This window comes from Glycine soja, chromosome 11, assembly GCF_004193775.1.
Source record: "Glycine soja cultivar W05 chromosome 11, ASM419377v2, whole genome shotgun sequence".
Classification (NCBI taxonomy): Eukaryota; Viridiplantae; Streptophyta; class Magnoliopsida; order Fabales; family Fabaceae; genus Glycine; species Glycine soja.
The window spans coordinates 19,710,348-19,782,436 of record NC_041012.1 but is presented as its reverse complement, the minus strand read 5'-3'; the positions used below and the strand labels follow the sequence as shown (position 1 = coordinate 19,782,436).

The following is a 72,089-nucleotide window of genomic DNA, read 5'->3' as shown; positions in this document are numbered from 1 at the left end:
TAGGAGTAGCCATGTGTTTTGAGTTTTTCATTCCAAATCTCTTGATGAGTTCCTTGCAATATTTTGCTTGGTTGACAAAGATCCCATCATTTGTTTGTTTGATTTGTAGTCCAAGAAAGTAATTTAACTCACCCATTATGGACATCTCAAACTCACTTTGCATGTCAATAGAAAACTCCTTGCACATAGATTCATTAGTAGATCCAAAGATTATATCATCAACATAAATTTGTACCAATAAGATATCATTATCCTTCTTCTTTATGGATAAGGTGGTATCTACCTTCCCTCGAGTGAAATTTTTTACTAATAGGAATTTACTTAATCTTTCATACCAAGCCCTAGGTGCTTGTTTGAACCCATAAAGTGCTTTCTTTAATCTATAGACATGGTCTAATTTTTGTGAGTCTTCAAACCCGGGAGGTTGTTCTACATATGCCTCCTCTTGGATTAGACCATTTAAGAAGGCACTCTTGACATCCATTTGATATAGTTTAAAGTTCATAATAGATGCATAAGCTAAAAGCATCCTAATGGCTTCTAATCTAGCTATGGGTGCAAAGGTTTCTTCATAGTCTATCCCTTCTTCTTGGTTGTATCCTTTTGCAACTAGTCTAGCTTTATTTCTAACTACTATACCATTTTCATCTAGTTTATTTCTAAATACCCATTTTGTTCCTATAATAGGGTAGTTATGTGGTTTCTCAACTAGTTCCCAAACACTATTTCTCTCAAATTGATTTAACTCTTCTTGCATAGCAACTATCCATTGATCATCTATTATGGCTTCTTTAAAGTTTTTCGGTTCTATCATAGAAACAAATGCCATGTTATTGCATAAATCTTTGAGAGAGTGTCTATTTGTTACCCCTTTTGAGATATCTCCAATGATATTGTCAAGAGGATGATTTCTTGAGGTTTTCCATTCTTTGGGAAGATCATCATTTTCTTGGGCTATATCATCTTGAACATCCTTGTTTTCTTCATTTCTCTTCCTTTTTAGATTCCTTTCTTGATTGTGCATATCTTCCAAAGAATCTGCAATATCATCAAGAAACTCCTTTCTCGGAGAGATAATATTAGTTTCATCAAAAGAAACATGTATTGATTCCTCAATTGTCATGGTTCTTTTGTTGTATATCCTAAAGGCTTTGCTATGTATGGAATAACCAAGAAAGATGCCCTCATCCTCTTTAGCATCAAATTTACCTAGGCTTTCTTTACCATTGTTTAGGATAAAACATTTGCATCCAAAAACATGTAAATGAGCAATGTTTGGTTTTCTATTGTTAAACAGTTCATATGGGGTTTTCTTAAGAATGGGTCTTATTAAGGCTCTATTCATAATATAACATGCGGTGTTGACAGCTTCAGCCCAAAAATATTTTGGGAGTGGAGTGTCATTTAAGAGAGTTCTAGCTATTTCTTCTAAAGATCTATTTTTCCTTTCTACTACACCGTTTTGTTGGGGTGTCCTAGGTGCAGAAAAATTGTTTTCTATGCCATGTTCATCACAAAACATTTCAAAATCCTTGTTTTCAAATTCACCTCCATGATCACTTCTAATGGAAAAGATTTTGAGACTTTTCTTGTTTTGGATGACTTTGGCAAGTCTCATAAATGCATGAAATGCATCATTTTTGTGAGTAAGAAATAAAGTCCAAGTATACCTAGAATAATCATCAACAATTACTAATGCATAGTAATTACCACCAAAACTCATGACCCTAGAGGGTCCAAACAAATCCATATGCAGTAATTGTAATGGTTGAGTGGTAGAGACAATATTTTTAGATTTAAAAGATGCTCTTGTTTGTTTACCTTTTCGGCATGCATCACATAATTTATCTTTTTCAAACTTTAATTTTGGTAAATCAACAACTAGGTCTTTTGAGATTAATCTATTTAGATGATTCATGTTAATGTGAGCAAATCTCTTATGTCATAACCAAGGATCACTATCTTTACTTAGAAAGCATTTATCATTTTCAGATTTTTGTTTCAAATCAATCATGTAAACATTATTTTCTCTGAAACCTATATGCTCAATATCTTTGTCATGCTCATGCTTGATAACACATTTTTCAGAATCAAAAGATACTTTATATCCTCTATCACATAATTGACTAACACTTAATAGGCTATGCTTTAAACCTTTTACAAGTAACACATTTTCAATGGGAGTAGAGGAACTCGTACCTATTTTGCCAACTCCAATGATTTTGCCTTTGTTGTTGTCACCATATGTAACATGTCCACTTTTCTTGGGGGAAATGGTTGTAAACTTGGATATATCTCCCGTCATATGCTTAGAACATCCACTGTCGATGTACCACTTCTTCTTTACAAATTCTTCCTCATTCTTCTCATGAGATTTTGTCATGAGACATAAGTTGGCTTGGTCTTCATCATAATCTTGAAATGATTTCAGATTTGATCTATACCTGAAATTACTTTTGGAAAACAGAGAATTTAAAGAGACCATTTATCTTGAAGTTGTTAAGCTTTCTACAAGAAACTTGCTCTCATACCACTTGTTGGATCAAATGGCCTCAGAATAATTAAGAAGGGGGGGTTGAATTAATTATTAATGTGTCTTGACTAATTAAAAATTATCCTTCTTAATATTACTAGATTCAATTAGGCTTTACTACTAAGTTATGAGAAAGTAAAGAACAGAAACAATAACTTAGACAAAAGTAAAACGGAAATAAAAAGTGCACAGCGGAAAAGTAAAGAGTATAGGGAAGAAGAAAGCAAACACAAGATTTATACTGGTTCGGCCACAAACCGTGCCTACGTCCAGTCCCTAAGCAACCCATGGTTCTTGAGATTTCCAATAACCTTGTAAAATCCTTTACAAGAAAAAAGTCACAAAGGGTGTACCCTCCCTTGTTCTTTTTGAACAACCAAGTAGATGTATCATCTACTTGAAGCGAACCACAAAGGATGTACCCTCCCTTGTGTTCACTATTACAACCAAGAAGCTACTCGTTTCTTACACAGAATTCTCAGATGATTAGTTCTTTGAATTTAGTGTTTGGGCAAAGAATTCTCAAATGGTTAGTTCTTTGAATTCTTTGTTTGGGGAATCAAAAGAATTCTTAGACGGTTAGTTCTTTGAATTCTTTTAGCAAGAGGGAGAAGAAAAGAAGAAGAAGAATGGCACAAGTTTTTTGCCAATGAACTTTTCTTGAATAAAAAAAGTATTTAACAAAAACTCTTAGAAGAATACTTTGAATGAATGAAAGAAATCTCTTTTTGAATGAAAGGAATTTGAAAGTTCTCACTTCTAAAATTCGTGCCATGGTCACATATTTATAGTTATTTGATGACTCAAGTTAAAGTTTGTGACTCTTGACAATTTCTTTAAAACTAGTCACTTTATAAGTTGTGACTCTTTTGAAAACTAGTCAAATTAAAATTTGTGACTCTTTTTGAAAACTAGTCACTTTAAAAGTTGTGACTCTTTAAAAAATCTTCAGAAACTAGTCACTTTAAGAATTGTGACTTTTGGTAATTTAATTTTCAAAATAAGTCACCGGTAATCGATTACCATTATAGTGTAATCGATTACACATCAACAGATGTGACTCTTCATGTTTAAATTTGAAATCCAAACATTTAGAAACAGTGGTAATCGATTACATATATTATGTAATCGATTACACAAGTTTTGAAAATGTTTTATCACAAGTTGTGACTCTTGAAATTTGAAATCTCAATGTTCAAAAACATTGGTAATCGATTACATGCTCATGGTAATCGATTACTGCTTTGTAAATCAGTTTGAAAAGAATGTTGGCTATTGGTAATCAATTACTGCCTTCAGGTAATCGATTACCAGAGAGTAAAACTATTGGTAAAAGATTTTTCTTTGAAAAATTCTTTTGGACAAATTGTGTTATTCAATCTTTTCTTTTGAAAAAATCTTTTTATACTTATCTTGATGCTTTTCTTGAAGTTCTTGTATATTTGGAGTCTTCTCTTGAATCTTCACTTTAATCTTGAATCTTGATTGAAAAACTCTTTGATTCTTGATACTTGCTTGACTCTTGATTCTTGACTTGAGTCTTTGTCATCATCAAAATAAACTTGGAACGCATTGCTTCCATAATTTTTTTTGTTAATCTTTTGATGTTGACTATTGTGTTGATTTTTATTTTTTTTTGTTTTCAAAATATGTGTAGTGTTGGATTTATGAGTATTTTCCTTTTGTTGCTGAGGCTATTGCTATTAAAGATTATCATGAGAGGAAACCATGTGCCTGTAGCTGGAAGTCTGGGAAGGCATTACTAGTGTCAATGTATCGAAAGCATCTAGATAGATTAACATTTGATGTTGTTTGTTGGATGCCTTATGGTAACCACTGTGCAATTAGAGATTTCGAGTTGATTTCTTTGTTTTCCAAACATATCCGTTGGGGTTCAATTCTTGTCATACACTAACCAGAGAAGGTTGTGCGGCAGTATGGGTATGTTTAGGCCATTCCTTCACACTCTCTTGCGTCAAGATTTTGCTTATAAGATATTGACCACACATGGATGCATTTTTATGAGTACCTTGCACTAGTAGGTCTGATTTGTGTTGTGTCTGGACAGTGTACAACAGACTACATTGACTAGTTCTACGTGATTTCTCATCCCTTCATGACATCGACACAGCCTGGGGATCCACCCAGACATCCATTTGTCGTGCACGATGATAGATATGTTGAACCAGATATTCCTCAGTACCCAGTGGCGGCAACAGTTATGGAGGAAACACCTGTAGATGCACATTCTAATGTAGACCAGCCTCGACATGCACTGGTAACATATATATTCAACTTACTTTGTTATTCATTTTATTTGAACATGCAATATGTATAACCCTTTTTCGTTGTTGTCAATGTCATAGGATGTTTGCCAAGCAATACTTTAAAGGTTGGAACGGTTGTTGAACCTAAGGATAGTGACAGAAGGTACAGAAGCATACAATGTCATGGAAGACTACCTAAGGATCACTAGAGGTGTGATTGTGGAACGCAATGTATATGTGCAGTCGTAGTGAAGGCGACGTTTGGAAGACCCATGAAGACATTTAAAAAAAATAGGTTTTGTATGATTTTTGCATGCAATATAATTAGACAATGTTTATCATTTAATTTTATTTGAGAACTTTTTTATTTGAAAATTTATTTGAGATCTTTTTATATTAGTATTGAAACCCTAGATCATAGGTCATAAATTAAACCATAACCCTATATTAGACACATAACCAAAAAACCTAAGTTTTGAATTAACACTAAATCCTAACTTGTGACATAACACTAAACCCTAGGTAGTAAAACCCCTCAATTGTGACACTCCACTCAACCCTAATTGGTGGCATAACACTAAACCCTCGTTTTCAAGTAACACTTAACCCTAATAACACATGTAAGACTAAACCCTAGGTATTATAGTAACCATAAACCGTTTGAAAGTAAGGTCAAATAGATAATTATATTAATTTCTAATGAAAAAATTGTATATTATTGCAGTGCATGACAATTACATAATTAACTAAACGTTCACTCTTCACTTAAATCAACATGGTTTGTTTTCAACATCAACAAATTTTTATACTGTTGCATTCTACTAATGTATGGAGTTGGCCACTGTTTTGCCTGAGGATGACAATGTCTAGACCACAACAAAGCTAAAAGAGATAAGGGATAACGGTCTCTTAGAAATACATGTTACATATGCACATACAATTTCACATTATTATAACAATTTATTTCATAAATTGAAATAACAGGATTACGATGCATTTACCTATTACATATTACGCGATGCATAGAGCAGTCTGTTGGTGGTTGACTTCTAAGAGGAAAAAGCATCATGCTTTGTTGGAGAGATAGAGAAACAAGGATGACATTATACCTTGACGCAATCACATATCCCATGTCAGTTTTATTCATCTACTTATCCATGATAACCTACATGTTACAATTATAATTACATTTATTTAAACCAAATTTTAACTAAAAAAAACAACAAAAATATATAGCATGGATAATCCATCAATAAGTAGGGACCACTTTAATTCCTCAACTTTTCTATGCCACCAAGCAAGTTGATATACTCATCAAACCATTTTGCAAGTTCTTTAAGTAAATGATTATGCACCAAAGACCATGAATCTTCACTCATACTTAATAAGGCAACAATTGCACGATATCTACAGTTATCGTAGCTTTGACATCGATAATGTTTTCAATGGAATCATAAATGTGGATGAAATTGATCCAACATCAGCATAGTCCTTCTTTGAATTGCTTGGTCAAATGATAATGTACTATGTTTGACTGAAGAATTACTATTTTGCATAGAATGTAAGGCATCAACATACTCCTAGTAAGACGGATCACGCTTTCTTGATCTTTGATGTTTGGTCGTCGGTTTCTTGTGAGCACCTTTTGTTTTGACCTTTTCTAGAGGAGGACACATAGAGTTTAGATCAGGGTAGGAAATTTCTCAAAGTTTACTCTTTAGACTAACTTTTCCACAAACATCAAGTTCTTGAAACCGCTTGGATATGGTTTCTATCTCTTCTGTTATGCTAACTTCGAGCTTAGATAACCCTTGGTCTTAAAAACTTAGCCTTCGCCAAAATATATGGATTAAACCTAAAGGTATGTTACTAACAACATATCTACTGACAAAATATATTGATTACATTCTTGTCAATGTGAAACCTACACAATAAGTTGATACTCATGGAATATAGTTTTCACTGCATTCATCAATGTTAGATCTTTGTCGATAACAATAACTTTAGGGAGGACATCACGTATGAGAAAAAGACCTCGAAATCATTATAGAGCCCAAACCACATAATATAGACGTCCTCGCTCCCTCCAAATAGGAAAAACCAGCAGAGAATGTCATTATTGTTGGTGTCATGCCAACAACGTCAAGTAACGAGAGCCTATATCTATTTGTTTTGTAGGTATTATATATCAAAAATATCAAATTACAGGCATTGCATAACTTTACTGCTTCAAGATGACACTAGAAGATATCACGTACAACATCTTCATCCTTTAATCTATGCCAATGAATATATTGATCTCATTCAAGAAGCTTTATTAGTTGTTAGATTTCAGTATCACTGTCTCTTATGGAAGAACGATATGTAATTCTTGCTTTGTATATTTGTTTGATTGTTGTATAACTATTGACATTGTACTTTTTCAGTGTTAGCAAAATATTTCTTAGTTTCACCATTGACTTTGCATATCAACAATAACTATCTTTGAATCCTTAGTCAATCGACCACCGTATAGATGTCCAAGTAACGACTTTGTCATTTAATGATTGTGACTCCCACACATTAATTTCACTATCCATCATTGGCCTCCAACCATTGGTTTCTCATGCAACTTAAAGAGGCACCCACATTTCCTACTACCAGTATCTCTTCTTACCAAATCTTTCTTCCTGGACCTATACTGACCACTCCTTTCACAACTAATTAAGACAAATGGCATCATTCCTTTCATACCAGTGTTTGTGTCTGACCTCATAATACCTGCCACAAAACCAATTTTATAAGCAACAGCTCGAGCCCAATTCAAAACATCATCACAGGTAGCAAACACCTACAATGCAATCCTCACATCTTTACTCTTCAACAAACATTCAATAACTTACTTTAACAACAAAAAATCATATTAATACCCGAGAAGTATTGAAGGCATTAGAACAATCAACATGTTCTAATTTCATACCAGTCTCGTCTTCATTTTCTTTATTCATATCATTTTCTTCAGACATTATGATGTCATACATCTACTGATCTTCGTCCATTTTAACAACACATTCAAAAATTTCAATCACAAACAAACGCCCCCTAATCACACCATACATATACTATCACACAAAATCCTAGGTATTTTTTTACTGCATTAATAATATAAAACATTAAAATTGATAACCCTATATGTTAAAAACCAATAACATCAACTTTTTCTACTTAAAATTCATAACCATATAATACATAAAAAAAATTATAACCTAACCATATGTACTAAAATATATTATATTATTGAACTTAATTCTAATTCATCAAATTATAAGCACCAAAAATAATCAAATTTAGACCACAACAACTCAAATAAATTATAAGTGTAAATTATTTTATAATTAATATCATTTCCAAAATATCAAAACAAATACTTACAAATTAATTATCAAACTACACTTATTTAAAAATATTCAAAATAATAATACTAATTGCATTTCAAATAAACAATAAAACAAATATTTTTTTTACAAATTAGTTTTTATAACAAACATATTAATATATTTATAATTAAAAAAAATAAAAAACAATAACTATTTCTTTTATTTTTCAATTAATTTTAAAAAAAATATACGTATAACTCATACAGATTGATAATTCGTAAGTTATATAATACTTACGGATTGATTAATTCGTAAGTATTATATAACTTAGGAATTCTTAATTCGTAAGTATTATGTACATAAAACAAATAAAATCAAAGACAACTTACCATCACCGTTAACAACCACGTCAACCACCACTTGTCGACATACCTCCGTAACACTTATACCTTGACCAAAGCGGCCACAATGCACCTATCCTCTCACGAAAATGAAAAAACACAACAAAACCAAGAGAATGAACAAATGAATGAGTTAACAATGTGAAAGAAAAGGCTAAAAGGAAGAAGGAAGCAACCAAAGATATTTTTGGAATACCCAATTATTAATGAGTGCACAAGCAATATGACTGGTGTACAAAGAAACAGCCAACTTTGTATTACGAGAAAGCCACAAAGCCCAAACTCGTGCCTGATATTTTTTTATCTCTTATCAGTCACTTTGAAGGACTTAAACACAAGATAATATATAAATACTTCAAACAAAATTATTCTAAAAAATATGAAACTTTAACTTTTGGAATACCCTTCAAAAATACAATAGGAAGTGTGTTATGATAAATTAATAAATTGTCCATGCATTCTAAATGTGGCACCTTCCATGTGTAAGATTTGTCAAATATTTGAATAACATTTTAGTTCTACTACACCTCACCAAAAAAAATTCTATATGCCTATCAATAAATATTAACATTTTTTCTTTTAATTTTTTTAAGTAGTGTCATCCTAAAAATACTAATTAGTGAGATTCTATTATACTTTACCCAACACGTGTAGTTCAAAAAGTCAGTTTAATGACTTATAATTTTCAATTAAATTACAACTTCCAAGTTCCAACTCAACATTAACTTTCTAAGTTAAGGCAACTTGCCAAGTATTTTATACTAATTAGTGAGATTCTATTATACTGTATAATTTTATATACACGATAAGTATTTTTTTTTTAGTTTTATTTTTTTAATTGGCTAGCATTTTTACACATCTGGGATGTGCATTGTTGTGCTTTCAACCGTTCATTTTGAGAATTTCGTCGGCAAAGATTTGCTATTTTCAGGTCGGCAGAACAGAGTGGAGCATGTACATACATTGCCGTTTTACACTAAACGACAACTGATTGCAACGGAAAGGTCATCATGTTTAGCAAGGACATGCTTTTATGTGCTCCCTCTTTTTCGGCAGAACAGGAAGGACCATGTATATCTGCGGCTGCTGTGCACTTAGGACAAGTGGTTGCAATGGAAAAGCAAAGGTTTTCATTCATTCTGTCCGACATTTTATCTAACCAATTTTGTCTTCAACATAATTTTGTTTAAATGGGATAAAATCATTATAAAGAATGATAAAACTCTTTCACACCAAACATTATAATATGATTTTATTTTTTTAAAAAAGATATGAGTATATCTAAGACACCAACTTAATGTCTAATTAAACTGAAATAATCTCATCTCAATTATATCAATGTGTTTAGTAGTGGTCTTTCGGACGTACAATGCTAGCTAAGCACATAAATAATAAAATGGAATGATATTGTTCTATTTATTCTTTTATTTTAGTAATATACATTATGTGAGTTAAATAATTTGATTCTTCAAGATGACATTTAATTTATACGTTATCCATAAAACATTGAGTATTATTTGTTAAACGAAAACAATTATTTTTTGAAATAGTTACTTATTTTCAAAAGCTTTCTAAGGAAACTGAGAAAAAAAATGAAAATTGTTACGAAACATAAAGAAAGGTTAAATTTTAGGCCATATACAAATAAACTCCGGCGACCGGCGGTAAAGCTTATAAATATATATACCTTGATTTTGTTCACATTTAATGTAAAAGTGTCTAATAATTAATTTTTTTTTAAAATGATAGGAAACTAAATTTTAAAGATAAAATATATTAATATTTTTTCGATGAAAAAGAAACGATTAAATTATAAAATAATTTTATATTTTACTATAAATATTTAATTTTCAATATAATTTTAACTGTTTAATTTTATGAATGACTATTAGAGGACTTTGCTAACATGAGTACTATAAATTTTTTGGTGATGTCATACCCACGTCAATTTGATGAAATTAATAATGAATCATGATGGTATTTATGATATTCCCGTTTGTTTCACCAAATATACATGACAATATAGAAATATTTTTCTCAAAAAAATAGAAATCTCTTATTTATATCAACAGCAACGTTTAGTTAAAGCAGGTGATATATATGTCAAAAATTCGTGTGGACCACTTATGACAGCGATATTAACTTGACACCATCATAGATAGAAGAAGACTCTCAGCTGAAGGTTCATCGTCTCCTGTGGGTGTGTTATCACATTAGAACATGAATCAAAACTGTCTTTATTCCCTGTATTATAAGCCGTATAAGTAATAGTGAGAATAAAATATTCACAATTTAAATACAATTCTACTCGTTCCACAGTAGAAAATGGAAGTGAGAGTGTATAATATTTCAATATACTTAATTATAAAGTACACTGAACATAAATAAAAAATGCTAAAACTTGATAGACTATAAGTAAATTCTAACTAATTTAATTTTATTTAATTTAATGGTATTATTCTGTGAATATCCCTAAGTTAATTTAAATGTGATCATCATCTTTAATAAATATAATTAAGGATAATTTAAGAAATATATTTATTTTATATATATATATATATATATATATATATATATATATAAAATCAAGAAAATTAAATGAACTTAACTACTCTTTCCGTTTCTTTTTAACTGTCGATTTTTTAAATATTTTTTATTCTTATTTATCTGTCATTTTCAGAGTTCAATGTGATATAATTTTTTTTTCTTTCAATTGTATACCCTTCTCTCCATATATTATTTTTATATACTCCTAAGTTAGATAATAAATATTATTACGTTTAGATATACTCCCAAAACAACTCGTTGAGATTTAGAGTATTTATATTAAACAAAACTTTACTTCTACTCCCAATACGAAAAACTTAATTCCCAATAATAGAAAATTCAATAGTGTTTTTTTATGAATCTCAATCTTTTTTTTTTTTTTTGAGACACATCATGCATCTCACTTTTTTTGCCTTGTTTCCAAATACGTTCAACAGTTCTCACGGAAACTGAAAATTGTGAAGCCACCATAACTGTATCTCCCTTATGCAATTTTCCATCGACACTTTTTTTGCAGTAGAGCACTATAAATGACTGGGCGTTCTTCATTACTGGTTACTTTTATCTTCTTTGGCTGACTTGGAGGGTCTTCAACTTCCATGTTTTTTAAATTTGCATTCATGATTCCTTTTAGTAAAATTAAAAATGATGAGATACTACAATATTATAAATAATTTTAATTTCAATCAAAGATTAATTTACCATGATGAGAAACAGAGAACCTTCAACGTCTGAATAAACTTTTGTATTCATGTTTATACCTATTCAACATTAAAATGATGCATAAACAACTATTGCATTAAGAATAAGGGTAACTAAAATAATAAGTAACTACTTTTAAGGAGTAAATAGGCATTTTGATTCTTGACTTTTGACCCTTTTTGCAAATTAGTTCCTATCTTTTTGAAATATAAAAAATAGTCTCTATCTTTGCATAAGTTTTGCAAAATAGTCTTTGCCATTAAATTTAAAAGTAATGTCGTTAGTGAGGTGTATTGTTGATAATTTTAGTGCCACATAGACTATCCAACATGACAAATTGTCTCAGATTATGACACGTAGACTGGACTTTAATGCAAAATTTAAAAAGTTATCAAATATTTTCTTCTTCACTTGCTTCTTCTTCCTCAAATTAGGGTTTCTAAAGCTTCTCTCCTCTCAATTCCAACATGGTGGAGTCTTCTTAAGTGTGTGTGTTTCTCCCTAGTCTTATTTGTCCCCCTCGCTCCATCTTTTTCCTCCCCTCACTCCATCTTCTTCCTAGTGGGCTTTGATTTCTCCATGTTTGCAAGTGGTAGTTCTTCTGCATTTTCTGGTAGAACCATTCGACAATGTCACCATGGAAGACGTGTAGCTATTCGAACTGCAAGAACAAGAAGGAACCCGGGAAGGTTATTCTATACTTGTGCATTGCCCCAAACAGACCCAGATAACTGTCAATTTTTTCAATAGGTTGAAAAAGAAAATCAAGTTTCTAATCCTTCTTCTGTCACAAGAGAATCAATGATAGTGGCTGATTTGAACCTACAAATTGAAGCATTGTAGAAGAAAATGAGAAATTGTTGCTACTGTCAGTTACTTTGCAATTCCTCAAGTTTTTCACTTGAAATTTGATTTGGGTTTATCTATTGTCAATTACTTTGGAGAATAATAGAATGATGCTCAACTTGATCAAATATCATATAATTGGTTATACTTTTTTGGTGTAGATTGCGTTGATGTTTGCTAATTAAAGGGAAAAATGTAGTTTAATCAATTCAGCTAAACCCACTTCAATTAAATATAATTTTATTTTTATTTATTTAGCATTATCTAAACATATTCATTTATGTGTTATAAGCGCAACTTCTATTGCTTCTGGCTTTCTGCCACCTCTTCACCTTGCCTCTGCTTTTATATGTTATGTGCGTGTTGATCAGTTATGTGCGTCTCATTGGCCTACTATGCATTGACAGGAAAATATAAAGATTAAGTTAGGATTAAGACCAGTGATATTCTATTAAACTGTTAATTTGTTGGTGTCTACTACTGTCAGATGTGGTACAACAGAGTAATTGTCATATTTTCTGCTTATAATGTTTGGCATTTTTTATTGACAACCAGTAGAAATTTGAGTTAATTTGGCTTCATCACCATTTTTCTTGTTGTTGTTCCCTAGTCCTTTGGCTTCATGAAAAATATGATATGTCTCACTCATCTGCCTACCTTTTCCCACTTCTATGAATATGAGTACTTTACAGGCTTTTGATTTAGTATCCAATGCACAAGTACCTCTGGCTCTGTGCATCTCAATAAGAGAATTTTAGTGATACATCTAACAGTGAGAGCAGGCCTAGCTAAATCCTATGTTTAAGTATGTTATTTCTAGTAACTACCATATTGGGAATGCATTTTTAAATAATTTCCTATGTTAGACTAGTTGTGAATTGTGATGCGATTAAAATGAATTTAACATTATTTTTTATTCACAATTGGAAAATTTCTCTTCAGAATTTACATCATTATTTCTGATTTCATTTTCAATCATGCAGATTTTGCATGAAGTCATTAGTCATATCATATTTATTTTTCTATAAATACTAAATACTATTATTGAAGGTGTGGTATATGGTTGTGCATGTGATATGGGTCCTTCACTTGCATATCAGAAATCACATCAATAACAATAACAGACAGAAGGAAAAATATAATTTCATTTCACAGACTAGAGCATATGATGCGCACATGCACTAGTGCATGCTAGTTACAAGCAATCCTTTAGCAGGGCAAGTTTTCACACCATATAAAGCTTTCACACCATAAACCAAAATAGATAACTCAAAAAGATGGTTATCATTTAGAGGAGCTCAAAAACCCCATTAGTAGTGATGATGAAGATGAGGATGTTCACAAAGTTTATCCTCAATATAATGAAAGTAGTCAATTTGGTGAAATGAAGTTGAATATGAAACAGATGGTTATCATTCAGGTTGTGTTCTGTACAATTTTTCTTTTTTTCATTCGTAACCTACATGCGTGCTGATTTTAAAACTTTGATGTAGGGATGTCATGCCGACATGCCATTACAGTAATAAGTCACAAAGGAGGCAAGCCTGAGGACTTGTGTCATGACTGGCTGTCCATAGAGGCTTATAATAAGACATATCACCATTTTATTCAGCCAGTCCAAGGACCACAATATTGGGCCCAGACACAGTATGCACAACCTGTTCCACCACATAAAAAGTTCCAAAGAGGAAGGCCTAAGAAAAATAGAAGGAGAGATGCAGATGAAGACAATGTCAAAGGACATAGGGTAAAGAGAAAATTGCCTGACTTTACATGTGGAAGGTGTGGCCAAACCAATCATAACATCAGAAGCTGCAAAAATATTGGAGTTCCTATTAGGCCAAAGAAATATGTTGCACCACCAACTTCAAATTAGGATGACGACCTACTAGCTCAAGATGAACAAGCTTTGAATGAGGCTGAAGAAGCTGTTGTTCATCTTCAAGAAGGTCCGGTGGAGATTAATTTATCTCAACCTAGTTTGTCACAAGATAGTGACATGGAGTTCATGGTAAATATTTTGTTTTCCTAAGACTAACCAATTTGTTTTATATATTACAAGTGTTATTTATGTTTGGCATTTGCATGTAGGTCCCTGCATCTATTGGTTATGTTCCACCAGTAGAAAGGTATAAGCTAAACATAAGAAGACCCAAACAAAAGAACATTTCAGACACTTCTACAGTAGACGCACCTATTTTGGATGGCCCACCAACAACACCCTTACTTTTCATGCCAACACCAAGGTTTACTAGAAGGAAGGCTGATAAAGATCCAGTATAAAAATGAAGAAAAATGAAGACCCATTTCTTGTTTTATTTTTGTTATTAAGATGTGTAGTTGGATATGACTAATTTATATTTAGTAGGTACTAGTTTATGTTGTGTACTTTGGTACTTTAAATTTGAAAGTTTGAACAATGTAAACATTGAGGAACTGCAAAGTAACTGACAGTGGCAACAAAAACTTGAGGAACTTCATTTACAATATTTCTTCAGCAAAACAACACTTATAATATCAGAAGATGCTACTACAAATTTTTCCTAAAATATATTCCCCCTAAAACTAACATTATAATTAAAATTGAAAAACCTAACAACACAATGTTTGTTAAATTTCTCATTTTCTTCTGCAATGCTTCAATTTGTAGGTTCAAATCAGCCATTATCATTGATTCTCTTGTGACAGAAGAAGGATTAGAAACTTGGTTTTCTTCTTCAACCCATTGAAAAAATTGACAGTTATCTGGGTCTGTTTGAGGCAATGCACAAGTATAAAATAACCTTCCTGGGTTCCTCCTTGTTTTTGTAGTTCGAATAGTTTCACATCTTCCATGGTGGCATTGGCGAATGGTTCTACCAGAAAATGCAAAAGAACTACCACTTGCAGACATGGATAAATTAAAGCCCACTAGGAAGAAGATGGAGTGATGGAAGGAAAAAGATGGTGCGAGGGGGACAAATAAGACAAGGGAGAAACACACACACACTAAAGAAGACTCCACCATGTTGGAATTGAGAGGAGAGAAGCTTTAGAAACCCTAATTTGAGGAAGAAGAAAATATTTGACAACTTTTTAAATTTTGCATCAAAGTCCAGTATATGTGTCACAATCTGAGACAATTTGCCATGTTGGATAGTTTATGTGACACTAAAATTGTCAACAATGCACCTCACTAACGGCGTTACTTTTAAATTTAACAGCAAGGACTATTTTGCAAAACTTATGCAAAGATAGAGACTATTTTTTACATTTAAAAAAGATTGGGACTAATTTGTAAAAGTGGTCAAAAGTTAGGGACCAAAATGCGTATTTACTCACTTTTAAGTTAAAAATAAGGGGAACTAAAGTAATTAGCAACTTCTAAGCAAGTGTCTTTCAAATTATTGTATAATTAACCCTTTTACAAATAAAATTATCCACACCTATAAAGGATCGTGAAAACACACATAAAGATTATACACTAAGAAAAATAATAACAAATACAAGAATTTAACGTGATTCGACACCTCTTGTCTACGTCCATGGAATCGTCTCAAAAATATTTTCTTATAAAAAAAATGACTTAAAAGATTGTAACTCACCCCAAATAATCTATCACCCTATAAACCGAGTAAATCGTTCAATGATTACAAGAAGAAATAATAACGTACATTCTCACATAAAGATATTTTTTTCTCAACAAAGTGACTTTATTTTACAATCTCTCTTCTCACGCACTCTTTTCATGTGTTGTTTCTCCACTAAATCTTTTCTCTATTTATAGTGAAGATTGTTATCAATTATAATAAATAAGTTCTCTTGGAATTGAAACAAAAATAGCTTCCAATGCATTCATTCAACTAAGGTTCATCTAGTAATCTTTCACTTTATATTCATGTCAACTAAATCTTAGTGATAAAAATCAAATTCTCAATATGCATGCACTTTATTTTTTGACTTGAAATTCTTCACAAATATACAAAACTAGCAATGTAGAACATAGTAAGAGAAAACACCAACAGGTCACTTAAACCCATCCCCTCAACAATTTCTTAACTTAAATAATACTCCAAGCTATTACAATTAGACTTTACTGTTAGACTTTGTTGATAAACAATTTATTAAAATCGCTGTCTTTTGAATTTGAATCAATATATGTTTAAAATAAATAGCACAAAAAGGTTAGGCACACCTTCTTCAGGGTTCATCTATTCCTTGGTGTATATCTCTTCCTGTGTTCATCTCTTCCACAATGTGTGGATTACCATCATGTTGCTCTTCATTTAAATCAAATGAATTATTGATTTCAGCATTTAAATCTAAATGAGATAATGAAAATGTATCATTTGAAGCCATATTTGTAGAGTTGAGAATTTTTTTATCATTGAATCAGAACCATATGTACCGTGTAAATTCTTGAGTAAGTTTTTTGGGAAAACAAAGCCTGATGCTATAATTCTTCAAATAAAATTTTTTGGTGGTAAAAATTTTAAAATTAAAAATTAAAGATGGAAAAATATTTTTGCTGAATGTGTTTAAGAATCAAATTATGAAGAATGAGAGGTTAAGAAGTAAACCAAAGAGATACTGGAAATTTGAGATAATGGAGTATTAAACCAAAGGAGTTGTACGATGTAGTGGAAATTCAATAAAAAGGAGTATTGAGAGGTTGTCCTAGAAGTCCAAAATTTTAACCTTAAAGGACTCTTATTTAGAAATAGAGGGAGTAACATTATTAATCATCGTCAAATTAGATATTTTTGGTATGGAAGGAGTACATAATAAAAAAATTACAATACCATTCAATGAAGTTTATTTTGTATATGTGTAGAAAAATTTAGATGAATTGAATTTTTTAAAGGTTCATCAAGTATGTCTCAAGGATGAAATAATACTTAAAAGGTAATTACATATTGTCTATAAAATTTAGTCCTTATGGATACTAGTCTAATTCTTACAGACTTGATCAACATTTGTTGACATTCAATGAAGTACTATAATATCATTTCATATGTTACTATTTTATGTAAAATAAAATATTATTTTATGTAATTTTTATTATTATAAATTCATTAAATAAAATGTCTCTATAATATCATCAATTGATGGTGTAAAAATATTTATTTTAATAACATTAAAATCAATAAAAAAAAATGGAAAGGATAATGGATATATCACGTTCTTTTAGGATTTACAATATCATTCATATTTATGTAAACAAATTAAATTATAAAGTAAATGGAAAATTCGGTAAAAAAAAATGTAAACAGAAAAATACTCCATTTGCTCTTATTTATATTATTCAAGTTTTGTGTAAAAAAGAAACCTAAGTTTAAAATGATATTTTTTTATAAGATTTAGTTTATAATATTTATTGTATTAATTATTTTTAAATTAAAAATGTACCTAATTAAAAGAAGAGAAAAAATATATTAACAAATAATTAGAAAAGACATAGGTATTAATGATAAGTATAATTTTGAAAAAAAAAAGTTATAAATTTAAGATAAATTTATTACTATTAATTAAATTAAATATTTTTAAAAATTTTATGAGATAGATAATTGGGTTTTATAAATAGAAATAGAGAAGTAGTAAATATAAGTGTAAACAAAGTGAAAAAATCAATACTCAAATGAAAGAAGCAATTCCTATTAAATGGAGTATATCAATATATTTATTAGAGCTGTCAAAACGGGTCAGTTCAGCCCACGTGGGTTGGCCCGCAACGGGTTAAGCTAAAAGTGGGCTAGTCCAGCTTGGCCCACTTTTGTGTGGGCTAACAAAATGTCAGCCTGGCTCGGTCCATCACGGATTGGTGGGTTATGCGGGTTGACCCACTTTTCTGCCTTTTTTTGTAAAAAAAATTAAATTATTCCAAACAATTTAAAATAAAATTCAATATAAAAAACAAACTAAATCAAATCCAAACATTCAATATTAAAGTGATTGAAGTCTTCAAAATAAACATTCAACATTAAGATAATTGAAATTTAAATATCATCAAGAATAAACTTCTAATCTATTGAAATTAAACATTAGAGTCAGTGAAATCCAGAGCAACTTCCTCTTCTTTTTCAACATCACCATTAATTTCATCTACAAAGACAAAAAAAAAAAATAAACAATATCATTAATAAGTCTAATAAATAAAACAACACACATTATTATGATTATTTTAAGAACAATTATTGTTATGCTTTTACCCATTACTTCATATTGATTATGTGAGTGAAAAACTATATAAATGTGAAATTTACTCACATTATTGTTATGATTATTTTAAGAACAATTATTGTGATTATATGCTATAAAACTATACTCATATCTTTGATGATTTCAAAGTTAAAGTTAATTATTTTATATTTTACTCTCTTTACTTATTTAAATAACAGATATTAAATATACAGGTTATAAGAACATATATGATAAGTTATTTTAATAAATCATAATATTTGATATATTGTATTTTACGATGATAACCCCATGAAAAGATTGATCATCAATATGTTTAATTTTAAAAGATATTCATAATATTTACAAATTTCATTTATAATGAATTATTTATAATAAATTATAAAATAATAAAAAATTTATTTTATAAATATTTTATAATACAAAAGTTTAATGAATTTAAATTTAAATAATTATAAATTTATATTTACTATTTTCTTTTTAATTTATACACATAAGGAGCAAATCATGGAAATTTTCAATAGGCTTAAACATGTTTGAAGATAATACCTGCTTAATTAAAAATATAATTAATTTTTTTACTCAATTTTAATGTAATTATATTTAATATGATACTAAATATTTAGAAAAAGATAAATTTATTGATATATATATATATATATATATATATATATATATATATATTAAATAATATTAAATACCAATAAAATATTAAGAAATTATATTTTTAAGAAATTAAGAAAGGTGCAGGCTTTGCGTAGTTGCCTTGCGGACCATTAACAAATTAATAATTGCTAATTCAATTGGACTTTGCTATTGTTCTATGAATGTGAATTGTCACTTATATTGTTAGCTACAAAATAAAAATTTAATTTCTTAATAATTATAAATTTATAATAATAATAAAATAATATATTATTTAAATTTGGTTGGTTGATGGGCTGACCCACCAACTCACGGGTTGAGCCCACCTAACCCACAGGCTAAGTGGGCCGGACTGAAAAGTTACTGGTATCAATTTTTTTAAAAAAAATTGAGCTCGATCCACCTCTAGTCCGTAGTGGGCCGGGCTGGTCCACGGGCCGGAACCCATTTTGACAGCTCTAATATTTATGTCGGGTTACACAAACCTCTAACATGACTCTGAATCCTGTTTAAAAGTGTTTTTATTCGATTATATATAGGAAAAATAGTAGACATAAACAAGTGGTATTGTTTATCATTAATTTTAACTTACTGAAAAATTAAATTTCACATTTCGATTGAATTTTTTTATAGAAAAATGTTAATCAATGCTTTTAGTATATTATTGATTAAAAAAATAAAAAAAAATTATTCGAATGCACAAAATTAAGTTATACATACTTTTTTATGTTCTCTTATTATTTTCATAATAAATGTTTTTCTTTTTATTTCTTAATTAATGTCTTTAGACATTAGTTTACAAAATTATTTTTTATTTTAATGAACAATGTATCATTACTCATCAAAATCATATTTTAGATTTAAAAGATTCATATAAATTTCATTGTGTACGACCTTATCCCCTCAAATAAAAAGTAAGTAATATGCCGCACACAAAATTAAGAAAATATGAATACTCTTTCGTCCTTTTGAACTATGACTTACGTTACACTGGATTAGTGTTTTTCTCTATAACTCTTCATATTATCCAGCCATCCTACACCAAAAATATGTCTTTTTTGTTCTTTTAAATTTTCCTCAAAAGAAGTGGTATGTGCGATTCAATTCTCTATTCAAAATACGAATTAAATAATTAGTATTTAGAAGAGGAATAAAGTTATGCACTATGTAAAAGGCTTTATGAAGTAATTTAATTATAACTTATCAAATAAAATAAGTTGGTTAACTTTTATGAATTAAACTCTATTTAAAAATGAATCTCTACATGTTAACATAAAAATTAATTAATATAAAACAATTAAAATATATTAAAAGATTAATAGATTTATGATAACAAAATATTCATTAATGATCCTTCAACATATATGTCTGGGCCAAAATTAAGGGTTTTTTGTTTTACTAAAATGGTGTAGTTTACTTCTAAAATTATTAAAGTAATATAATTTTTATTTTTATTTTTACTTATGGTATAAATCAGACTTCTAAAAGTCAAAGTTGATTTTGAGCGAAAACTTCTAGTGATTTATGCACCACCAGAAAAAAAAAATTGTGGCAAATTTTAATTACCAAATTAAATAATAATAATAATAATAATAGACGTTAAAAAGTAGAACTTGTAACATAAGGGTAATTTTTTTCACAAGTATATTTGACAACTTTAAAAGTAAATTACCCTTATCCAAAAAAAAAAAGTAAATTGGCCGTTTTTTTCTTTAAAAAATAAGATTAATGTTTCACATCACATCCAAAATGAGAAGGCTGCTACGTGACTACATATGTGTTTCTCATTCTGCCGATCAATTTGTGCATTTTCTCACGTGCACAAACAACAAATATAAGAATCAACATTTTCTTGACTAAATTGCATTTTTGGTCCCCCATTTTAGTTTCAATTTTGCACTAGGTTCTCCGGTAATTTAATTCACAAATTGGGTTCCCATGTTTTGAAAAATCCTACAATATTGGTCATGAATGCCTCAATTGGACGTTGATCATTAAGAAGCAATGTTGACTGCCGCGTGTCATTCGATTAGCCAACCGCTAGGTTAAAATCGTGGATTGAAAAAGCAATTTTTTTTTTAAACAACCTGCATGATCTGCGCATTCTCGATGCAATCAGAATCACTGTCGGAAAAGGTTTTGGTGCTCGCGAAGGAAGAGAAAGAGGAGGAGGAAGAAGAGGAAAAACATAGCCAGAACATCGGAGTAGAGATTATCGGTTACCGATGATTCCTCTGAGGCGGAGGAAATGGACCGAGGCGGAGGAGAAAACCCTAATCGACAAGTACAGGGAGATGGTGGAGGACGGTTCGCTAGCAAAAATGCGGACGCGGGAGAAGAATTTCAAGCCGATTGCTTGTCACGTGAATTTAGTGCATCACGTTCGCGATCCCATGGCGTACCCTTGGCAGTGGAGTTGGAAGGACGTTTCGACGAAGGTGCAGAACATGCGGCACCAGTATTTGCTTGTGAAGCAGAAGATCAAGAGGCCCGAGTTTTTTGGGTGCGGAGGAGGAGGGGATTGTGATGATGTGAGTGAGTTTGACTGGGTGGAGGGGCTTACTCATTGGTCTAATTTTCTTAGGTATAAGGATGTGTTTGGGGATGTTGCACTTGTTGTTGGTGGTCATGGTGGGAATGAGTTGATGGGGATTGAGGATGGGGATCACGGCGATCGTGATGGGGATAATGGAGATGGATATGGTTGAGTTTGGGTAGATGGGTCATTCCGGGGATGGGGATTTCAGGGCTACTATGGATGGGGTGGACAATGAGGTGATGGGATTGGGGTTTGAGTATGAGGCTAAGGAAGGGGAGGTGAATTACAATGGGAGTGGTGGTCGGGAGAGGGAGGATGCAGTCGAGAATGGTTTTGTGTTTGAGGAGGAAGGGGAGGTCACAGGGTCGAGTTTGAAGAAGGAGAGGAAGGCAGAGAAGGGGATGGAGAAGAAGAAGAGGAAGGCAGCCGAGAATGTTTATTTTTACGTGTCTATCAAACGTTGACACGTGGCAATCAACGTCACTGCCTAACGGTCAACGAATTGTGACGTCAGGGGACCAATATTGTACTTTTTTACAAAATAAAGGATTCAATTCATGAATTAAAATTAGCGGGAGACCAAATACAAAATTGGAGCTAAAGTAGGGGATCAAAAGTGCAATTTAGCCTATTTTCTTCTATGTGATGACTACTACTGGTCATGTTTAGTTCATTTTAAAGAAATTCCCTTGCCTTTTATAGTTGTCTTACACCTTAACTTAGCTAATCGATAATGTTGTATGGGGCTCATGAAAGAATCTCTGACTCATTCCCATCTATTTTTGTTTTATAATCATATTTCACTTTTTGAAATTCGTATTTTTTATTTCAATAATTTATTCAATTTTATAATTTTTATTATTAAATTTTTGTTTTTTCAGGATTTTTTGTATTTTCTTTAGTTTTAGTATTATTTTTTAAAAAATATATATTTATCCAAAATAATTTCCACTTGTTATCATATAAATGTTAATACTAAATAATTAAAATGCATTCAAAATATTTAAAAATTACTTTTTCGTTAAAATTCATGAATGTATCATCAAAACAATTAAAAACTTTAATCATCCTTCAACCTTAATTATATATATCTGTATGCTAGGCTAAATTAATTAAGGGTTGTTTTCCTAAAATTTTCTGAAATGGTTTTTTTTCCCAAAACCTAATACTCCTATGTTTTAAAAAAATTTACCTTTATTATTTAATAGTATGTTTGGTTTCATTTCCAGTAACTTTTGACACACGCACGTCTCATGTGAAGCTATAAGGCTTAGCTTCTGTGTATCCAATATAATAGATTTTGATGTGATTTTTTAGATAAACACACATTGGAAGCCACACCAAACACTCACCAAGTCTAAATTATGAAAGTTGACTTTGATTTAATTGAAGAAATTTGTATCAATTTTGTACAATTAGACAAATTTGTAGCGATTTCTAACTATTAAAAAGTAGACAAATAAATCAAAGTCAAGATTTAGAAATTTAACTTGCAATATAAAGGCGATCTTTTATAACATAAAGTATGAAATTTTGGTACACTTTTTTCCGCCAAAAAAAATACTTTAAACAATTTCTTTTGAGTTATTTTATATGAAATAAATTCATAGGAATTGACCCGTTGAATTTATGAAACTTTCAGAAGTTAATTACATTCTCAAATTTGATCATCTTTCTTTTAATTATATATTATATAATTATGATATATATAATATATCCTTAACTGGTATGTGTCTTGCATAGTAATAATAAAAATAAAAAAATTAAAAAAACTCATCAACATAAATATTAAATCTTCTATGTGATTACAATTTTTTTTTATTCATAGGAATTGAAATTATGTATCCAAAAATTTACAATAATTTAATTACACATACTTCTTAACCAGCTGAATTTGATCACATTGTTTTTTTTTTCTTAACTAACCATTGGTTATTTATTTGGTTATCTTGTATTAAAAATTCTTATATGAATTATTTTTATACCACAATAGCTTAACATTTTTCTACTCACTATCACTAGAATGTATTGCTATTTTATCATTCTTATTTTGCAGAAGATGATAAATTTAGTAAAAATCTTGAAAATTTTGATAATATTTTTAAATATTGAGATGATGGAAAAGATAACAAAAAGAAAATTATGTGTATAATTTGAAGAAGTTTAACTGTGATGAAATTTTAACTGAAAAAGTGAGTTTGATGAAGAGTGATAGTCATGTATAAAATAATTGATAAATCACTACTAGAAAATATGTTTTTTACATCGATTATTTAGGACTTTCAACATCAGTTATTAACTGATGTTGAAAGTGTCGATGTTGAAAGTATTAACATTAACATTGGTTTTCGAAAACTGATGCTAACATCAAAATGATAACATCGGTTATTTAAATAATTGATGTTATATAATAAGAATTAGACAAAGAAAAGGAATCAATGTTCATCGTAACGTTGAAAGTTGACATCGGTTTTTGTAGAAAACCGATGTTAACTGATACATTAACATCAATTTTTATAGACAACCGATGTTAACATTAATAGTTAATATCGGTTTTTGTTGAAAACTGATGTTAATGTTTTGGAAGTTAACATCGGTTTTTGTTAATAGTTAACATCGGTTTTTGGAAAAATCGATGTTAATTTTGTTCGTTAACATCGGTTTTTGGAAAAATCAATGTTGTTTACGTTGGTTAACATCGATTTATTTAAAAAATCGATGTTGTTATTAGGAAATTTTTTCAATATACTGTCTGTTTTTTCAATAAACCCAAAAATTAACCTATAAATTTGAATCAGACCACACAACATATATCATTTGCATTCTATTTTGAAAAAGTTTTTAGCAGAAAGCTAGCTAGTAAACTAATGAATTAAACTAAAATTACAAAGTTTCCTAACATCCTAAGTTGCTTAACATCCTAACTAAAATTACAAGGTACTGTAAACTAAGTTTCATTTCTAACTTTGAGATAATAGTTTGCCCACTGGATGCGAAATGCCTTCAATGTGTCTAATTCCAATGGTCTAACATCATTAAAATACAACATGATAAAATAAAACATAAGTTAATAATATAATACCAAATGATAAGAAAAATCAAATTTGTTTGAAATAAACAATTACCATTTCTCAATTATTCCTGAAACTTCCTAAGATTATAGTTGACAGCTAGTGTATCACGTAATAGCCACACTTAGTGCTTCCTTTTTGTTTATTACACTAAATACATAATGAAATTTAGATATTCAATGTTAACTACAGATTAGTGTACACAGACATAAAATATATATAAGTAAAAGCATTGTTTAAATTATTTACTTTAACAACAATCCACCTAGCACCTACGGCAGCCTTGGATTTAGGTTGTGGAGTACCATCAACTCCTTTCAAAGCACTGTTGAATACAAGGAACATTAAAATATTGATGTTGCTGACTAATGGTAATGCAAATGTATTGAAAAGGAATAGACCTGTTAATTATTCCTTTCAGATAGTTGTCTGGCCTATGATGCAAGGAATAAAACCAGACAACAAGACTTTTCTTAGACAAAATGACGACCATTTGCCAGTGTGCACTGCAATGGAGACCAATATAGGTTATTGAAGTATTATACATTATTTAAATTCATTTGTTCAGTTTTACTTACCCATTCAGGTAGGCTCCCAGGTAGACATCCCGTTTTGAACTCTGCATCCAATTCTTCATGTAACTTTCTGATTCAAACTGCGATTGCCCAAATCTCTGGATGGACTGTGGCTCGAGTAATCCATAAACATTGGAATTCCCCAATCGCATACTTGTCTCAGTCAGATGCCTATTGTTGTTAACACAAAGTAAATTATGTATGGATTTAAAACAATAACTTAGGTAATTAACAATAATCTAAATTGACTTACATAATCCACAACTGTATAACAGAGATGCTGAGACATTGCCCACCGTGGGCTATTTCAGACAGATCTTCATGCTTTATGTACAAGGGGAAGTCTGAATTAAGCAGCCTGAATAGGGAAGCATCCCACATAACCTGCAACGGTTTCAAAAAAAGTTGTGGGATGGTCAATGTCATCAGATATAGGGGATCATCGACCTCAGGATCCGGCCTATCTATAGGTTTTGCTGGAGACACAGCTCCCTGTTTATCCAACATAGTTAATTAACATAATTTAATTATAGTGAACAATTCAATTGAAAAGAGAAGCATGTAATGAGAGTAAAATACATGTTCTGATAAACGTTTTACGAGATGTGATGGCCAAGCAAGGAAGGTGTTAAGTGTCTGCCCCACTAAAATAACCTCGTTAGTGGGTACAGGAATGGGAACATCTACATCTTTAATCTACTCAACACCAACCTTCACTTGATCATGCAACAAATGGATGTTATCAATGATTGTGGAACCCTCATAAACTCTTCCTAGGGCAACCAGGCAGGAAGGATTTTCTTCGATGTATAACCGGCATTTGTCTGAGTCACCCGTGTCTAGATCAGTCGCTGAGGGATCAACACAACTCCCCTTTGTGCTGATACGAGCAGCTGAGGGACCAACCTCAAGCTCCGGAGGCAGTGCAAGTCCCTGTGATTAGATCTGTGATTGCAACTGGAACTGCATCTAGTTGAAGGATAACATCAGCTACCGAGTCACTTTTTCTGTGATCGACTCCTCCAGCTGGTCCCTGATTTGTTGAGTCAACTGCTCTAGTTCTTCTGGAGCAATGGAGGAAGAAGTGCGGGAGGTCCATTCAGCCGGTCCAAAGTATTGCTTGATGGTGACACCGGCTCCAGTAGCACGCACACAGCTAGAGTGTTGCAGTCGCTCAATGGCAGCAGTCAGGAGATCCTGATGTCCATGGGGGACAAACGAACCCTGTGACGCCTGCTCCTCCAAAGAATTATGTACAGAACACATATATTTGTCCAAGGCATTCACAGAATAAACAAAGATAATTACAATTCTTAATTGAAAATGACTTACAATCTTCTCGGCGATTTCCTTTGCTGCCTCAGATGTCATCTGGCCAATTTTCTAGGTGCGGGCCATCTTCCTCCAGTCTTTTCTTTTTCTTCTCAGCCATCAGCTTCTGTTCTAAATATTCATAACCCCCACGAGATAACACGTGAGGGGCGGTGTTTTGCTTTTGGATGGCCTATGCCTTTTTCTGCACATCCTGCAAAAATGGAACAAGGTATGAAAATGATTACTACAATCTATTATAAGAACTGAATTTTTAGTGGAAAACAATTAACATTACAAAGTGCATACCTCCCACGAGGGGTCTTTGCAGGTCTGACAAAACTGGGCCCATTTCTCCTTGTTGATGCCATATTTTTCTCAAACAGTGTCGTCCACACCATCCTTGTCGGCTACAAGTGCCCATTTCCTGGTCAAATCAGATTTAAACTGTCTCCACCGCTCGCCGATAGTCTAAAGTACCTTCTTCTTTGTCCTACCGTCAAAAGTTTCAGCGATATCAAATTCCGCCTGACAAAAAATAAATTAGGTTTTATTGTTAGTAAATTATAAATTTTGGCTAATAAAGAAAATCAAAGATGAAAACAAAATTACCTAAATATCCTCACATATCAAATCCTTCTAAGCAGCAGGGACTTCCTTCCAGGTCTCGTATGTCACGTCGACCTTATCATGAGCGACAATCCCCAAATATGTTCTTAATTTTTTTCTTGTAGGGACCGTCGGCCTTGCTGGTCGCATGATCGACATGGACCACTAGTTTCTTTGCCCCAGGTGGTCTAGTGGCCAAGGATCGTAGTTGTGTGGCTTTGCGTGTCTGCTTCAAGGTAGACGGAGAAGCTGATGCTACTGCAGGAGGAGGAGGAGGAGGTGAGGCAGGTGGAGTAGCCATAGTCCTGTAAATAGAAAAACTTGAGTTAGTTAACATTATTAAAAAATTGAATTAGTTATGTAAATCTATTTATTGAAGCTTATTCTTCTCCGACAATGTTAGGAGTCATTTGTGTGGACAAAGGACTAACATAAGTGTCCATGTATGAATCATCGTCTTCTACATTAACACCGATTGTTTTCCCGTGTAGAACCACAGACCACCTTTCGTCACAAGGGTCTTGCACATAAAATATTTGTTTAGCTTGTTCTGCCATGATGAAAGGGTCATTGTGGTAAGCTAGTTTCTTTAGGTCTACCAACGTAAATCCTACATCATCGGTCCACACACCGGTGTTGCTATCAACCCATTTACATTTGAAAACACATACAATAAATTTGACATAGTTAAGCTCCCAAATTTCATCAATGAACCCAAAGTAAGGGATGGAAGCTACACAGGGATTGTCATCATGCACACTTGCGAAGTGTTGAGATTTAGCCCTTAGGGTGACCTCGCTGTTTTGCATTGTACATTTATCGTCTTGTGCTTTTGTGTAAAAGGAATACTTGTTTATGTCGTATACTTGCCAAGTTATAATATTTCTTTTAGGCCCATCTGCTAGCTTTCTTAAAGTTTCAAAAACATTTTCATCAGCAAAGATTGTATCTTTAAACCAATCAAAGAAAGTCTTGTTATGCTTTTTCAAGAGCCAGTTCTTTGACATTTTTGGATTACTTTTGTTTGATTAAAGCTTCATGCTGAAGTTTGTATGGAAAAACTTCATTACTATTATTAAACACATACAAGTGAGCTTGTTGCAAATCTTCTACAGTTGGAGTGATAACATAAAGTCCTCTTGAACCCTTACCACCTACTCTTTCGTCATGCCAAGACTGGGGAAGCCCAAAAGGTTTATCCTTTTCAATGTACTCTAAACAAAATTCAATGGCTTCTTCTGCAATGTACCTTTCAACAATAGATGCTTCCGGACAATGTAGATTCTTGGTATACACTTTTAAGATCTTCATGTATGGCTCAACCGAGTACATCCACCACAAATAAACAGGACCACAACATTTGATTTCTCTGACCAAATGAACAATTAAGTGAACCATGATGTCAAAGAAAGCATGAGGAAAATACATCTCCAACTAACACAATATAATAGCAGCCTCATTTTCCAGCTCATCTAACTTCACAAGATCAAGGACTTTGCTACATATGGCATTGAAGAAAAAGCAGAGCCGAGTTATGGCTAACCTGACTTTGTTAGGCAAAATGTCTCGTATGGCCACGACTAACAATTGTTGCATCAAGATGTGACAATCGTGAAACTTTAACCCTACCAACTTAGGATCCTTCAACTGAACAAGACTCATAATATTTGAAGAGTATCCTTGTGGGACTTTGACCTGGCGCAGACACTGACAAAAACTAATCTTCTCCTTTCCATACAAAGTATGACAAGCTGGAGGCAAGTATAGTTTTTACCATCAGACCTTGGATGTAAATGTGATTGTATACCCATCTCAATTAGATCTTGACAAGTATTTAAACTATCTTTCATCTTGCCTTGAATGTTAAAGAGCATCCCAATAACATTATCACATACATTTTTCTCCACATGAATAACATCAATACAATGTCTAACATCTAGATCAGACAATACGGAAGATCAAACAAAATAGACCTCTTCTTCCATATGGAAGTCTTACTTTTATCCTTCTTTTGGGTCTTTCCAAATATAGTATTCAGGTGTTGAACCTGTTGGAAGACCTGCTCATCAGTCAACGGTATCGGCACAGTTTCGTGCTCTTGACTTCCATTAAATGCTTTTTTCAATCGCCTGTAAGGGTGATGAGGTTTTAGAAAACAGTGATTCCTTGTGTACATTGTTTTCCTACCATGTTTCAGTTGTATGTAGCCTGTGTCTTCTTGACAGGTGGGGCATGCATGATGACCCTTAACACTGTAACCGCTCAGATTCCCATATGCTGGAAAGTCATTAATGGTACAAAAAAACATTGCACGCATTTGAAAAGTCTCCTTACGAAACCCATCAAACACTAAAACCCCCTCGTCCCACAACTTTGTCAGGTCTTCTATCAACGGACTTAGATAAACAACAATGTCATTTCCAGGTTGCCCTAGGCCCGCTATTATCATAGACAACATCATGTATTTTCGCTTCATGCACAACCAAGGAGGCAAATTGTAAATTACTAGTAGAACTGGCCATGAACTGTGTTGAGTGCCTAAATTTCCATATGGATTCATTCCATTACTAGCTAGTCCAAGCCTAAGATTTATTGCCTCTTTGCCGAAATCCGGATACAAATGATTAATCTTCTTCCACTGGGAGCAGTCAGCCAGATGACGGATCATTCCATCAAAGTTTCTCCCATTTGCATGCCAGGTAAGGTCTTTTGCGTTGTCTGCATTAGCAAAAAGACGCTTAAACCTTGGAATGATGGGAAGATACCACAACACCTTCGCTGGAGGGCCATTCTTTGAATTTTCATCAGAACTGCAGTCCTCACCATCCTTCACTTTGTACCGTGATGCCCCACACTTAGGGCATTTGGACATTTCTTCGAATTCATGCATGTACAATATGCAAGCATTGGGGCAAGCATGAATCTTCTGATACTCCATACCCATCGGGCACAGTATCTTCTTGGCCTGATAGTAACTTTTAGGCAACGTGTTTTCCTCTGGAAGCATATCATGCACTACTTGAAGTAGTGAACTAAAGTTTTTGTCACTCAACCCATATCTGCCTTGACATTAACTAGACTTAACACCGCTGACAACAGCGTCAAGGAATTCTTGCACCACGTATACAAAGGCTTCTTTGAATCACGTTGCAATCCTTCATACATAGGCGCATGTGCTTGCTAAAAAGACTCTTGTCCAAGGTCACGCATCATATCCTCCAAGCGATCTCCCATTTCTATATCAAACGGTTCAGATTAGGACCTACTCTACATGTGATGAGAATCCTAAAACTGTCCAAATACAGGGACCTATGACCAGGAGTAGGACCAAACAGTCAGTGGATACCCTCCAACAAATGGTAGCAGGCATACTTAGCAAGGCCCAAGTGGAGAAGGACAAAGGCCCAAATGGAGAAGGACGAAGGCCGAAGTGGAAAAGGATGAAGCCCCAAGTGGAGAAGGATAAAGGCCCAAGTGGAGAAGGACGAAAGACCCAAGTGGAGAAAGATGAAGGCCCAAAAGCAAAGGCACTACTAAGCATAATCGTTGTTGAAGGCCTAGATTAATTTGAAGGCTCATACCAAATATGTTCTATTTTTATTAATAATTTTAATTTATTGTAATTTTGGCCCAAACTGTTTTGAAAGCTCATATCTATTTTTATCTTTTTGTTTAGATACATTATAAGTATTGGTTTTTGTTTTCAATAAAGGAACTTTTGGAATTTTCATAAAATTTGGTGAGAGCTTCTCTTTGGGTTCCTTGTTGAACCAATCTCAAACTTATCAAGGTAATCCTTGTGGCATCTACCCTGACTTATCTTTCTTCACTGGAAGTGGCGTCATCCAAATCTCTGTAGCCTGTATCAAGCGATCCGCTCCTAGTCAGGATTACATCATTTGGTATCAGAGCTTTGGCTCTTGATACAGGTTCTATCCTATCCTATTCTTTTTCTTTGTAATTTGCCCAGGTTTGTATTTTGTCATTGTTTTGTTATTTGTTTTCTTGTTTGCATCTTGTTGCATTCTTATTTGTGTCTTTGTTTCATTCTTGTTCTTGTCACGTTTTTGTTCTTGTTCTTGTTTCTTTCAGACTTTGTGTCACACAAAAAAAAATCTGTTTGAACTCTGTTTCAAGTTAAAAAAAAAAGTTGTAGAAATTTTTAGAAAAAAAGAAAGTGGGTGTTTGATCTTTGAACACGAAATTGAGGCAGTTAGAGGCATTTTTTTTGGCAAGTCTGTTATTCAAATCTTTTTTATTCTATTTGTTATCTTATCTATTATCTTATTTGTTATCTTCCTTGTTTATTCTATTTGTTATCCAAATCATATATGTTATCCAAATCAAATCAAATCAAAATTTGTTATCCAAATCAGATCTGTTATCCAAATCAAATCAAATCAAATCTGCTATCCAAATCAAATCTAATCTGTTATCCAAATCAAATCCAATATGCTATCCAAATGAACTCTAATCTGTTATCTAAATCATATCCAATTTGCTATCCAAATCAAATCTAAATCCAAATCAAAATCAAGTCTAATTTGTTAACCAAAATCAAATCTGATTTGTTATCCAAATTAAATCTACTACACTGTCTGTGATAATTAAACTGTCTTTCCTATTATATACCTTGTGTGTCTAATTTGATTCATCCAGGAACTTAAGAGGGAGTGAGTGGTAAAAGGCAAGAGTGAAAACATCACACAAAAGCCTATATTGAGAGCCTCAAACACAAGTGAACTACCATCAAAGAGAGAAACATGTGAGTAGAGTGTGGTGAGGTCCTGAAAATTTTGTTTAATTACTACAGAAGATTTTCTTCTCTGTTTATTATGGCATGAGCTGATGATGGTGGTGGTGATTATCATCAATTGGACGAATCTCAACGCTTATTACTGGACGCGATGACTACACAAATGCAACAATTGTTGAACCATAACAATAAAGAGTTCTTCAGAAGAATAGAAGGACTAGAGCACCAAATGAACCCAAATGTTGGGAGACCTTATGGTAGGAACAGAAGGGTCAATAATGGACCAAACCGAATAGAAAGGCAGGACAAAATTGAGAGAGTAAAACTCAATGTTCCCCCTTTTAAAGGCAAGAGTGACCCAGACACCTACCTTGACTGGGAGATGAAGATTCAGCATGCATTCTCCTACAATGATTATCCTGAAGAGCAGAAGGTGAAGTTAGCGGCCGCTACATTCTCAGACTATGCCCTTGTTTGGTGGAAGAAAAATCAAAGAGAGATGAAGAGAGAAGAAGGGCGGGAGATAAATACATGGGCTGAGATGAGAAGGGTTATGCGAAAGAGGTATGTTCCAACTAGCTACAGTAGAACCATGCGACAGAAACTCCAAAGGTTATCTCAAGGAAGTTTGATTGTTGAGGAGTACTACAATGAGATGGAGATGGCACTAGTGAGGGCCAACATTGAAGAGGACACCAAAGCAGTGCATGATGGCTTCACCAACAAGATTTCTTTCCAGGACCATGACCAAAAAATTATTCTTAAACCTCTATCCCTCAGAGAAGTGTGTGATGACTAAATCAGAATGAGAGAAAAGAGAGAACAAGAGAAAGACAATAGTGAGGCAGCACAGAGGAATAGAAAAAGGAAGAGTGATACACCTGAGAGATGGAGTGATACACAAGAGAGAGAGTGATAATTCTAATCAATTAACTATTTATGTTTCTCCTAGTGTTCAACCCTTATTGCAGGAATTTAAAGATGCCTTTCCCAAGGAGATTCCTCATGGACTGCCACCTTCAAGAAGCATCGTACATCAAGTTGATCTCCTTCCAAAAGCTTCATTGCCTAACAGGCCAACTTACAACAGCAAGCCCCAAGAGACTCAGCATAAGGATGCACAGGCCAAAGTTGAGTATGTGAAAAGATTGTATGACCAAGTGAAGGTGCAAGTTGCAAAGAAGAATGAAAGTTATGCCAAGCAAGCCAACAAGAAAAGGAAGGAAGTGGTACTTGAACCCGGTGATGATCCTGGACATTTGAGGGCAAATGTTTTCCAAGAAGGAGGGAATGATGAGAATCCTAAAATTGTCCAAATACAGGGACCTATGACCAGGAGTAAGACTAAACAGTCAGTGGATACCCTCCAACAAATGGTAGTAGACATACTTAGCAAGGCCCAAGTGGAGAAGGACAAAAGCTCAAATGGAGAAGGACGAAGGCCGAAGTGGAAAAGGACGAAGGCCCAAGTGGAGAAGGACAAAAGACCCAAGTGGAGAAGGATGAAGGCCCAAAAGCAAAGGCACTACTAAGCATATTAATCGTTGTTGAAGGCCTAGATTAATTTGAAGGCCCATACCAAATATGTTCTATTTTTATTAATAATTTTAATTTATTGTAATTTTGGCCCAAACTGTTTTGAAGGCCCATCAGATACACTATAAGTATTGGTTTTTGATTTCAATAAAGGAACTTTTGGCATTTTCATAAAATTTGGTGAAAGCTTCTCTCTGGGTTCCTTGTTGAACCAATCTCAGACTTAGTAAGGTAATCTTTGTGGCGTCTATCCTGACTTATCTTTCTTCACTATAAGTGGCATCATCCAAATCTCTGTAGCCTGTATCAAGCGATCTGCTCCTAGTCAGGATCACATCAACATGTCTGTCAATTCACCATGCCATATCCACGTCGTGTAATTCTTTTTAATCCCATCACACAATAGATGCTCTCGTATGTCATCTAGTATTTGTCGTCTTCCATTCAAACAATTGATGCAAGGACAATAATATTTTCCATCTTCATCTAGTCGACTCCTTTCTGAAGCAAATTGCAAGAACTGCTCGATGCCTTCCTCATATTCTGGGCTGATGTGACTTTCATTCATCCAACTTCGATCCATCTAAGTAATAACTCTGTGATACTCACAAAGTTATTTGATGCATGAAAATCTCACTTTTTTTATTATAGGTGTGGCCTTATCCCATTCAGGAAGACCATTTTTTATACTAGCTTCATGCGTCAAGGTTAATTCTATTTTGTTAAATTTGACAAAATTTCGGCAGCATTTCACATTGGTCTCTAAGTACACGACATGAAATCGGTGAAATTAATTTCCCAATAATCAAGTATGCACTCAGAGAACAACTAGAAATGCATTGTACCGAAATTTCATCAAATTAAACAAAATAATGTTAACCTTAACGCATGAATCTACATAAAAATATCAGTCACCCCAAACTGTCCAAACGGACAATTCAAGATTAAATACAATGATTAATGCAAACTGTCCACAAGAATCATCGCATTTAGTCTCAAACGAGAATCTAAGGTTCTCTCATCATGAACACAATTTGTATATCAAATATCAATTGTCTTTAATGGCAATGAATAAGTAATAAAAACATTAATTGATAACAAACATTTGTACCTGTGATGATGAGCAGCACGGTCCAAAATGAAAGCAAGAATCCAATAAATAACTCAATCACCACCTACATCAATCACCACAAGTGGGGTTAATGTCATGAAATTACAATATTTTCTCCATCTTTCATATGTTGATTATATAAAATGCAGAATTCTAAACATGAAGAACTTGTTCAGTGGCAGTAGTTATGTTGGAGTGGTCAAAGTAGTTGAGTTATTGTTTCATTTTGCTTGTCTTGAACTATAAAATATAAATTACATATCCTAAAGCTTCACAGTATTCAATGGGGCTTACCATGTAGTTGTTGTTTCTCACTTCTCAGCTTTCATGTTTAGTTATGTATTACTCGAGTAATTGTTGTGTAAAGAATTTAATCCAAATACAGAAAATTATACATGTTACAACTTATATGTTAAGGCAGACAGGAGTTGCTCTTGGAATAGAAGTTGATGACAAAATGCCATAGCATGAGTATTATGAATATTATGGTCCAGATTATACCCATCATGTTGCCCCAAGTAACATGGAAAACAAGAATTCCCGTCATTTACTTGAAGAAATTAGATCTAAACTACTTGAAAATCTTTCCAAGCTGCAACATGCTCCTAGTGTCCAATTTCAGGAAAGGCCTCCTGATTCTGATCTTGGAGAGGTAAAACTCTACTACCTTATATTTTACTTTATAGGAGTATATTTATTCGATATTTTTTTTCCTTTCTTAGCTTCTATGTATAAGATTAACTACAGTTAATTGTGCTGCTATAGTTAACTGACCAGACTTAATTGATAGAGTTAGTTGTACTACTATAGTTCATGAGGCTTCTTATTGTCATCATAGGCACAATGATGGCTATGTTCCTAGTTTCTACTCAGCCTATGGATTATACCAGCCAGTATCCTAATCAGAATCAGTCTCAAACCTCTGCTTCTTCTCCAGATTTTGTTTCAACTAGTGTAAATAGAATCAATCCTAGTGTGTCTCATGTCAATACTCTTTCTAATAGTGATCTTTCTTTTGCCACTTGGCATTCCAGATTAGGTCACCCTAGTGGTGATACTATGAAACTTGTATCCAAGTTGTGTAATATACCCATTATAAATGAAACATGTTTTGATTTTTTTTTCTCACTGTTGCATTGGTTTAGTTGGCTTTATTTGTTGAAAAGTAAATCTGAGACTCGTAATATGTTCAAACAGTTTCACACTTTAGTTAAAACTCAATTCAATTTACCTATAAAGCTTTTCATTCTGATTGTGTGTGTGTGTGTGTGTGTGTGTGTGTGTGTGTTGGGGGGGTTAGTATAGGCCCTTCACTATTGCATAACTTGGTGTGCAACATAGATTGATCTGTCCCCACACCCATCATCAAAATGGTTGGACTAGGACTTCTCTTTATTTGGTAGGATGTCCAGTAATTAGAGCTGCTAATATACACACAACAACAGTTGGAGTAGCCTATGCTACAGGATTAACTATTGGGATTTAGAAATAAGATTATCTTTTCAATACTGAGGAAAAGTTGAGACATGGATAGAAGACATTTATCTACCCCTCCATGGATAGATTAACATCATTAGATTTTAGTTAATTGCAGTGAACTTCTGATCAAGTTTGGCCAACACCATATAGCACTACTCCAGTACCACTACTAGGTAGCAAAATCAGTGTCCTTTGAATATAAACAAAGCTGACAAGTATGCAAACTGTAGATAAGTAAATACACAGCATCTGAATTTATGATAGCTAATTGATACAAAGGAATACCATTGCTGCAGAATTGAGATTCTACTAATAAAATAAATCCTATCTTACAACTCTCAGTCAACAATCAACTATTTTCTTCACCTTCCATGTCTTAGATCAATTTGCGAGAGTTACTAAGAAGCCCACTTACCTGCAGGAATATGTTTAAGGCACCAAGGCAAGAACCACCAAAGTTGGTTGTAGTAATCCACTTCTCATAGGCAGTTATGTGCAATTTCCACTAGGTAGTTGTTGAGCAGAATATTAGATAATTTTGTTATAACAAATTCAATTCTATTACAATGCATTAGTATAAATATGTAAAGAAGTCAGTAGTATGAACAAATATTAGATACTACTTTTACTATTAAATTGAATAGCATCTGAATTTTGTTAGTACAAATATTAGATGCTACTCTTACTTTTTGTGGCATGGTTGTGGTTCTCTCTAGGTTCTTATCAAAGAGAAGTCCTCCTAAAACATTTACTTATTTGGGTTAGGAAAATGACAATCTGTTGGATTGGCCTAAGGTTATTATGTTTGGTACTTGTGAAGCTGAGTTGCCAACAAACCATATTAGGAGTTACATAGGCCATGGTGGTTGAGAGCCAAAGCAAAGGATATGTTTGCCATAAGGTACCTCCCTTATCCCCATGAGGTGAGTAACCACTCTTTTACTAATATATAAACGAACAACCAAGGGAAGGCTCAAACACCACTTGAATGGACTAGTCACGAACAATCTTGGGTAAATGACACTAATAACCTAAGAGGTTTTGTGAAATTATACAAATTGTTTCTTTTTTAAACATTTTTCATCAATTAGTGTAATATTTTTCAAACAATTAAGAGGATTAGGGTAATGCAATGCAAATGAAAAGCCCTTGACTAGCTTTCATAAGAACAAATTACAATGGGAACATAAACATGCTTCAGAGAGAAGTGAGTACAAAGAGCACGTACGCGGAAGCACAGAGTTACAATGAAGACATGAAGCTTACCTTGAACCCAACACCGACAATGGCAGCGAGACTGGCAATGAAATGTACCTTAGGTCACCACGAGTTCCCCAATCCTTGTAGCAGAAACCAGAAAAGGTCCTTAGGTTAATCACGAGTTCCCAAAACAGACCTAGGTATTCAATAGAACAACATAGGTACACGAAACGTACCTTATAAGCGAGTTGTCACGGTCTTCAGCACAATGGAGAACAACAACCTTAGATGTTAACGGAGAAGAAGAGAGCATGAGAGGATACACAGAGAAGAAAAGAGCGCGACAGGGTACACAGAGAAGAAGAGAGCGCGAGCAAAATAGGTCGCGTCTAATAAAATTTAAAATTTAAGTTCAACATCGGTTTTCAATAAAAATCGATTTTAACATATTGATGTTAACGTTAACATCGATTTTATTCAACAAACCGATGTTAACTGATCATACTTCAAAACCGATGTTAATGAAATGACGTTAACATCAGTTCTTCCATAATCGATGTTAACGGATTAATGTTAACATCGGTTTTACAAGAACCGATGTTAACGTCACTTCGTTAACATCGATTTTAAAGAAAACCGATGTTAATGGATACACATTATTTACAATTATGCCACTGCATTTATGTTAACATCGGTTTTTGACAAAACTGATGTTAATCTGTCGATGTTAAATCTAGTTTTTCTAGCAGTGAATGTATTTCTCACTAAGGAGCTTAAAAACCAATTTTAATTTTTGTAACTCCATATATGGTATAAACTAGTATTTTTTTTATATGATAAATTGAATTTTTTTCGGCTTAATATTTTAAAATAAAATAAAAGTAGTGTTTTACATATATTATAAAAACAATTCAACTAAGGAATTATAATTTTGTAACAAAAATAAAATATATATTGTACTGAATTAAAAATAGTAAGTTTAACTAATTAAATATATATTTATAGGAATATAAATTTTTTGAATAACTATTTCTTTAACTTCCACCAATGATATTTAATTACAAAAGTCAATTTAAAAATATCTACAGAAGATATAAATTATAATTAAAATAATTATTATAATATACGTCCAACATTAAAAAAATTGTGCATCACATGCGTACAAATATTATTTTTTATAAAAAAAAAGTATATTACTTTCGTAAATTTAAAAGTAAATTCCCCTATTTTTGTAAAATAGCCCAAAATATTTCACATCCAAAATGAGAAGGCTGCTAGGTGATTACTACTAATGTTTGTCACTTTTCCAACAATCATTTTTGTGCATTTCTCGCGTGCACAAACAACAATAAGAATGCTTATCACTTACTATAGAGCCAGCTCTTCAAGGTTTTGCTATATATAAATAACATGGGAGCTAAACCATCATGCCACATTCACCATAACTACTATTAGTGTTTATCATCACTCTTTTTCCAATTAATGGCTCTAACAAAGTTTACAAAAATCCAATCAGGTGGTGGTGGTGGAGAGGAAGTAATTGAAGATGACAAAATAAGCCAACAAACTACGGAGCTAATTCTCTCCCTTCCAAGAGAGAAAGGTTGGAGAACACCATATGTGTATCTATTCCAAGGGTTTTGGTGCCAACCACATGAAATACAAGCCATAATCACTTTTCAAAAGCACTTTCAAGCCAAGGACAGTGATGTTCTTGTGGCCACTGTGCCAAAATCAGGCACCACATGGTTGAAGGCCCTTACCTTTGCCACTGTGAGCCGCCACAACTTTTCTTCCTTCAACAAGAACCACCCTCTTCTCAATTTCAATCCCCATGACCTTGTACCCTTTTTTGAGTACACAGTTTATGATAAGCATGACAAGGTTCCTGACTTGTCCAACATGCATGAGCCAAGACTCTTTGGAACTCATGTTCCATTTGCTTCATTGTCCAAATCAATCAAAGATTCCAATTGCAAGGTAATCTACATCTGCAGGAACCCTTTTGACACTTTCATCTCTTCTTGGTTTTTTGCCAACAAAATCAAGCCAGGGTCACTACCCACATTGGCACTTGATGAGGCTTTTGAAATGTACTGTAAAGGGGTGGTTGGTTTTGGCCCATTTTGGACTCACATGCTTGGTTATTGGAAGGAGAGCATAGAGAAACCAAACAAGGTTCTGTTCTTGATGTATGAGGACCTCAAAGGGGACATCAATTTTCACCTGAAAAGGGTAGCTGAGTTCTTGGGTTGTCCTTTCACCTTGGAGGAAGAAAATAGAGGTGTGATTGAGAACATAATCAAGTTGTGTAGCTTTCAGAAAATGAAGGAATTAGAGGTAAATAAGTCTGGTACATTTGGCAGGAACTTTGAAAATAAGTTTTTGTTCAGGAAGGGTGAAATAGGGGATTGGGTTAATTATCTTTCGCCTTCGATGGCGCAGAAATTAACCAAAGTCATGGAAGACAAGTTAGGTGGGTCTGGTTTGACATTTAGAATGAACTCTTAATTATTCTGTCTAGTGGTGCATGTTGGATATAGTTCTAGCTAGGAATCACAATCACCATGGACAGTGATGTTAATTATATATGACTAATGTTGTATGTAAATAACTAACTAGCTGTACTAAGGTGAGTTCCTAGCCATGCATGTGTGTTGCGTTAATGTGTGCTGCAAATGTTGTTTATGGAATTTCCTTTTTAGAATAAAAAGGGTTTATGTTGGCCCCTGAGACCACATGGGTAGGGTAGCAAGGAGCTCAATTATTTCCATCAGGAACCAGTTGGAAAAAAAATCTATGAATGCATGTAGCCTTGTTACATATTTGTATCAATTATATATGCTTATGGTTGTTAAAGTTGTTGTATTGTATCCTTTTGTTGTTGTTTTGTGATGCTTAAAGTAGCAAGTGTCCTGTGCAACGTACGGCGCCTACATTTATATAAATATAAAATATTTAATTAGAAATATTGAATAAAAATAACTTATTTTATAAATAGTTAGTTTGATGATAATGAATAGGAATATATATGTAGATAGATATTTAAAAATTTGGAAATTTTAAAATATTACAAACTATTCTAATTAAAAAATTATTCTAATGGTGATTTGTTGGCATTTTTTTATATTTAAATTAGTTTAGTACACTTAATAATTAATCGAGTAATGAGATTATAGACAGTTTTAAAATCGGTCTAATGACCAATCCAATGTCCCAATCAAGACGTTAGATGGGTTATTAGATTAATGATCGAACCCATAGATCATAATTGATCAGCATGATTCAATTTGTATTAAAAAAATATAAAAATCTTATATTTGTGTTAAAAGAGTCCAAAAAAAATATTACTCAAATAAAACCAAAATATCAATTAAATACCTAAAACTATTATTATAGAAAATAAATCTTGAAATCAAATCAACAATTGCATTACAACAACAAAGCAAAATGTGCAATCAAAAAGGGAACATATATTAATAAGAAAACATCATAATTTATAAGAAAACATCATAATTTATAAGCTTGTAAACAAAAGGAAATGGAAATAATGAAAGTTTCACTATGAAGGAAGGGAATGTTGATAGTGGTGGATGGGAGTGTGTTGATAATGGGAGGACTGAAGATCTTTAAAGAATATTTTCAAAGGAGTGAGACAAGGAAACACAAACCTGACCCTTTCTTTCTTCTTCTTTTAGTCACTAGAGGCAAAACAGCATCCTTTTAAGTAATTTGAAAAAGAAAAAAGTTGTGACCCAGCAATTCGATTCAGTAGGTTGAGTTCAACCACACTGAATCACATCGTGTTTAGTGCAAGAATTGTCTGATAGAAAACCTGACTCGAGCATATGACCGATTTGCGCTCGCATCGATTAAGTAAGTCCACGTGTTAAAACTATGATTATAGAACATAATTTTTTTTTATTTAAATGACTAATTAAGAAATAAATTAATCTTTATATTAATAAAAATAAAGAAGTCTTGGAATGAATCTTTATACATTTGAACGGAAATTTTTTAGACAATTTATTTCTAGAGAATTTTTTATAATTATAAATTAATTATTATCAAATAATTATGATAAGTATTCAAAATTTTGATTAGTTAGAATAATTAGTATCAATCTGATTTGAATTTCTGAAGAAAAAAATAGATAACTCCTAAAAACAATTTTACTAAACTAGACACTAAAAAAATTATAAATATGGTAAGAAACGTGATGAAAGGGTAATTTTCCCTAATACTATAATTAAAGTCCCTTTAAATCATATCGGAGCGTGTATGAGGAGCCGTTTCCCATCCAACGGCCACGATGGAGCGCCTATCCATCCCACCAACGTCTAATTTGATTTCTTCCTTCCTTCCTTCATTCCCCCAACGGTCACTTTTTTCTCAAAATACAAATATTTCCCTCTTTCACTCTCACTACTACTCACTCTTCCATTCCAAAATCAAGAAGAAATTACAGATTCAATCAAAACCTCAAAAACGCAACAACGACAATAAGCATGAACGACATTCAAGTGTGGAACAACGCCGCGTTCGACGGCAACGAAGAAGACTCCTTCTTACCGATGAAGACTTCTTGGTCTTCCTCCGAGTGCACCAAAGAAAACCTGAGCCCGCCCGCACCCGATAATTTATCCTTCAAGAAAAGCACCACCGCCACAAAGAAAAACCCCAAGGGTTTCGGTTTCGGTTCCGATGATAACAAAAACATCGACGACGAGATCGAAGAGATCGAGCTTGAGATAAAGCGCCTTACCACGCGCCTCGACGCGCTCCGTCTCGAGAAGGCGAAGCGGGGGAAGCGCGTGGTGATGGGCAGAGTCGTCCCCGCGAAGTTCATGGAGCCGCGCCCAAGCGCCGTCGTTTCAAGAAAACCCGAAGAAACGCCGAAGACAAAAGTTAGGGTTAGTAGTAGTAGTAACAATAATAATAATGCGTGGCGGCGAGGGATGAGTCTTGGACCGAATGAGATTGCGGCGGCGACGCCGGCCACCACCTTGCAGAGTCGCCGGAAATCGTGCTTCTGGAAGATTCCTGAGATCGGCGAGGAATCGAGGGCAAAAACCACCGTTGGGAGAGTGAAGAAGAAGGAGGGAAATTCGGTGATTCAGGTTCAGGGGAAGAGGCTATTTGAGAAGGAGAAAGTGAAATCGGTGTGTGAGAGTGGCAAGAAGGGGTTGTTGAAGCAGGGGAGGATGGTGGCGAGTAGGTATAATAGTGATGTGAGGAAGAGATCGTTGCCGGAAGGAGGGACTGAGATTAGGGTTAAGAAGAGGTGGGAGATTCCAAAGAACGGCGAGGAAGAGGCGGAGGCCGTGGCGGTCGTGCTTCCAAAGATTAAGATGGTGAAGTGTTTGAATGAGAGTCCCAGAGATTCCGGTGCAGCAAAAAGAGTTGCTGAGTTGGGGGGGAGGAGGTCCTATTTCAACACTGATGAGAAAGATGTTTGTCAGATTCTGAATTTTGCTGAAGAAGAAGAAGGGCAATGAAGTAAATCATCATGGTTTTAAATTACAGTTGAGTTATGAACTGTTGCAAGTAACTTAGTTGTGGTGGCTCACAATAGGATTGACAGACAATTGAAAACCTTGGGGTTAATGAGATATGGTATGGTAATGGTTTTGATTTTTGTTTTTCATTTTTATTTTTTGTCTGGTGTAGATGGAACTTCCTAAGTTCTGATTGATGAATTTGATTTTTGTGAGCTGAACCATGAGGTGAGAGTACTGTTGTTGGTTTAGGCTTGCGTATTGTATGTTGCTAAATAATAATGGAGTAAAAGTAAACATGTGGTTCTTTCAAGTTGTATTCTATGTTATCAATTTTTTTGTTCTTTAATATGATTGAAGGAGTGTGTGATTGTATGTATAGTTTGTTTGGTTTCGTTGAAGGAACTAGGAAGGAGTGTTTTGTGTGATTGTATGTATAGTTATCAATTTTTGTTTTTGTTTTGTTTTGTTTGCAAGTGTGGATAGGTTCGTGAATTGTATCGTTATGAAGGTTAGAGTCATGTCAAGTGCGAGTGAGGAAAATTGGTTATGCGCTTTGATTGGGATGTAGCAGTCATACATGTTTAGGATGTAACTGCTATTCTGCAAAACCATAAGGCAGGAATATCCTTATTAGAAATTAGAAGGGGATGCAATGTAATGACACAATGATGCTTAAATCTTCTTCTTGTACTGAGTGGTGTGGTTCTTGGAAACGTACCAATTTTCATTAAGAAAGCACTTTAGAGTTTAGACTATCGGTGCTCTTTAACTTCATCATCTTCACTTTGGTTTTTTATTTTCATTTGCTGATTTTATCTACATTTGAGTAAAAGTCACAAACTGATTGCAGAGTGTTGTAGGCCTATCTATTAGTGTTAACTTTAACTATGTACTGGCTAGACAAGTGTTGAAGCTCTGGACAAAAGTTCATATTAGATAAGTGGTGGAATCTTGAATTGTAAATACAATACCTTTTTTTTCCCCATTTTTAAGTGTTGAAGTAGTTTCTGTTCATACTTCATGCTGACTTTTTAGAATCTTTTCACCAAGAAGATCTATGATCATGAACAGCTTTAGAATCTTCTATGATCTATGATCACCAAGAAGATTGGATGGGGTTCAAGTCAAAATTGACCCCAAACCCTGAAAGGGAAAAAGGACATTCCTGGCACTATTTTTTTTTTTACAAAAAAGAAAGTGTGTTTCCATTAAGCACTTCGATCCGTGCATCTCTGTAATTTCATCTTCATTTTTCGTTTCAATTTTCTTTTGCTTTTATTTCAGTTGTTAAGGCTTTGAGCTCAAGTTCATATTAGATAAGTGGTGGAATTCTTGCAAATCCTTTTTCCTCATTTTCTGTTCATACTTTCATGCTAACCTTTTAGAATCTATTATCATGATTCATGAACACCTTTTGAGTGACTTGAACTAATTTTTTTTTTCGCTGAAAAGTAGAATATGTTTAAAGCCATTTTTGGATGGGGGGGTCAAATCGAGATTGATACCAAACCCTGAAATGGCAAAAAAAGACATTCCTTTTTTTTTTTTCAAAAACTTCAAAGTGTGTTCATAGTTTTGCAGACGTTCAGCTAAACAAAAGGCTAAAAGTGCCTAACGCATCCCGAACAACTTGGGTTGAAGAGAAAACCACTTTTATTCTCACGATTAGTTTTTGCGTTGAGTAGCATGTAAAAGAAACATGATTTTCAAATTGTCAGGTGAAACTACGAACTAGTACTTTGTTACGTATGGAAATGGAAGCATTGCGTGTTTGGGTTGTGTCTTTTTATTATTAAAAAAAATTGAGTCTTGAGATGCATAATGTTAGTAAATAGACATGGCAACGGGGCGGGGCGGGGGCGGGTTTTAACATACCCGCCCCCGCCCCCGCTTCACTATACCCAGCCCCGCCCCCGCCCCCAAACCCGTCGGGGATAAAAATTGTACACCCAGACCTGCCCCCAACGGGGACGGGTTTCCCAGCCCCGCCCCAACCCCACCCGCGAAAATTGTAGTAAAAAAAATTATTTTTTTCACAGTAACAAAAAGAACTAATAACAAAAGCTTCTAAAAAACCTGTTTAGTGAGAAGATAATTAAAACAAAAGCTTCTAACAAGCTTAGAACATCTTCAAATTTTGTCTAAATATTATTACAACTCATAACCAATCCATATTCAAAACGACAAAAGCTTCCAAAGAGCTCATAACATTTTAAGTTCGTTCTCAATATCATTCTAGCTCGGAACCAATACATATTCAAAACAACAAAGTATTTCAAATCATCAAAACAGAAAAAAGTTCCAAATGAACCAAGTTTAATAAAAATCATCATCTTCAAGGCGGGAGATTGCAACAGAAGTAACGTCAGTTATCAATGGTTCTGTCGGTTCACCTATATTTTAAAATAAAAGTTAGAATATAAATATTTAACTTGACAAATTTAATTCAATCTTTAAAAAGAATACCTTCATCATCAGACTCCATTTCAGTGAGTAAAATAGCATTTTCATTTCCCACATTAGAATTAAAATTACCTATCAATATAACACAATATAAACAATGACAATCTTTAAAATATACAAAATTATTAACTAATTCAAATACATTCATATTTAAATGAATAAATTAAAAATTTACCCGAGTTCTCAGCACTCCATAACCAACTTCTAGCACACATCAAAGCCTCTAAAGTGGTCCAATGAAGTCGGCTTCGATGAGGGCTTACAATATAACCGCTGGTACTGAATGCAGATTCAGAAGCTACAGTAGAAACAGGAATCGCCAACACATCTCTTGCAATTGCTTGAAGTGTTGGATACTTGACACCATTCAACTTCCACCACAATAAAATATCAAAATTTGGACTTCTTGGTAAAACTTCCTCATCCAAATAAACATCCAACTCTGTTCTAACATATGAAGTTCTAGCTCTTTTTTTCTTAATCACAAACAAATCAAATTTTTTCAAACCATCACTGCCAACATTACCAACATTAGCTTCCAATATTTGAGAATCACCACTACAATCATTGTTCATTCTCAATTGATAATCATAAAGCAAGTCATAACATAATTGTCGGATTGACTTAACTTGATGATCAACATCATTTCCATAGAAGATTGCATAATAATATTCAAGCAAATCAGTTTTGTACCTAGGATCCAAAACAGCAGCGACACCCATTATTTCATGAATCACACTCCAATACTTATCAAACTTTACCAACATGTTCTCGGCCATTTTTTTTATCAATTCATCAGAGGATTCAATCCACTCAAGTATTGCTTCTTTGATCTCACAAATCTTAGGAAAGTATTCATTGGCAGTTGGATACTTAGTGCCAGAAAACACTTCAGTGATAGAGTTGAACAATTTCAATTTTTCACAAATATCTTTTGCAAATTTCCATTGTGAACTTGTTGGCAAACAAGTGTACCCATTTCTCCGAAGTGCTAATCGATTAAATACATCTTCATACAAAATGGCAACTTCAAGCATCTTGTAAGTGGAATTCCATCTAGTCGGACAATCTAAAGCCAATTTCTTGGTGCAAGAGATTTTCAACTGATTCGCTGTCGACTCAAAATATTCCTTCCTTTTAGGTGTTGCAGTCCAAAATGCAACACTATCCCGGATCCTCTCTACCCCATCTTTCACAACTTCTAAGCCATCTTTTACAATCAAATTTAGTATATGTGCGCAACAACGCATATGAAGTAAGGCCCCATCCCTTAATAGTGAATCTGGTTTCAGCCTAGCCTTAATTTTTTCAACCATTGCATCATTTGTGCTACAATTGTCCAAAGTGATAGTAGACAATTTTTTATCAATGTTCCAATCCATCAAACATTCAACCAACACATCACTAAGTCTTTCACTTGTATGAGGTGCAGGAACATAAATAAACCTAACATAATAAGATTCACTATAATATTAATGAAACTTAAATAAGAAAGTTAATAAACCATTTACATTAATGCATGCAACAGAGTACTAATGAAACTTAAATTTTCAAGAACATACATACATTCACATAAGTAAACTATTTTTTGAAGAAAATATAATTACCTCAAAATCTGACTATGCAAAGTCCAATTTCCATCAATGTAATGAGCAGTCACAGCCATATACCCTCTTTTTTGATTGCTCGAAGTCCACATGTCAGAAGTAATGGCCACTCTTCCTTCAAGCCTTTCTATCAACTTCAAAGCTGATGATCTCTCACATTCGTACACTTTGAGTATCTCATTTTTTATAGTATTTCTACAAGGGACTTGAAATAATGGTTGGAGAGAAGCTGAGTATCTTCTAAAACCAATATGATCCACAATCGAAAGTGGATATTCATGCAAAATAATTGCATGTGCAAGCTCTTTCCTAACATTTTCAACATTATAACTCCAAGTACCCAACTCTTGTTTACCTTGCAAAGTTTTAGCAGTAAGAAATGTCTGTCCTTTATCCGTTTTACCTTCCAAAATCTTCTTGTGAGGACAAATCAATAAATGTCCTCACTTTGAGTATGCTTACTTTCAATTTCATAATACTATGAATTATATCAATAATGCAAAGTTTATTTGTTAAATAATAAGATCTGAAGCATTTGAAAGTGTTAAGACCTATAATAGTAAGCTTCTTCGAAAAAAAAGATCTTTAATAGTAACATAATAGTAAGAGTCCAGTTATATTATAAGGCTTTTCATGGTAATTCTTAACTTACTAACATAAATTATGAAATTCTATACAAGCTACTGTTAGAGCCATCAAACAGGTCACAAATTAAACATTGATTGCATTGAAGGAAGAACCCAACTCTTCAAACTAATTGCACATAATAAGTTTTTTATTTGGCTAAACTGTACACACTAAGACAGGACAGGCAGCAGCAAAAGATAGTAAATAACTTAGATTCAAAATGTCAATCTCATCACTTTGCACAATGATGCTAAGATAAGTAGTTATCTTAGATACTTAATCAAACAACTTCAGAAAATTACAATTGAAAATCTCAGCACTAGTAAAAAGAACATGACACTCCGTCACAAGATTACATACAACCATGTCTTGTTAACACAGGAAAAGGGACTCTAATTAATGTTAGCTGAAATAAAAGTTGAAAAAAAAAAGTTCTAAACAAATGCACAACATAGGAGTTTGTCTACTTTTCATGTTTTCTGTGTTTGTTTTCTCAAAAACAAAAAAAAATGTTTCCTGTGTTTGTTTTCACTTTTAATAAGCATAAGAGAATGTAGATCAATATTTTCTCCATTTTTTGAAAAAAGATCTAGCATTTTTAGAAATTTAATAAATATCAAAACATTGTTTTCATTATTTCTGAAAATGTATTTATAGACTTCCTTTCATCTTTTATAGTCTGCTTCCATTGATGCACACATAAACTTTAAGAATATAAAAATTAAAAGTACCAAAAAATACATTGTTCTAACTCTAATTTTCATTCATGAGAGAAAGAAAGACCTTAAGTTAGAGTATTCAAAGAGCTTGCCAGTAGAAGAGAAAATGATGAGAGCAACATCAGCATCACACAAAACTGAGAGTTCTTCAGCCTTTTTGATTAATCCTCTTCTTCTCTTCGAAAAAGTCACTTGCCTCGCCGTTGCGTTTTCATTTCAGCTAAGTAAATAAAGTTATCAAGTACAAAACTTCTCACAATCAAAAACTGAACAGGAAGACGGTAAGCTAGCTCAACACATATAAGATCCTCTTGATATATTTTCTATCCCTTCATAATTATTTAAAAAAAAATGGATCTATTGTAGTTGTGGTTGAAGAGATGCAGAGAAGTGAAGTCAAGTTTTTACAGTTTAACAAAAAAAGCACAGTGTAATCGGAGGAGAATCAATAGCGACGGTGGACGGCGGAGAAGGGAGAAACAAGTTGACTCTGAAATTCCATTAAAATTAAAGCAATTAAATTGGAGAGAGAAAGAAACGGACCTGCACCGAACAACAAGGAAGAAGCAACGCAGAGGAGGCTGATGAGTGATGAAGGAGGAAGCAATGCAGAGGGCTGAGCAGAGGGCTGCGATTTGGTGAACAGTGAAGAAGGAGGAAGCAACGCACGCAGAGGAGGCTGATGAGTGATGAAGGAAATTAGGTTTTCACTTTTCAGGATCCTTCTCCATATATACTTGCTAATTTAAGGGTAAAATAAGGGTAATTTGGTAAATTCGCGTATACGGGTGCGGGGCGGGGGTGGGTGCGGGGCGGGGAAAAGCCGAATTAACTGGGTCTGGGTGCGGGTGCGGGGAAAACCCGTGGTTTTAATGTGGGGCCGGGGCCGGGGTCGGGGGGTAGTCACACCCGCCCCGCACCCACCCCCGCCCCGCACCCGTATACGCGAATTTACCAAATTACCCTTATTTTACCCTTAAATTAGCAAGTATATATGGAGAAGGATCCTGAAAAGTGAAAACCTAATTTCCTTCATCACTCATCAGCCTCCTCTGCGTGCGTTGCTTCCTCCTTCTTCACTGTTCACCAAATCGCAGCCCTCTGCTCAGCCCTCTGCATTGCTTCCTCCTTCATCACTCATCAGCCTCCTCTGCGTTGCTTCTTCCTTGTTGTTCGGTGCAGGTCCGTTTCTTTCTCTCTCCAATTTAATTGCTTTAATTTTAATGGAATTTCAGAGTCAACTTGTTTCTCCCTTCTCCGCCGTCCACCGTCGCTATTGATTCTCCTCCGATTACACTGTGCTTTTTTTGTTAAACTGTAAAAACTTGACTTCACTTCTCTGCATCTCTTCAACCACAACTACAATAGATCCATTTTTTTTTAAATAATTATGAAGGGATAGAAAATATATCAAGAGGATCTTATATGTGTTGAGCTAGCTTACCGTCTTCCTGTTCAGTTTTTGATTGTGAGAAGTTTTGTACTTGATAACTTTATTTACTTAGCTGAAATGAAAACGCAACGGCGAGGCAAGTGACTTTTTCGAAGAGAAGAAGAGGATTAATCAAAAAGGCTGAAGAACTCTCAGTTTTGTGTGATGCTGATGTTGCTCTCATCATTTTCTCTTCTACTGGCAAGCTCTTTGAATACTCTAACTTAAGGTCTTTCTTTCTCTCATGAATGAAAATTAGAGTTAGAACAATGTATTTTTTGGTACTTTTAATTTTTATATTCTTAAAGTTTATGTGTGCATCAATGGAAGCAGACTATAAAAGATGAAAGGAAGTCTATAAATACATTTTCAGAAATAATGAAAACAATGTTTTGATATTTATTAAATTTCTAAAAATGCTAGATCTTTTTTCAAAAAATGGAGAAAATATTGATCTACATTCTCTTATGCTTATTAAAAGTGAAAACAAACACAGGAAACATTTTTTTTTGTTTTTGAGAAAACAAACACAGAAAACATGAAAAGTAGACAAACTCCTATGTTGTGCATTTGTTTAGAACTTTTTTTTTTCAACTTTTATTTCAGCTAACATTAATTAGAGTCCCTTTTCCTGTGTTAACAAGACATGGTTGTATGTAATCTTGTGACGGAGTGTCATGTTCTTTTTACTAGTGCTGAGATTTTCAATTGTAATTTTCTGAAGTTGTTTGATTAAGTATCTAAGATAACTACTTATCTTAGCATCATTGTGCAAAGTGATGAGATTGACATTTTGAATCTAAGTTATTTACTATCTTTTGCTGCTGCCTGTCCTGTCTTAGTGTGTACAGTTTAGCCAAATAAAAAACTTATTATGTGCAATTAGTTTGAAGAGTTGGGTTCTTCCTTCAATGCAATCAATGTTTAATTTGTGACCTGTTTGATGGCTCTAACAGTAGCTTGTATAGAATTTCATAATTTATGTTAGTAAGTTAAGAATTACCATGAAAAGCCTTATAATATAACTGGACTCTTACTATTATGTTACTATTAAAGATCTTTTTTTTCGAAGAAGCTTACTATTATAGGTCTTAACACTTTCAAATGCTTCAGATCTTATTATTTAACAAATAAACTTTGCATTATTGATATAATTCATAGTATTATGAAATTGAAAGTAAGCATACTCAAAGTGAGGACATTTATTGATTTGTCCTCACAAGAAGATTTTGGAAGGTAAAACGGATAAAGGACAGACATTTCTTACTGCTAAAACTTTGCAAGGTAAACAAGAGTTGGGTACTTGGAGTTATAATGTTGAAAATGTTAGGAAAGAGCTTGCACATGCAATTATTTTGCATGAATATCCACTTTCGATTGTGGATCATATTGGTTTTAGAAGATACTCAGCTTCTCTCCAACCATTATTTCAAGTCCCTTGTAGAAATACTATAAAAAATGAGATACTCAAAGTGTACGAATGTGAGAGATCATCAGCTTTGAAGTTGATAGAAAGGCTTGAAGGAAGAGTGGCCATTACTTCTGACATGTGGACTTCGAGCAATCAAAAAAGAGGGTATATGGCTGTGACTGCTCATTACATTGATGGAAATTGGACTTTGCATAGTCAGATTTTGAGGTAATTATATTTTCTTCAAAAAATAGTTTACTTATGTGAATGTATGTATGTTCTTGAAAATTTAAGTTTCATTAGTACTCTGTTGCATGCATTAATGTAAATGGTTTATTAACTTTCTTATTTAAGTTTCATTAATATTATAGTGAATCTTATTATGTTAGGTTTATTTATGTTCCTGCACCTCATACAAGTGAAAGACTTAGTGATGTGTTGGTTGAATGTTTGATGGATTGGAACATTGATAAAAAATTGTCTACTATCACTTTGGACAATTGTAGCACAAATGATGCAATGGTTGAAAAAATTAAGGCTAGGCTGAAACCAGATTCACTATTAAGGGATGGGGCCTTACTTCATATGCGTTGTTGCGCACATATACTAAATTTGATTGTAAAAGATGGCTTAGAAGTTGTGAAAGATGGGGTAGAGAGGATCCGGGATAGTGTTGCATTTTGGACTGCAACACCTAAAAGGAAGGAATATTTTGAGTCGACAGCGAATCAGTTGAAAATCTCTTGCACCAAGAAATTGGCTTTAGATTGTCCGACTAGATGGAATTCCACTTACAAGATGCTTGAAGTTGCCATTTTGTATGAAGATGTATTTAATCGATTAGCACTTCGGAGAAATGGGTACACTTGTTTGCCAACAAGTTCACAATGGAAATTTGCAAAAGATATTTGTGAAAAATTGAAATTGTTCAACTCTATCACTGAAGTGTTTTCTGGCACTAAGTATCCAACTGCCAATGAATACTTTCCTAAGATTTGTGAGATCAAAGAAGCAATACTTGAGTGGATTGAATCCTCTGATGAATTGATAAAAAAAATGGCCGAGAACATGTTGGTAAAGTTTGATAAGTATTGGAGTGTGATTCATGAAATAATGGGTGTCGCTGCTGTTTTGGATCCTAGGTACAAAACTGATTTGCTTGAATATTATTATGCAATCTTCTATGGAAATGATGCTGATCATCAAGTTAAGTCAATCCGACAATTGTGTTATGACTTGCTTTATGATTATCAATTGAGAATGAACAATGATTGTAGTGGTGATTCTCAAATATTGGAAGCTAATGTTGGTAATGTTGGCAGTGATGGTTTGAAAAAATTTGATTTGTTTGTGATTAAGAAAAAAAGAGCTAGAACTTCATATGTTAGAACAGAGTTGGATGTTTATTTGGATGAGGAAGTTTTACCAAGAAGTCCAAATTTTGATATTTTATTGTGGTGGAAGTTGAATGGTGTCAAGTATCCAACACTTCAAGCAATTGCAAGAGATGTGTTGGCGATTCCTGTTTCTACTGTAGCTTCTGAATCTGCGTTCAGTACCAGCGGTTATATTGTAAGCCCTCATCGAAGCCGACTTCATTGGACCACTTTAGAGGCTTTGATGTGTGCTAGAAGTTGGTTATGGAGTGCTGAGAACTCGGGTAAATTTTTAATTTATTCATTTAAATATGAATGTATTTGAATTAGTTAATAATTTTGTATATTTTAAAGATTGTCATTGTTTATATTGTGTTATATTGATAGGTAATTTTAATTCTAATGTGGGAAATGAAAATGCTATTTTACTCACTGAAATGGAGTCTGATGATGAAGGTATTCTTTTTAAAGATTGAATTAAATTTGTCAAGTTAAATATTTATATTCTAACTTTTATTTTTCAATATAGGTGAACCGACAGAACCATTGATAACTGACGTTACTTCTGTTGCAATCTCCCGCCTTGAAGATGATGATTTTTATTAAACTTGGTTCATTTGGAACTTTTTTCTGTTTTGATGATTTGAAATACTTTGTTGTTTTGAATATGTATTGGTTCCGAGCTAGAATGATATTGAGAACGAACTTAAAATGTTATGAGCTCTTTGGAAGCTTTTGTCGTTTTGAATATGGATTGGTTATGAGTTGTAATAATATTTAGACAAAATTTGAAGATGTTCTAAGCTTGTTAGAAGCTTTTGTTTTAATTATCTTCTCACTAAACAGGTTTTTTAGAAGCTTTTGTTATTAGTTCTTTTTGTTACTGTGAAAAAAATAATTTTTTTTACTACAATTTTCGCGGGTGGGGTTGGGGCGGGGCTGGGAAACCCGTCCCCGTTGGGGGCAGGTCTGGGTGTACAATTTTTATCCCCGACGGGTTTGGGGGCGGGGGCGGGGCTGGGTACAGTGAAGCGGGGGCGGGGGCGGGTATGTTAAAACCCGCCCCCGCCCCGCCCCGTTGCCATGTCTACTTTTGTCACACTTCTTGTACAGAATGATCATCTGGCAAACCTAAACTACTCATTTTTTCAAAAAACTACCTCTGAGTTTTCCATGTTGCCAGAGCGGACACAGTTTGCTAAAAGAATTTTCTACACCTGTGAAGCCCGGATACGTGAAAAAAGGAAAAGTATCGGTGTCGCACCCGTATCCGACATCGATACTCCACGGATACGGTCGGATACATATCCTAGGAGTATCCAATTTTTTTTATTTTTTATTTTTTAAAATACAAGATACGGTTGGGATACGGCTTCCTAAGGTTAGACACAGCTTCAATACAACTCCAATACGGCTCGGATACGGGACTGTTGAGCAGCTTGCAGATCCTCGGACACAGCTTTTGAAACGCTGCCACTGGCACCGCCTCCCCTCCTCCGCCGCCACCGCCACACTCCACCATCTTGGCCATGCACACTGCCACCCCCGCCTACACCCCCTTGTTCTGCTCCCCCATTGCCTCGAACAGTAGCTTCACGAACTGCCCCACCACCGTCCCTACACCTCCCTCGCCACACCATCCGCCGTCTCCCTTCAAATACTGCACGGCGAGGGCGCCCATGGTGTCGCGGCAGGTGTCGCGGACAGCGGAGTTAGCCCCTTGGGTGCTTCATTGTGTGAAGTGAGTGAGTGAAAGAGAAAAAAAATGGTTTTGTTGAATGAAATTAGAGAGAGAAAGGTGGAAGAAGTAAAAGTAATGTGTGAAAGGAAAATGTGAACTGATTTGAAGGGGAGTGAGGGAGGTGGAAAGGAATGGTGGATCTGTGAGTAGTAGTGATGGAAAAAAAAAGGTGGAAGACAAGTTTTGAAATGAAAATGATGGATGGGGTTTTTTCTTTTCTGGTTTGTGTTTTTGTGAATTGTAAGTCAAGGGATAGGGGTCATTAATGCATCATTATAATTATGGGAAAATGGAAATAGTTTTTGGGTACAACAAACAACGGGTTCTTGGAACTTGTTTTTGTCTTTTTTCAAGTTGTTTCTGTGTTGTACCTTTGAATATTATTTTTATAATTTTTAAAATTAAATCATAATTAAATATTAACACAAGTGTTATGTGAAATTATTTTAAATAAACAGCAAAGAAGACATATCTAGATTCTTGTTAGGGTAGAAAGATACCCCAGGACAAGGTAAAGGATCTTAGGGGTGTAGGATGGGGTAGGGGTTACTGTGTTAGGGTAGACAAGGTAAGAGATCTAAGACTAGACATATCTAGATTTTTTTTTAATATAAATTTGAAGCTATTCCAATGAAAAATTTAACTGTTCTAGAAAAAAAAATCTGAAACTATATATAACTTTTTATATATTTAATTAACGTATCCAAGACGTATCGTATCTTTAATTTTAAAAATTTGTCGTATCTCTGTATCTGTGTCGTACCATATCCGTATCGTATCTCGTATCTAGGCTTCATTCACCTCTGAAAGAGTTTGGAACATTCTTCATGTACTTCTCTGCCACATCAACTCCCTGGACCTTGGCTATTAAATTGAGATGAGAGAAATAAAAAATTTCACTATGCTCAAATTGTCCGTGGTCTCCAATCATTCTGAAATCTGCAAAACAGATAACAACAGATGGAAGTTCAAACATAGGTAGTGATACAAGTCTTGCAAGAAAAGCTTATTTATCAAATCGAGATCGAGTACATCTGGGAACCATTACATGCATGAGTGGCTGTTGGAAACACATTAACTTAAAAATAGATGCAGCATAGCCACAATTAACTCTAGAATGAACCCTTTTGTCAATTCAGTCCCTTCTTTTGTTTCACATGCTTCCATACCATACCTCTTCTTGTAAACAGTCACAAAATTTGACAAATCAATGACAACAGAACCATATACTCTAATTTCTAAGCATGCATTAAAAAAGGCAATGGTATTTCAAAATTTAACGTGGAATAATAAAATCCAGCAAAACTACGTATATTAACATGACAAGTGTAAGTTCAAGTATTATTACTTAAGCGTATTTTATTGGTCAACAAAAATTTGCCTTCTATAACAGGTATTAATATAATATTATTTAAGGTAAAAAAAACTGAAACCTCCAGCATACAACTAGATAACAAAGACACCAAATGTTTGGATGGAATAGTTAGAGATGTAAATCATGAAGATTTTGATGATGTCAAGAAGAATTAAGAATTTGCTAGAGAAAGGGGGAGAATGTAAATCATGCAAGCTTTGATGGTGTCGAGAAGAAATCACATGTTTGTCATCATCAAAAAGGGGGAGAATGTGAATGTATGTATACATGATTTTGATGATGTCAAAAGAAGAATCAAACAAGGCTCATTTTGCTTCAATATTAATAAAAGATTGTTTCAACAAACAAAGCCTTGATTCAAGATTTCTTCAAGATCAAGCCTTGCCTCACAATGAAAGGTTTCAAGTCATTCAAGGCACATGTAATCGATTACCAATACATGTAATCGATTACCAATGGTTTGAAAGTGTATAATCGATTACACATCATATGTAATCGATTACCAGAGACTCTGAATGTTGGGAATTCAAATTTTAAATGAAGGGTCACAACTGTTCAAGAAAAACAACTGTGTAATCGATTACACTAATTCTGTAATCGATTACCAGAGAGGATTTTCAAGGAATATTGCCAACAGTCACATCTTATCATTTGGATTTTGAATGGCCATCAAAGGCCTATATATATGTGTGACTTGGGACGAAATTCAGGAGAGAGTTTTGATTGATCAAAATGTTTTATCCTCTCAAAAAGACAATGAGAGAGATTCCAAAAGAACTTCGTTGTCAAATGCTTTCTCAAAAGAAATCCTTGACCAAACACAAGCAAAATCTATAAGGATTCTTACATGATCTTCATTGTAATATTCTTCTCTTGAAGAGAGAATTCTTCTTCCATTCTTCTTATTCAATTAGATTGGTTAAGAGACTATGAGTCTCTTGTTGTAAAGCATCTGAACACAAGGGATGGGTTGTCCCTGTGTGGTTCAGACTTTGTAAAAGAAATTTACAAAGATAGTGGAAATCTCAAGTGGGTTGCTTGAGTACTGGACGTAGGCACGGGAAGTGGCCGAACCAGTATAAAATTGTGTTTGCATTTTCTCTTCCCTTATCTTATTTATTTTGTTGCAATCAATTGTGTCTTGCATATTTAAAGAACATTGTTAAATTAATTGTTGTTGCTTCTTCTGCATTCTAAGCCTATCCCTCTTAAGATTATTGAGGCCACAAGGTCCAACAAGAGAGAAACGGGAACAGAAGGTAAAACTTTCATTCTAAGTAAATACTCTCATATTTGGGTTTTTTCTTTTTTTCAAAAGCAAAAGGAATAAAATATGAGTGTTCATGTATGCAACCCTTCAATAACCCTTATTTCATTTTTATAAACCTTTTATTGCTTTCTCAATTTAAAAATAAAAAAGTAAGCTTCTCTTCTTCTCTCTTAACCCCTACAACTAAATTTACCATCAGTATCCTATTATTAGTATAAAATGAATACCCTTCAAAACAGGATATATTTGAGACAAAATGATAGCTCCTGCATGGCAACACCAAATACAAAGATGACCAAACACTAAGATACTATTGCTTCAACACTATTTCATTCAAGAGATGCTACAAGTTATTCATCAATCAAATTGAAAAAAATTACAAAAAAAAATCATATTTTCAGCCTATTAAAGGGATTAATAATATAAATCATAAAGTACGCTAAAAAGGTAAGAGCCAATATGATACAAAACAACTGGATCAGAAACACAATGCCTCAACCTACAACTAATCCTGCAGATCTTATTTATTGAAGGTAGTATCACAATGTAAATGTAAATGTATTGAATCATGTGTAGAGAACCATTACAAAACTAGACAAATTTTATTCTTGTCCCTTTTACAAGTAACCTGATTCCCTTTTTAATGGGCACAAATAATTATTCATAGCTATGCAGACCATAAAAGCTACCAATTCCTATTGTGACAAAGTGAAATCAGTTGCATGGAAGAAAAAATGTAAATATAGCATGTTATATACCAACTATCTCAAAAGCATTAAGCTAAGCACATGAATTTTGCCATGCCTCTAACAGATCCCTGTACAAGAAAGACTTTCGGGCTTGAAGCATGGAAATGCATCGTCCCATCCTGTCTTGTGCTAAATCAACTTTTATTCAAAATAATGAAGGTGGCAAGAATTGAATTCCTGACCAGCTACTAGTAGATGCTACAGTATAAGTCATGAATCAATTCTTTCACAAACTTGAGCTATTTGGCAAGGCATGTATTTTATGTGTGGTATGAAATCCAATACAATGTATTAAATAGAAAATGCAATCATTGGCCAAAATACCATCAAGTCTCTCAAACCCCTAAATGAAGAAAAACAAAACAAATCCGATATTCTAAGCATATTGAACTCCAAGAAGACACTTGACCCCAAAAGTTTATCATTAAAATCATTTTAATACATATAAATGTCTTGGTTTAACAAACATATTAAGAGTATGTTTGGATGGAGAAATTTAATAGGGTAATTCAACTTTTGAAAGGATTTTAATTACTCTTCAATTGAATAAGATGATTGGATAAAAATTTGAAAAGAAATTGAAATTTGAGTATTTTGATAAGGGATTTTAGTTAACTTAAATATTAACATTTCAAATTCCTTCCTTTTATGAAAGAATTTGAAATTCTTTTATGCCAGAATACCACAGCTTCTCGAAACATCCTTCATCCTTTCACTATTCTCTCTCTTGGCTTCTCCCGAAAACCTCCGCACTCAGCTGCCGACGGTGGTTTCCGGTGACTGCATCGGAAAGTTTGTGCTGGTCACAGGTCAATTCTTGCCTCTTCTCTCACTCTCACTCTTGACTGCATCAAAAACCTCCTTCATTCTTGACTGCAACGGAAAGTTTGACGGCATCGGAAACCTCCTTCATTCTTGCAAAGTTTCTCACTCTTGTCTCTCTCTCTTGCAGTAGTCTTTCCCTCTGCATTATTCCGAAAAAGGTGTTGATCACAAGCAAGGTTAGTTCTCGCCTCCACCGATGCACTTTTCAAATAGATGTTTCATTTTTCATTATTCCTACGATTATTATTTCTATTTCTATCTTTATTGTTCAATCTAAGCGTAATAAGGCGTAGATCTAGAAATCACGATGTTCATTTATTTGTTGTCTATTTTCATATGCTATGTAGTTTGTGCTGGAATTTCTAATTCTTATTGATGCCTGCAATTTGACTCCTTTGATAATAGTTCATTCAAACAAGATTCAATTCCTATAAGTTAATCCTTGCTGAAGAAAGAAAGCTAGTGAAATTAGTAGGTTTGTGATAGGGAAGTTGGTTTTTTTAGTTTTTTTATGGTATAAATATGAGATTCAAGAATGTGTTTTAGGGGCAATAAATCATCCGGTTTTTTGAGAGAGATGTAGCTTTTGGGATCTGTTAGTTGAAGAAACAGTGAAAGATAGTAAGCAGTTTAGGGGAAGTTTTTTATTTAAAATTGGTAACAGCAGAGATATGCCTAAAATGCCTGAAGATTCACATCGACAAGCAATAATATTAACATATTGTTAGTTATTCATGTTCTCTTATTAAGAAAATAGGAGGTGATATGGTTTGAGAAAATCAGTGTTTTAAAACCCAGAGATAGCAGCAGTGTGTAGCAGCCGACCCCAAAACTGTTATCACAGGATAGCTGCTACTTTGAATTTTTTTTTTATATAGTTTTTACTACATATACTATATATCCATATAAATTATCAAATTACTCAAAATTCATGACATTCATAAGCAAAAAGGAAAAGTTGTAGGCGCCTTAAGCAAAACACAGAAGAAGATACCAAAAAAGTCAAATACAAGTTTTCAAGATTAGAAATATCAATTAACAATCATCATTTTCTAAATTGAAGTCTTATTATTTATCATTTTCACTACTACAAGTAGATTTGGTTTCACTTTAGAAATTGAAACCCCAAAAATAGCCCCCCAGAAAAAGCCTAACCTCTCTGTTTATAGGGCTTTTCTAGAATCAACTACATAGAGCTGTTATCCTGTCAACTATAGTTGCTATTTACTACAGCATCCCCTGTAGCAGCCAAGGTCTGCTTCTATAGTGATATTTAAAACCCTGGAGAAAATATATTTTTTTTTCAATTTTATTTAAAAAAATCATGTTATCTTTACTTCATTTTCTATTTTCAAAAGTTTGTATAGAAAATAGTGGAAACAGGAACAAATGAAAGTTAGAAAATGTTGTTTTGTCACTGTTAATTATACATGTAGAAAGCTGGGAGAGAGAAAAAGTAGTTATTGGCAACAATAGGGAGGGGTGTGGGGAAGGGAGAAGCAGTGAGGGGTGTGGGTGGCAATTTGGGGAAGCAGATTCTGAGGCTGTTCAGACGAGAGCTCAAGAACCCAAGATCCGCTGCAAATAAAAAATATATATATGAATTGATTTGAAAGATGATGATGATAAGATGAAAATGAAGTGAATAGAATGCATTACTTACAGGCATATCTCAGGAATTTCAGGCATATCTCTGTTGTTACCAATTTTAAATATTGCAGCTACCTGGTGAATACAGGCATTGAAAAAACAATGTTGGTCCTTCATACTCTTCAAATAGGCTCCTAGCAAATATGCAAATACATGCTAGTTCTAAATATCCAAAATCATACCCCTTCATACTGATTCCAAGGAGGCTTTGATGTTGCCATTTCAAGAATTGTGCATCCCAAACTCCATATATCAACAGGAAGACTATAGCCATTTGTATTCATTACAACCTAAGAAAGCAAACGTCGGGATACATTAAAACTTACAGTGGAAGAGATAAGGATGTTCTTGTTCAAAAGTAATTACAAGATGTGAAAAAGAAAGGAAAAAATACTTTACCTCGGGTGCCATCCAGTATGGACTCCCTTTGAAAGAAAGCATGGAGGAAGAAGAATTTATCTATTTCAGAAATATCATAATTTAGAGATGATCTCCATCACAAATCAGAAACCAACCAAAACCGAAAATTATACATTTTGAAACTTTGTTTTAGGGGCAATAAATCATCCAGTTTTTTGAGAGAGATGTAGCTTTTGGGATCTGTTAGTTGAAGAAACAGTGAAAGATAGTAAGCAGTTTAGGGGAAGTTTTTTATATTTAAATCTATGATTAAGAATATATTTTTTATTTGTAATAAGTGGGGTTCGTTTTATTTCATGTTAATGTTAAATTAATGTTGATGGAAGAAGGGTAAAGGGCTTATTGTGTTGGAAGAGAGGGTTCAAAGTCTAGTTGGGAAAAAGTGTTAGAAGATTGCCCATACTCTTTGTAAAAGCTCTTGCTGGTAATAGAATAGTATTTAATAAGTTATGATAGGTGGGTCAGCAAGTTCATGAAAATAGGCCAGACCCCTGGCTGCACCTAATGCTATTTAATAAGTTATGATAGGTGGGTCAGCAAGTTCATGAAGAAGAAGCCATTACTTTGTATTTCTAACTATTGAGAATATGTTTGATATCTTTAGTTTAGGAAAGAATAATTGACAAGAGAAATGAGATTGTATTAAAATCTCAACAGTATGTCCATTGTTATTCATCTACAAGTTTGTATTTAAATCAAGATCTTAACAGGTCCATTTTAGTATACTGATCTGGTAAATAGATATGGGGCTTATAATTGACAACTGAATGTTAAACCATCTTAGTATTAAGAACAATTGTGGTGATTTACAATGAAATGGGCATATAAGAGGTTTGCTTGTTAATAGTCAAGAGAAATGAGATTGTATAAATTTACAGAAAAAAAATTCTCTTCACTCCATCCCTATTTATTTATATATTTGAGTCTGATACAGTATGTATGTTTTTTTTATCGGGTAAATGTCAATAGTTAATTTTTTAGTTTTTGTTAGCATGCATGGTAACAGAGTAGTGAAGGAATTGAAAGTACCCGAGAGACTATCCATCAAAGTGCCATTTGGAATGTGCTTATAGACCAGCATTTGTTCACCCTAAATTTTGATCTACATAGCTAGGAAAAATTATTAGGAAGTTTTAGACCATTATGTGTCTATGGTCTTAGTCAATTTCTTTGTGATACATATTCAAAATGTGGTTGTTTATTAGAGACATTGAACCAGCCGGTGGTATGCAATCTTAGTCAACCAATAAACAAGTTGTAGGACAACTAACGAAACCCAACTGGTTTATTTTTAAATTGAAAAAAAATAGATTTGACTTTGACTTCTACCCTGAGATCAGAACCAAGCTGATGAGAAATTATTGGTGGGTCATGAGTGTGTTTATAATTTGCTTAAATCTCCACATGGCATATAACTAAGGTTTTCAATTGTGATCATCATTTTGTCGCGATTTTTGACATTGTAAGTGAGAAATTGTAGATACATTTTGTTTTCTTAATATAAATAAATAAAAAAATCCAAAAACCTTGACGTTATAGCTGAAATTATACTTACGAAGTTGTTTTAAAACCTTTCATTCAATCAAATTTTTCAACTTACAAGGAAAAGTTAACAAAATCAGACTGTCATGTGTATAATAAACTTAATAAACTACCGCTGAAACTTAATAACCATGCTGCTTGTCTTTATAAAAAAGTTAATGTATAATAAACTTGTCAACACTAGGATTTTTTTAATGTATAATAAATTTGTTGTTCCACTAGGATTTCAATACAAATTTTGTTGTGCCTCATAGGTAAGGGAAAGAAAACTACCCATAATTTTATGCATTATATATACTATTTGTTATTTTCTTTTTTCTTTCTTTGTCATAGAGCTTTTGTGAATAGTTTATTAAAGTTAATAACATCATTTGTTATTATATTACTTTTCTTTTAGTTATATAGTGTGGATAGTCAAGAAATGGAAAGTAGTATAGTTGATGCTTCGGCTGCTTCAAGAAAACGTAGAAGAGATGAAGAGGAGGAAGAAGAACTTGAACAAGTATTTTTCATTATTGTTAGTGTTGTCACTATGCTTTTGGGTGCACTGACTTGGTATCATGACAAGTACTTTGTTAAGGAACCTGCTCGAAATTTGGAATTAGAAAGGCATAGTTTCCTCAATCGTCTATACAGGGGAACAGAAACTGATTGCATTGAACAATTAAGGGTCAGTAAAAAGGCATTTTTTAAGCTTTGTAGAATTTTACAAGAGAAAGGGCAATTGGTAAAAACAAAAAATGTTCCTATAGATGAAGTTGTGGCAATGTTTTTGCATATCCTTGCTCACAACCTAAAGTATAAAGTTGTGCACTTTAGTTATTGTAGATCCATGGAAACAATTAGTAGGCAATTCAAGAATGTCCTGCGAGCTATAATGAAAGTAAGCAAAGAATATTTGAAGTTCCATGAGTATAATATAGAGGGCTCGGTGGAAAACAAATGGAGATGGTTTAAGGTAAGTTTGTCATTTGTTAGTAATTATAAGGTACTTTAAGTGATTGTGACTTATTTTTTATTTTCAAATGTTTGTAGAATTCGATTTGAGCACTTGATGGGATACATATTCCAGTAACAGTTTCTGCAGAAGATAGACCTAGATATCATAATAGAAAATGTGATATCTCTACAAATGTTTTAGGAGTTTGTGGTCTAGATTTAAGGTTTATATATGTGTTGCCCGGGTGGGAAGGGTCAGCAGGAGATTCTCGAGTATTGCGAGATGCTTTGCGTCATCAAAATTGTCTCCATATACGAAATGGTAATATCATGAAATGATGAAACTTTATTTAACATATAAAAGAAATATGCATATTTTTATATATAATATTTTTTTAACCATTGTAGGTAAATATTTTCTTGTGGATGCGGGGTATACAAATGGCCCTGGATTTTTAGCACCTTATCGAGGGACTAGATATCATCTTAATGAGTGGATCGAAAACACTCCTCAAAACTATAAGGAGTTATTTAATCTTCGTCATGCAAGTGCAAGGAATGTTATTGAAAGGTCATTTGGGGTATTGAAGAAAAGATGGAGTATATTAAGAACTCCTTCTGTTTTTTATATAAAAACACAAATAAGAATTATTAATGCTTGTTTCATGCTACATAATTTCATAAGAGATGAACAACATAGTGATCCAATTTTAGAAGCCCAAGACTTGGAACTTTTATCTATTGTTGACAATGAGTTAATCAATCAACAAATGGAAAGAGTCACAAATAATATTGGAGATGAAGTCATAACTATCCAAGCAACTGAGGAATGGACAAGATTTCGTGATACTTTAGAAATGAATATGTTTGCCACCTATCAAATAAGAAGAAACTTTGATTAGGGAGATGTTTTTAGTGGATTTGGATTTTGTTTCTTATGTGTAATTGACTCTATACTCATGTATGTGTGATACTTTGGATTTTTGTATTTCATAATACTTTGGATTTTGTTTTCTTTTTATGTGTAGTTAATTTTATACTTTCGTAGAATGCTAATTTGACATGTCTCACCTTTATATATATGTAATTATATATGTGAGATTATTTTTTTTGTCTAGAGAAATGGAATCAAGCAATATGAAGAACAAGTCAAGTGGAAAAAGAAAGATGTCTAGTGAGGACACAAGAAGTTACTTCGCATGGAACTTGGAAATGGAGCGTGTGCTAGCTGATGTGCTTAGAGATCAAAGAAATTTGGGCAATAAAGGTGATGGAAATTGGAAAGCAGTAGCATATAGTACTGCAGCTCAAATTTTGTCCAAGCATTTTGGAGTTCACCTCATGGCAGATAATGTTAAGAATCGTTTTAAGCTTTGGAGAACATGGTATGGAATTGTGAGTGACATTCTTAGTCAAAGTGGATTTGACTGGGATAGCACAAAGTACATGATTACCGTTGAAAATGAAATTGCATGGAATGAATATGTTAAGGTAGCCAATTATCTTTTAATTTTATTCAATAGTAGTTATTATTTGTGTTGTTATTAACATGTTTCTATTTTTTTCAAGTCACATGAAGAGGCCAAACGATTTCGATTCAAAGTCATTCCTAATTGGGATGATATTGTTGACCTATGTGCAAAGAATAGAGCTACTGGACTCGGAGCAGAAAATGCATTAGATGCAGATGATATCATGAGCAAAGAAACAAATGAAGAGGAAGCAATTCATAGTGTGAGTTTTGACTTAGAGGGATCAAATTCTGCCACAAGAAAAAACATTCGCCCAAGTAAGAGTGGAGAGAAAGAAGGGATGATTTCCTCAATGAAAGAAGTAGTCGAGTCATTGAAAGAATTTGTTGAAGTGACTAAGAAGAAGATGGAGAACAAAAAAAAGATGGAGATAAAAGAAGCTCAAGAAGTGGTACATGAAGTGGTGAGTGAGCTAGATAATATACCTAATTTTAATGGTGCACTTAGACATAGAGCAATTGATTGGTTGACAGAAAATCCCATTAAGTTTGCGATTATAAAAGCTCTTCCATTGGATGAGAAAGAGGATTACATCTTATCTTTTATGCCTTGATGTCAAATTACAGGTACGTTTGATATCATGACAAGTATGTTGATGTTGTATAATTATGCTTTACATTTATATCTTTCATTTTATATAACAAATTATGTTTTAACAAATATGATTTGTTTAGTGACACTTAACATTATGTATTCTTTTGCATGAAATATGTGAAGGAATTCCTATGTTGAAGCAAATGCAATTAGAAAATTCAGAATTATTTTGGAAGTTGGACTTATTTTGTGACTAGATTTTATTTCCGTCTAAGTTTTTTTTTGGTGTAATTGCATTACTGACCAATGACTTTGGCAAAAAAACAAGTTTCATCTATAGACTTCTAAAAAACATTCTAAGGTGAAATGATACTAAATATTGTTTATGTTGTGAGTGGTGTAGTGTGTCGTAAATGAAATAATAATTTAAATAGTTAAATTATATATTTTTAATTGAAATAGATTAAAATAGTACATATTTATTGGAATATCACACTCGACAAATAGTACATAGAATTTATTAATGAAAAAAATAATTATTTTATTAAAAAATTGTTTTATTAAAATATAAAATTTTAAAAGAGAATGCATTTGATTATTTTATCAAAATAAGAAATTTTAAAAATGAAGAAATTCAATTTCCTTATCCAAACACAAAATTTTGAAAATGAAGAAATTTAATTTCATTATCCAAACACAAAATTTTAAAAATGAAGAAATCTAATTTCTTATCCAAACACAAAATTTTAGAAATGAAGGAATTTAAATTGAAGAATTTGAAATTCTCAAAATTTAAAATTCTCTAGAATTTTAAATTTCTTCATCCAAACACACTCTAAAAGAATAATAGTACAATAATTCCCCATTCTAGCATTTTTATTTACCATCATTAATCCACTCGTGAAATTTGAAGAAAACATGGATAAGCAATATAAGAGAAAAATGCAGAAAGCACCTGCAACGCCTTGTAATACATGTGATGCTTCTAGAGAATAAATACAATCTTTGAAGCCTCTACATGGCTCAAATCCTCCACTTCTTTAGCAAATCTTTTCAGAATACCAGGAATGTAGCGGCCTGGACTGTCTTTGATGGTTCATAACAACTCCAAAGAAGTCTTTCTCTTCAAAGGCTCACAATAGCTAAGGTAAAGGTCATTCGCAGATTCCGACAAAGGATTATCGAAACATCTAGGTTCTGGATTGAATCCCGGCTCACTTCTTCCTCCACAGTAATATCCTCAATCACCTTAGCTGAAATAGTTCTCTCAAGTCCCACAAATGTTTCTTTCAAAAAATTGTTAGCAATTTTGGGTCATGCATATATATATATATATATATATATATAGGCCATTACTTCATTAGCTAAAATATCAAAGTGATCTAATCAATATAAAATTATGGCTAAGGACATATATGTCATGAAAGGTTAATTGTATAGATATCATTAGTGATATTATAATTTGATGAGAGGCCAAATTATAATTATTAAATTTGGGGTAAGTGATGGTAGCTACCACCAATATAAGATGTTATGGTCTCGTAGACATGAGCGACATAAATACAATTTCGCATCATAAAAATTCAAAGAAGAAAAAGGGCTCTCTACATTTGGAACATCATAAAACCAATCTTGATCCTCATCAACCTTTCATCATTCTATTATGGCTAATCCAGGTATGTTTTCGCATTTAATTTTCATCACGATTTTGAGTATGGGAACACAATGGGGTTTTATTCATCTTTATGAAGTCATTTCTCTTGAATAGAAAGCATGTGGTTAGGATTGATGATGGTTTGTTGGAATCAAATTAGGTTGATTAATTAAATCCCAACATTTGGTACCAAAGCCACCCATACTTGACCCAAAAGAAAGTTACCATTTAACTAATTTACATACACACATGTGATGTTAAACATGTGATAATTATGAGGTTTTGCATGTGAATGATAAGTCACATCAAATGATGGGTTTGTTATTTGATAGGTTTTTATCATCAATGTTTGAACATTACAACAAGGATATCACTAGCAATTAATACCACTATCCAAAGACTTGATATTAATGGTGCACTAGATATCTTGAGATGGGATATACCATTATTTAAATGCATTGATGATTTTTACGTGAGTATTATTTGTTTTGATCTTTCAAGTTGTTGCTTCCTAATCTGAATTCGGTTCCGATTCTTAATGGTACAAATTTTAAGTACTGGAAAGAGAACATGCAAATTGTTCTTGGCTGCATGGATCTAGACCTTGCATTAAGGATTGAGAAACCCCCTTCTCCTAAGGATTCAAGTACCTCTGAACAGAGGAAACTTTATAAAAAGTGGGATCACTCAAATTGCATGAGTCTTATGATCATTAAGCATGGCATTCATAAGGTCTTTAGGGGCACTATTTCAAATTATATAACTAGTGCCAAAGAATTCCTTGCTGAAATTGAAAAGCACTTTGCAAAAAGCGATAAGGCGGAAATAAGTACTCTTCTTCATAACTTAATTTCCATGAAGTATGGAGGCAAAGGAAATGTCAGGGATCACATTATGGGGATGTCAAATATTGCTTCAAAATTAAGGGCACCAAAGCTTGAGCTATCAGACGACTTGCTTATTCATTTAGTGTTAATTTCTCTACCTTCATAGTTTAATCAGTTTAAGATCTCTTATAATTGTCTGATGGAGAAATGGTCTCTTAATGAGTTCATTTCATATTGTGCGCAAGAAGAGAAAAGGTTGAAACAAGAAAGGACTAAAAGTGCTTATGTGGTACTTACCTCTAAAGACAAGGGCAAAAGAAAAAGAACTGAGGAGCCGAAGAATGAAGCTGCTAAGGGTCAAGCAACCAGCACAAAAGAAACAAAATCAAGGTGACAATTGTTTCTTTTGCAGTAAGCCTGGACATGTAAAGAAGAAATGTACCAAATATCATGTTTGGCGTGCAAAGAAAGGTATTGTTTTTTACTTTGGTTTGTTCTGAGGTCAATTTAGCTTCAATACCTAGAAACACTTGATGGTTAGATTCTAGTGTCACTACTAACATCAGTGTTTCAATAAAGGGTTGTCTAAGCTACTGGAAGCCAATTGATTCTGAAAGATGGATATACATTGGAGATGGTAAATTGGCGAAGGTGGAAGCTATAGGTAACTTTAGATTATCATTATGTATTGGTCTTTATTTCGATTTGAAAGGCACTCTTGTTGTACCATCACTTAGACGAAATTTGGTTTCAATTTCTTATTTGGACAAATTGGGTTATTTGTGTTTATTTGGAAACAATGTGTTTAGGTTGTCTTTCAATTCAGATATTGTTGGAACTGGTTCACTATTGACTTATGATAATCTATATTTACTTGATACTGTAGCTTCCTATGGTGAATCCTTTAATGCGGAATTGTGTGGTACTAAGTGTAGAATTCATAGTACAAATTCATGAGCATTATGGCATAAGCGCTTAGGTCACGTTTCTAAGAACAAAATTGAACGACTTGTGTCAAACGAAATCCTGGATTCCATTGATTTCACAAGCTTTGATGTTTGTGTTAAATGCATTAAAGGTAAACAAACCAAAAGCAAGAAATTAGGTGCATATAGAGCTATCGACGTCTTGGAATTGATACATATGGATATTTGTGGGCCATTTCATACATCTTCATGGAATGATCAGCAATATTTTATATCATTCAAAGACGATTACTCCAGATATGCCTACTTGTTTCTTATACATGAATTATCACAATCTATGGATGTGTTCAAAACATTTAAACTTGAAGTTGAAAATCAACTCAACAAAAGAATCAAAAGTGTCATATCTGACCGTGATGGTGAATACTATGGCAGATATGACGGTTTAGATGAACAACGTCCGGGGCCTTTTGTCAGGTACCTAGAGGAATGTGGAATGGTCCCATAGTACACCATGCCAGGGTCACTTAGCATGATAGTGTGGCTGAAAGATGAAACAGAACTCTTAAGGATATGGTAAGAAACATGATTTTTCATTCTAACTTACCAGAGCTACTCTGAGGAGAGACACTAAAGACTGCAACTTACATTCTAAATAGAGTGCCAACCAAGGCAGATGCCAAAACACTTCATGAGTTTTGGGTTAGGCGAAAGCCTAATCTGAAACATTTTCATATATGGGGATGTCCAGTTGAGGCAAGGCCTTATAAGCCAAATGAAAGGAAATTGGACTCCTGAACAGTGAGGAGCTACTTTATTGGTTATTCTGAAAGATCCATGAGCTATAAATTTTATGATCCCAAATTAAAGATAATTTTTGAGACGGGAACTGTCACATTATTTGAAGATATTGAGTTTGGGGGCGGAGAATAAGGTTAGAGACTTTGTCTTAGAGGAAGAATCAATACAATTCAAGAACCGATTCATACAATTGCTTTTGATAAAGAAAATTTAGAACCTCTACAAGATATTGTTATTGAATCTCCCACTCAAAATAATTTGGTCGTTCATGAAGAACAAACTCAAGATCCTCAAGAACCTATGCTTCATGAACCAATACCTTTGCGGAGATCTACAAGAGAAAGAAGAAGTGTTATTCCAGATGATTATGAGGTATTTCTCCAGGAACATGAGGAAAATAATGGTATGATGGAAGATGACTCAGTCAACCTCCATCAAGCCATGCAAGATTCCAACTCAGAAAAATGGATTGAAGTAATGAATGAGGAGTATAAGTCCATGCAAAACAATAAGGTTTGGGAACTTGTCCCATTACAAGAAGGTGTGAAACCCATTGGTTGCAAATGGATATTTAAGACCAAGCCGGATTCCAAAGGTAACGTGGAGAGCTATAAGGCTCGTCTTGTGGCGAAGGGTTATACCCAAAAAGAAGGGATTGACTTTAAAGAGACTTTCTCTCCAGTTTCATCGAAAGACTCTTTTAGGACAATCATGGCTCTTGTTGCACATTATGATGTGGAGCTTCATCAAATAAATGTCAAGACGACATTTCTCAATGGCAACATTGATGAGACAATTTATATGGTGCAACTATAAAACTTTGTGTCAGGAGACCCAAAGAATATGGTTTGCAAACTGACAAAATCCATGTACAGGCTAAAACAAGCATCTCGTCAATGGTACCACAAATTTCATCAAGCAATTCTCTCATTTGGTTTCGAGATGAATCTTGTTGATGATTGTGTGTATCACAAATTCATTGGGAGCAAGTACATTTTCCTGGTCTTATATGTTGATGACATACTGCTTGCCACTAATGATATAGGTATGTTGCACGAAACCAAGAGATTTATATCAAGAAACTTCGAAAGGAAAGATCTTGGTGATACCTCCTTTGTATTAGGAATTCAAATACACCGAGATCGATCTCGGGGTATTTTAGGATTATCACAAATGAGCTATATCAAAAATGTACTTAAAAGGTTTGGCATGAAGGAATGTAAATTCAGGGATACTCCAGTTGCTGAGGGAGACAAGTTCAATTTCAAACAGTGCCCAAAAGAAAATTTGGAAATTTAGGAAATGCAGAAGATTCTCTATGCATCAGCTGTAGGGAGTTTGATGTATGCCCAAGTATGTACGCGTCCGGATATAGCATAGATAGTTGGGGTATTAGGCATATATTTAAGCAATACAGGAATGGATCATTGGAAAGCCATCAAAAGAGTTGAGGTATTTAAAGAGAACAAAGTATTAAATGCTCATATACAAGAGGTCAGATCAGTTGGAGATCACTGGGTATTCTAACTCGGATTTTGTAGGATGCCTTGATAGTTTGAAATCCACTTCAGGTCACATTTTCATGTTAGCTGGTAGTGCGATTTCTTAGTACAGTGCCAAGCAAACCCTTACTACTTCATCCACTATGGCGACAAAATTTGTAGCATGCTATGAGGCATCAAATCATGGAATATGGCTGAGAAATTTTGTCACAGGGCTACAAATTGTGGAAGGAATTGAAAGACCACTTGAGTTATATTGTGACAATAAATCAGTTGTATTGTATTCTAACAACAATAGGAGTTCAACCAAGTTGAAGCATATTCATATCAAGTTCCTAGTTGTTAAGGAAAGGGTACAGAGTGGACAAATTTTCCATAGAACACTTAGGGACAAACTCCATGATAGCAAATCCTCTTACTAAGGGACTTCCACCCAAGGTCTTCATGAGCATGTTGCTCACATGAGTATTTTACAGTTCGAGGAATCTTTGGTTTAGTGGGAGTTAGTCACTCTTTTATGTATTTTATGCTCTATTAGATTATGTATGCATACATTGACTTTTGGATATATTTGGTTTATATATATATATATATATATATATATATTATTCAGTTATTACACTTTGTACATTATGGTTATTAAATGATCTCATTGAGGTAAAGTAGGACTAGTTGAAAATAGACGTGTGCAGGCCACCTCCTTCACGTAATTTTCATGCTACACATTTCATGATGAGTCTATGTCATTTGATTTTGTCAACATTAGTGATATATGATGGGTTTAGTTGTGATTGATACAATGAAAACTGTTTTGGTTCTACGTGCAGATGTAATCAATGACAATATTTTTGGAAAAACGCTCAAGGCATGTAATGGCAAATTTTGAGCTCATAAAGTCTAACATATTCATAAGGATTGTATAGATATATATATTTGTGACCAGTGCAAAGATTGTTAGCAATTTTGGGCCATATATATATATCACATAATTGAATGAGTTAGGGT

The 72,089-nt window shown here is 33.5% G+C and overlaps 3 protein-coding genes and 1 long non-coding RNA gene across 4 annotated transcripts; 3 read left to right on the top strand and 1 right to left on the bottom strand.

Annotated features, from left to right (window-relative positions):
- Positions 1-39,108: 39,108 nt before the first annotated feature.
- On the top strand, positions 39,109-40,520 carry LOC114373521 (cytosolic sulfotransferase 15-like). Its single transcript, XM_028331000.1, has one exon. The coding sequence runs from the start codon at positions 39,144-39,146 to the stop codon at positions 40,170-40,172; it is 1,029 nt and encodes a 342-aa protein (XP_028186801.1). The 5' UTR covers positions 39,109-39,143; the 3' UTR covers positions 40,173-40,520.
- Positions 40,521-42,042: 1,522 nt separating this feature from the next.
- On the top strand, positions 42,043-43,508 carry LOC114374691. Its single transcript, XM_028332364.1, has one exon. It carries the CDS (start codon positions 42,170-42,172, stop codon positions 43,157-43,159), a length of 990 nt encoding a protein of 329 aa, XP_028188165.1. The 5' UTR covers positions 42,043-42,169; the 3' UTR covers positions 43,160-43,508.
- A 16,936-nt stretch (positions 43,509-60,444) lies between these two features.
- LOC114373699 lies at positions 60,445-60,872 on the bottom strand. The gene is made up of 3 exons (XR_003658454.1): positions 60,807-60,872; positions 60,590-60,697; positions 60,445-60,482 (listed from the first exon to the last, which is right to left on the bottom strand). It is a non-coding gene; the product is annotated as an uncharacterized LOC114373699 (long non-coding RNA).
- Positions 60,873-64,456: 3,584 nt separating this feature from the next.
- On the top strand, positions 64,457-65,406 carry LOC114373980. The gene is made up of 2 exons (XM_028331559.1): positions 64,457-64,799; positions 64,878-65,406. Exons 1-2 carry the CDS (start codon positions 64,476-64,478, stop codon positions 65,391-65,393), a joined length of 840 nt encoding a protein of 279 aa, XP_028187360.1. The 5' UTR covers positions 64,457-64,475; the 3' UTR covers positions 65,394-65,406.
- Positions 65,407-72,089: the final 6,683 nt, after the last annotated feature.

What these genes read in the sequence shown, in the direction of transcription:
- LOC114373521 (XM_028331000.1), top strand. Translation starts at nt 39,144, where the DNA reads ATGGCTCTAACAAAGTTTACAAAAATCCAATCAGGTGGTGGTGGTGGA.
- LOC114374691 (XM_028332364.1), top strand. Translation starts at nt 42,170, where the DNA reads ATGAACGACATTCAAGTGTGGAACAACGCCGCGTTCGACGGCAACGAA.
- LOC114373980 (XM_028331559.1), top strand. Translation starts at nt 64,476, where the DNA reads ATGTCTAGTGAGGACACAAGAAGTTACTTCGCATGGAACTTGGAAATG. An exon ending in CATGGAATGAATATGTTAAG is followed by an intron (nt 64,800 to 64,877) that starts GTAGCCAATTAT and finishes ATTTTTTTCAAG; the next exon opens with TCACATGAAGAGGCCAAACG.